The 58,196-nt window shown below is 42.9% G+C and overlaps 1 protein-coding gene across 1 annotated transcript; it reads right to left on the bottom strand.

Annotated features, from left to right (window-relative positions):
* Positions 1-557: 557 nt before the first annotated feature.
* SLC39A14 (solute carrier family 39 member 14) lies at positions 558-41,347 on the bottom strand. The gene is made up of 10 exons (XM_048512841.1): positions 41,218-41,347; positions 22,742-22,854; positions 19,991-20,261; positions 17,579-17,765; positions 11,427-11,596; positions 9,745-9,867; positions 6,393-6,575; positions 4,066-4,273; positions 2,166-2,350; positions 558-1,429 (listed from the first exon to the last, which is right to left on the bottom strand). The coding sequence occupies exons 3-10, from the start codon at positions 20,252-20,254 to the stop codon at positions 1,283-1,285; spliced, it is 1,467 nt and encodes a 488-aa protein (XP_048368798.1). The 5' UTR covers positions 20,255-20,261; positions 22,742-22,854; positions 41,218-41,347; the 3' UTR covers positions 558-1,282.
* Positions 41,348-58,196: the final 16,849 nt, after the last annotated feature.

The following is a 58,196-nucleotide window of genomic DNA, read 5'->3' as shown; positions in this document are numbered from 1 at the left end:
TTTTTCATAGACTGCTCTGGCTGATGTGGTGGCCCCAGAAGATTCAAGTTAACTTTTTAATAACCTAGGATTTGCCAGACATTAGGAGACACTCCACTGGTCAGATTCGACCTATAGAAGCAGCTTAAGGGACCAATACATGTGTGAATCTTTTAAAGGAAGACAGAAGAAGGAGGCAGATTTTGCCACACAGTGTCCAAGGAATAAGCCTACTCCCAAACAAGCCTCGTAACTTGGGGAAGGATTTATTAAAAAAAAGACCCAGAAACTGGTCATGTTGAGCAGTCATTAGTTTCCTTTTTGGACCTGAAGGGTTTATAGCTAATGCGATCATACACTAAAATAAATCTTAGGTTTCATTAATTTACAAGCTCAATCATGTAATGTATTGTCGAAGGCTTTCACGGCCAGATTCAACTCGTGGTTGCGGGTTTTCCAGGCTGTGTGACCACGATCTGGTAGATCTTGTCACTAACATTTTGCCTGCATCTGTGGCTGGCATCTTCAGAGGGTATCCCAGAGAGAAGTCTGTTACACACTGCGTCTAGATGCCAGCCACAGATGCAGGCAAGACATTCAGAACAAGATCCACCAGGCCACAGCCACACAGTCCAGAAAACCCACAACAACCAGTCAATCAAGTCAACTTATACAATTCTGTATAAACATTAGTTTTAATGGAAGTCTTGTGGGGATTATACATGCATGTGTTGCAGTAAACACTATTGTAGAAGAGGCATTCAGCTAGTATCCTTTTAGGAAGGCATTTTATATTAAACCTGCCCTGTAAACCTTTTCAAACTAGGGCACACTTTTAACCAGTTTAATAATTAGATGTTTAAATAGAGCTGTGAGCTAATATTACTCTCTTCAGCAATTCTCATTGCCTGTGAACAAATGGGGGCAAGGAAGAGGGAGATGAGTTCTCTGGCTTTATAGATCAACTGGTAGACCTCCTGGAACAGAAAGGGTTTTGCTTATTGCTGTCCACTGTCAGCACCAAAAGGATGCAAGAATTTTATTAATTCCTGTGAATAAGGCTCTTAAAAAGCATCTGAAGGGTAGAGAAGAAGAAAGAAAAAAGGGACTGCTCAACTAGGAAATGGTCCTTAGGATCACTTAACTCCAGTGCAAGGAATTTCATCAATCACTGCAGGTCAGTCAATAAGTGTATGAAGCAGGTTTCACAAAAGGGCCCACTTCAGTAATCCTTGGCATTGCAAGTTTGCACAGTCCGTACACCTGCAGGGAGAAAGGTCTTCCCAAGCAACTAGGCATTTCTTTATCCAATCTGTATCTGTCCAGAGTACATGGTGAGCAGCAACATGATGGTGAATCCTGTCAGCAGTCCTGCATTCTGGATGGCAAAGGCAATCAAAGCACTGCCGTTCCTTTCATCTTCTCGGCTGACTTCATTCATCTCCGGGAACTTATTGGACAAAGAAAAAATTACACATTTTGTTCTATGGCAATAACATGCTTTCCCAACATGCTTGTACTGCAGACCCTGTACAGCATTTCCTGCTAGGTATTTAGGAATTGATCTGATACAGACAAAATGTGCAAGCTTTAAAGGCCAAGACTGTGATTAGCTGATTTTACTGCTTCCCATGGGATGTCCAAGATTTCAGAAATGCAAAGTAATGCAAAGTGGTGTCCTGTTTGACAAGGACAATATGACCCCAATTCAGCTAACTGTCTCAAATGCACAACATTGCTTGTCAGTATGATTTACAGAACTACAAGCAGACCTGCAGAGGGGTCACTTAATTCATAGCAGCAACATACAAGAATGAGGTCTTATAGGGGCACGCTAGCTACCAACTAGAGAAATATCCACAAATGTCATTTTTTTTTAAAGTTGGAAACAAATATCAGTACCCACAGAGATGCTCACTCATGTGAAGTTCCACCCGACACTGCAGCATGCACATATCCAGAGCATCAAGGGAGGCTTATTATGGGTTGTCAAATAAATGCCATTTCTGTTTATAATCCTCACTACAAAAATATCCAGGAATGAAAGCAGCAAATTCCTTTCACACTTCTTAAAATGGCCTGAAAGAATGAACCCAACAGAGCCCAAACCACAGCAAACCATTTAGAAGAGCAACGTAACTGCAAAGGAGCAAGAGGACTAGCTAAGTAATCAGCCTGCCACTTACCATATCAGCCAGTGCAATATAGAGAAACATCCCACCGGCTAAAGCAAAGATCCAGTTGGCAGAGAAGTGGCTGCCAGCCACTATACCAAAGGCCAGTCCCAGATAGCAGCAGCAAGCCGAGATGAAGTTGAAGAAGAGTGCTTGCTGGATTGTCATCCCAGCGTTTAGCAGAATGACAAAGTCACCTGCAAGGGTCAGGATAAACAAAAGAAGTTAGCAAGAACTGTGTCAGTATGACCAAACTTTAGAGAAGTCTCCTGCCCAATTATAACATTTATATTGTTAAGATACTTTTTGAATTTTTTTTTTGAGATCACCAAATCTTTGGTCAAACAATAAACCTTGGATGATGTCTCTTGACAGTATCACCCATATACTTCAAAATCCACAAGAGTTTCATACACATTGGCCAAACACTGAGGAATAAAAGGAAGGTGGCCCCAAGTAACCTGGTAGCCGGCCAGCAATCCTGGAGACAGTACTCCAGTCACTTTTTACTCTTAGATACATAATGTGAGTGATGAACCTGCAAAGATTCTCCATCTCCAGCCCAATCCCTTGAAAAAACTCAGAACTTTAAAAGTGAAGTTTGCTCTGCTGAGTGCTAATTTGCTGGGTCTGCTGACAATTGCAATGCAAATCATTTGCCTTAGAGAGAGAGAGATTCACCATCATTTCAGGTACAGAGTTAGCTTTTAACAACTGCAGAAGTTACCTGGGTCTGAGAGACAAGGGTTAAATTTGACTATCTTATCAGTTGCCTCAAAGTGGGGGCATTAAGAACCTGACACTCTACAGTACAGCCAGTTCTGCCTCAGTATACTTAGCCACATGATCTGGGAGTTACATGGTACCCACCACCCCACAGTACTCTGATATTACTAGGCATCCTGAAGTGCATTCCTCTGTTCACATACTTCTTTACTGGCACCCCTTAAAATATCGGACTCATGCAGCCATTCAGGCCTGAGTAGTAACCTGCTAACATCATTTTAAGAAGAGCAGTTGGAAAGAAGCTGGCTTTTATTTTATCACACGTTACTTTTTTAATTTTTTAATCTTTTTTATTTATCTTTTTTTCCACCTTCATTTTTCCAGTGATTTACATACCACTGCTGTTTGCCTAGATATTCGGGACACTTCTATTCTCTCTTAAAGAAAAATTAGGTGCACTCCCATCAGGCACCAGACACAATAACCTATTAGAAAGTGTGTATTAGAAATTAAACATCACTATGTCACATCAGTTTCTCTAGTAGGTTACCAGTTTGTACTGCCCCCCACCTTACTTCTGGCCACATTAAGACCTCACTGACCTTCGCCTCAAAATAAATCTTCAAGTTTTTTCCACTCCCATTGGCAGCAACCCTGTTTTTAACAAGAGCTGGTCAGTATTATTCTTCAGTATTGCCTTCTCAGCCCAGGCTACATTGAATCACAAGTCTAAAGATTCATCTGCATTGGGGTACTGTGTGGTTTCCAGGCTGTAAGGCCATGTTCTAGCAGCATTCTCTCCTGACTTTTCGCCTGCATCTATGGCTGGCATCTTCAGAGGATCCTCTGAAGATGCCAGCCACAGATGCAGCGAAACGTCAGGAGAGAATGCTGCTAGAACACAGCCATACAGCCCGGAAACCACACAGCACCCCAGTGATTCCGGCCATGAAAGCCTTCGATAATACATTCATTTGCATTCTTTACAACTGCAGATACATTCTTTCCCCACACCTAGCCCTCCACGACTTAATTGGAGATTCACTGAACCATCACTAAGAAACAATACTACCATTTAGGAATGTTTGCCTACATGCTTATATCCTGTAGACATCAATGGAATTTCCGTAAGTTACACTCAGGTTTATTTCTTTCAGTCTTAATGCGTAATTTAAAGAAAACGTACCTAGCTCGTGAGGAAATTCTTCACAAAAAATGGCCACTGAAGTGCTGACCCCTTGGAAGACTGACACAGTGAAGGAGGCACCAATGGCCAAGCCGTCAATGAAGTTGTGAAGGCCGTCGCTCAGAGTGATCATCCAGGCCAAGGTGCCAATATCAGAGTAACGCACCCCCTTCAGCCAATAGCATGTGCTCTGAGAAGCCTGAAGGTCCTGAAAAGAGCATATTAAAAGCCAATTTATAGACAGGAGCTCAGTAATTGAGACTACAGCTTCCCAGAATCCTGCATATCTTTAAATACCCTGCTGGAATTAATCAACTTTGCTCACATGAATGCTGCATCTGAAAAACCTGTAAACATGGTAATTTAAGCTGTCATCGAATGAAAGAAACATTAGAGGATTAATTGCACAAATCTTAAATCTACATACACCTGCATTTGAAAGAGCTCTTGAGAAGCAAAGCTGAAGTCAAAGGTAGCCCTATGTAAAGAACTTTACTGTCATCAAACTATGCATGGTGCAGAGTGGTAAGCTGCAGCACTGCAGTCAAAAGCTCTGCTCATGATCTGAGTTCAATCCCGATGGAAGTTGGTTGCAGGTAGCTGGCTCATGGTTAACTCAGCCTTCCACTCTTCTGAGGTCGGTAAAGTAAGTACCCAGCTTGCTGGAAGTAAATTATAGATGACTGGGGAAGGCAATGGCAAACCACCAGATAGACAAAGTTTGTTTAGTAAAAATCATGTGACATCACTTCATGGGTCAGTATTGACCAGGTGCTGGCACAGGGACTACCTTTAGCTATGCACTGGCAATGTCAAGCATAATCTCAGCAGTCATTTCTTTCCAAAGAATTGCCACAACCACTCACAGATCCAGAGGAATTTAACAGGCTAACATTCATACTGGGTCTCTCCCAAGCAGTATTCTAAGGCTAATTCTGTGCACAACTCAACACCCATTCAAGTACCTTTCCACAAAAGAGTAAATGTGTAACCAGTCAATAGTGTATTGAGTCCAAAAAGGCCTTCACAAGAAGTCTCGACTGCTCTTCTCAAGTCAGTTGGAACTATTCCCTCTCTTAAAGAAGCATTTGTAATTTCTTAGTCAACCCTCCTTAGGGTAGAAGTAATTTTTGGTCAACCCTGCTCAGGGTAGATGTAATCAACCCAAAAGGGCAAGCCTCAAGACGGCAAATCTATTGAAACATCCTCTGGGTACCCAGGCTGAAGTAACTGAAGCTCATGCAAACTGAGCAGGCAGGCAATCAAATATGCTTAAAACATATGGTCACACTACTGCCACAGGAGTGACAACAAGCTGAGCAAAATATGACTTATCTAATTCTTATAACAGGAAATGCTGAACCATAGATCCTACAGAGTCAGGGGTAGGGAACCTGCGGCTCTCCAGATGTTCAGGAACTACAATTCCCATCAGCCTCTGTCAGCATGGCCAATTGGCCATGCTGGTAGGGGCTGATGGGAATTGTAGTTCCTGAACATCTGGAGAGCCGCAGGTTCCCTACCCCTGATCTAGGTTAACTAACAGAAAGGAAAGTGGAATAGAGACATGAAATGCTACCATCCTAACTAAATGAACATTAAAATATACAGACTTACCAAGCTCATCAGATCTGAAAAGCTGACACAATATGCATATACTTGACCACTTTGGCATCAGTCCCATCCATGCATCACGGCAAGATTCGAACTTATCATAGCAATCGACTGACACAGCAACATGTGGTTGGAATACACTGAACAGGATACGCTCATCATGATTATAAAAGGCCAGTATAGGAGTAACATTCCCAGTCTCCTTGTTATTATCAGGAGGCAGAAAGCAACCTGCATGCTCTTCTCCTCCTTCCACAGTTTAACAGCAGAACTTACACAACATTTTCTATCAAAGTGGCCATTTAACACTAACCAGATTCCTTCGTAGCCATAGTTTGCAATTCCACTTTTAAAGTTTCATTTTAAACTCTGGTTAAAAGTGGAAACCAGAATAGAGTTAACTATAATTAAAGGAAGGGAAACTTGCAAAAGAGAAAGAGGAGAACCTGAAGCACATTCCTGTTCGCCAAACCAGCGAGGATCAGTAAAGGTGTCTGTAGCATCCCAAATATATGATGCATACCATGACAGGATCCCCAATCCCTTACCCAATAGAACACACTCTGGAACACTAGACGTCATCAAACGAGACCACCAAGCACTCCCTTGCATCAATCTCCATCTCAGACCTTTTTTCTTTAAAATAAGCCAAGTCAATTTCCCTCCAGCTGAGAAGAAAGCAACAAACAGGAATAGTTTAGATATCCACTGACCTGAACAGACAAAGAACCAACAGTCTTCTGATCGACAGGTGGATTCTTGCATTCCAGATCACTATTCCTATGAGGGATTATGTGATCCAAGTCTCCATTCTGAAGTTTTTCAGTGACTCCCTCTTCCTGGTCCTTCTTGGAAGGAAGGTTCTCAGTGCTATAGTGGCTGTGACCATGATGATGCTGGAGATCATATAAGACAGCTTTAACAAAAATATAGCTCAACCCATACTGTGCAACCACCATTAGGCTTTAGTTTTCAATGTAAATCACTTCAGTTGCCTATTATGAGTTTCAGCTACTGCTTCCCTTGCGGCACCAAACAAAATCCTTTTCTAATTGTTCAAAGAAACTCCCATTAATATTTTGGTGTTATCTGTAAGTTTGGCCATCATTGTGCATAGCTATTTCCAGCTCATTAATAAATAAGATTAGACTCTATGCAGAATCTTGCGGTGCTTTTTTGCTTTCCCATTATAAGAAGAGGAAAAATCTACACCTACACTCTTACCCACAAAGGATATTTCCTTTTGTGCTAAGATTACTTAGGTTTTAAAGGGCATCCTGGCAGGGTCCTCAAGAGCTTTTTCACTGAATCAGTTATTGCTGAATCACTGAATCAAGCTCTTTATCTGTGTGCATTATGAAACTCCCAATTGTGCTTTATAAGGTAAGGTTTGTTTTGGCAAAAATTAATGTTAACTGTTCCATACAGTATCTGTTACTGTGGTTTGTTCAGCTGTTTTAATGGGCTGTTTTACATTTGTTTTGTTACCAGCTGCAAACACCTGAAATGAGATTAAGTAAGCTGAATCAAACACTTCAAAACAATGGTCCAATCTAGTCTGTAGCCTACTCAGAGAAACGTATGTACAAAACTCTGGAAACAGCCCTGGGCCCCTTCCGCACATGCAGAATAATGCACTTTCAATCTACCTTCAAAGCACTTTCAAGCTTGATTTTACTATAAATCCACTTACAAACAATTGTGGAAGTGGATTGAATGTGCATTATTTTGCATGTGCGGAAGGGGTGGATCAGACCAGTGGTCCATTTAGTCCAGAATCCTCATTTCACACAGTGGCTTATTAGCTGTCCTGGAGGGTTAACAAGCAGTGCTTACAGGCTATGGTTTTCACCTGATATTAATTCCTAGCATTGGTGTTCAGAAATACGGAGCTTCCCTTTAGTCACCATGGCTAGCAGTCATTTATGGAACTATCCTCCATGAATCTACTCAAACTCCATTTAGCTCTGGGATGGTATCTTACAGAAGCACAGCTTTATACACAAGGAAGTTGGGAGGAAAATCCCATGTACCAAGGAGCATGTGAAAGAAAGAATAAAGTGGTAAGGCATCAGATAGTCCCTTAAATCATTTGTTTGATTGTTCTGTCTTAAATTCTAGTTTCTATTGAAGTGGTTGATAATAAAAAGCGGCTTACCAGTTTTCAAAGCCCTGAATAGTTTGAGACCAACATATGTGAAGGACTGCCTACTCCCTTATGAACCTGCCTGATTCTATGGTCCTCTTCGGAGGTCCTGCTTCAGCTGCCCCCATGTTTTGTGATAAGCAGGCCTTCCCAGCCATGGCACAAAAGCTCTGCAACTCATTCCTCAAAGTGTTTTGTCTGTGCCCTTCTGTTGCTGTCTTCTACCAGTGTGTGAAGACTTTTGTTTTGTTTAGCATGCCCTTAATAATCCTCCTTCCTAACCAATGTTTTAATTGCTGCTTTTATGTTTTGTATGTGTTTTAATTCTGTTTTCAATTGTTTCATGGTGTGTGTTGGGGGACAATTTTAATGGTTTCAAAATGTGATTTTATCAAGTATGTTTTAAATTGGCAGCCACCTTGGTGGCCCTTGTAAGGGCAGAAAGTTGGAGTACAAATGTTCTAAGTAAAATAAATAATGATGAACAAACTACAATTTGTTTGTGAACATCTGAAATCCTTGAGCTCATTTCCCATCCTCCCAGCCATCTCACAGCACACACATTGCTGAGATTGAAGACTCCCAAAACTAGGAAGTCGTAAACAAACCATGTTGATGATATCCAAATCTGGGTACATTAACAACTGGGGCTCATTTGTGTCATGATGAACTGTGATTAGAAAAATGCTAAACTTACCTGTAGCTGCTGTTCAAGGGCCTTCTGTGAAGGCATACATGGAGACTGCACATGCCGGCTGCGGAGCTAAAACCGGGAAGGCTTCTAGCGCTTTTGAACTCTTGCAGCACTCTACCCACTCCCCTCCGGAGACGACAGCAGGTCGGCTTCCCACCCAAACAGTCATATGAACGGAGACAGGGAGAGCACTTATCTTTGCTTTCTATTTGCTGCTGTTATAAGTTGTTATAAGACAATCTGCAGCAGGGAAGAAGGGAAGGATGCCTGCCTGCACAGGTGAACAACAGTTACAGGTGAGTGCAATGTTGTTTTTCGTTGTCGTATCTTCAGTCCTGCATGGGAGTGTAGCAAGCCACTTACTATAGAGGCAAATTGGGGGATTGCTAGTGAAACAACAACTGTTAACATTGCTCTCTCAACAGCTGCATTTTTCCTTGAATTCACATTGATAAGAGTAGTGGCTGGGAAGCAGATGGAGCAGCTTTACAGATGTCATGTAGGTCAACCCTGGTGAGAAAAGCAGTTGAAGAGGCATGTGCCCTGTTGGAATGAGCCTATATTTGAAGGGAGCAGTCTTTCTCCACGGTGCTGAAGACAAAGGACAGAACTAAGCGCTCTCCTTGCTTCCATTCACGCGACAGTTTGGGCAGGAAGCTGGCCCGATCTTGGCTCTGGATAGGAGAGGGGGAGAGCAGTGCAAGTGCTCAAAAGCTCTACAAGCCTTCTTGGTCATGGCTCCATGGCCAGCCTGCACCTGCGCAGTCCTCATGCACGCTACCCTGAAGACACCACAAGGAAACAAGAGTTCCTGACCCAGGTAGCTGTCAACCTTGGATCTACCAGCAAGAGAGAAAGGTAGGACTATGCAGGTCACAGGATGTTAGGCTTGTTCATGGTACATGTCTACAGCATCTAACCACAGCCATCAGTGTGGAAAGAGTTCAGTGTATTTAAGCAATTCGTAAGCCACCTTCTTACACAGATTTTGTGACTTGATTCCTATTTCTACTGTTATGAAGGGAAAACAAAAATGTTATTTGCTTTACTTCTCTGCTCCTCAAAAAAACAGTTAGCTTTTCTAATTTCTTTTTGAGGCTAACCTAACCTACAAACATTTGTGTTGAACTGGACCTCTGAACCACAAGCAGTCATCAGCAAGCGCTTCCGAGCACCTCAGTGCAGGGCATAATGGCCTACTCCCCTCAGAACCAGCCCACCTCACCTGATCTTTCTGTTTCAGAAGCATCTTCAGTACTTTCTCTGTGAAAAAAAACAGGTAAAAGCCTCCAAAGACCACTGCAGATTTGGAGACATAATAGTCTTCCTGAGGATTGAATCCAAAGGCCTATAGGAAGAAGAGCAGAAAGAGGAGATAAGCACAAAGAATATCACATGCATAGGTTTCACATGAGCTCCCTCCCCAGTGTGGCTGCCTTTCCTCATCTTTTCTAAGGGGAAGCCTAAAAGGGAACATAAAAGTTCTGCAAAGGTTGTCACTTAACGTACAAAGCATTCCCTTGGCAGCAGGTCCCTTAAATTCAAATGGCCCGCTATGGAAGTGCATCCTGGAAAGTGCTGGAGAAGTATTGCTTTCTAAAGCAAGAAATCTTCTCACCAGCCCCCTCATTTGGCAACCCTATTGGTGTCTCTGCAAATGTTATTCCAGCTCTACCCACTCACTAGTTCATGTTAGTTTCATGCACCACAGTATTTGGATTAATACAGGGTCTGTTGGTTCTAGAACAGATAGCTGTTGTGCATTAATCACTTTCATTATAAATGAAAAACACCACAAGCAAGCTAGAATCGGTCAGGTTCAAACACGGGAGACTTCCACACCACAGGCACCTTGCAGACAATCAGATGGCCTATCACTTTGCGTGTTCCCTTGCGCTACAAATATCATGTGATGCTCTTGCCTTCTTCCCCTACGGAAAACTACTACAGTGTCAGTGGATGACTAGCTTCCCCACTAATTCCCTGTCTTTCTGTTAATATCACATTCAGAGAGTGTGAATATTAAATGGATAATTAACTTCCCTATTTGTAACATTCATACCACCTGAGAAGAACTCAGTACCTGGAGCAGGAATACCAAATAATGAGATTTTGGTTCACAAGGCTGCACTCTCTACATTAGCCTCATGTACCGGATCTCTGCCCTTAAAGGCGCATGATCAGATCTGACGTAAAATATTAGGCATGTTAAATAAGGATTCACATACAGACTGTTGTAAATCTGAATGTTGTCTGAGTCTTGGAAAATTCGCAAAAGGTTACCTGTACAGTACAGGATCATTTGCAACGGCAGAATGTGCCATTACTTGCTTTGCCATTACTAAATGCATTACTTTGCCATTATGCAAAACCAACACTACAGCTTGTTAACAGAAATCAGTGGCAAAGCTGGTAGTATGTAAAAATATGTATGTGGACCGAATATATTGTGAGCTTAATGCTTAAATGATAAATATAGCTTAAATGGTTGCCTTCTTAAACAAAATTTACATCCTTAGTACAGACCTCTCACAATTAAATGCTTTCTTGCCTTTACTGGCACCTCCTCACAGGTACAGAATTCAAGTCTTAGTTAAAAGAGAGAGGCTGAGTTCCCACTGCTCTCTCTATAAAGCAAATTAACAGAAGTCTTTAAGAACTGCAGAAGCAATTGCAAATACATCTAGAAGCCTATCAACCCCAGCATCATACAATTCATCATGGTCCTCTCTAGGACAAGCTATTTTACATGTCAGATATGAAAGAAGACACCACCAAAGGCAGCTCATGACTCTTCCTGAAATGAACTGTATTAGACCTCCACCTAACCTTTCTTCTCAAACCACAGGCAGCATAAGACAGACACAGACAGCCAAACAAGGAAGGCCTAAAGGCACAAGGTCATACCTCAGGAATGAGCTGGAAGAGGGCGTTGGAGTAGAGAGTTCCAATCGCCAGAGCTATGAAGTAGAGGAGCAGCCGCTTGTAAAAGGTCTTCTTCATGAAAGGCACCACACTGGCTCCAACCAGGGAGCAGAGGGAGATGACGGTCACACAGAGGAAACCGTAACCCCAAACTGCAGTGCGAGTTCCAACCCCAACCCAGTTAAACCACAGGTGGGAAGGGGAGGGGAAGGGAATCAGTGCAGGAGTGTGAAGGAATGAATTCACATGTGACAGAAGGGAGGGGGGGAGAGAGAAAAGGATACTTATTAGTGATTGTTTATCCATTTGGGACCAATCAGGCATGATGGAAGCATACTGGTATGCTATGGCTCTGGAACTCAGACAGAGACATCACCTAATGAAAATTGCAATCTAATAGCTCTAACAGCTAGTGCTGTAACTTGAATGACAAGGACCTCATCCCTTTTCAATATTTTGTAAGATGTTTTGTAATAGAATGTTTGCACCCAAATCACATTAAAAATAGCTTCTCAAATTTAGTGCATCATCTACTAGGTACCGGTAGTAGTCTTCTGTTACCACTTGACACCATGCATCTCTAACCCACAGAGGGTCCACCATAAGCTCCATTAGTCTTAGACTTAGAGCTCCCAGAAAGCAGCACAGTTGAAAACAGAGCATCTCCAGCCCTTCAGAGACAACCAGTGTTTATCTTCAGCCAGCTGATTCAGTGCTTTTCAGCTGACTCTTGCATCATGGGGAAAAGTGACATAGTTCCAGTGCCATATGCAATGCTACAGTTTGACTCCCAGCATCCCATACACTTAGCCTCCATGCTCTGCTGTCTGACAAAAAGGAAAGTCATTGATTGGCTACATGCCTCTGGCCTTAGTACATGGGTGGCCACAGGAATGTAGTTTCTGCTGCCCAGTTTGTGTAAAGCCTAATGAAGCAGAATCATCTCACTTTAATTGTAAGAAAGCAGGCAGGTTTACAGTGGAGGTAAAATGTATACAATTATTTGCAATCCTACATCACAAAAAGGATCTTGTTTGTAAACAAAAATCAACTCTCACAGCAAGGTGTCCATTTTGGAACTGAAATCACCAAGAATTCTACAAGAGGGGTTGTGCTAAATGATGTTTTGGACAGGCAGGAATTTATCTGTGCCAAAAGGAAGAGGCAGGAAGGCTCAAGGAGCGCCACTAATTGAATTGTTATCGTGACCTCTTTCAACGAAATACGATGACTGGTGGTGCAGCCATGATGGATGCTACAACAGCAGCTCTGGGTTCTTTCTAGGTGAAACTGAGATCTGATTTCAGCACCCCCATTTTGAAGGTTTGAGGAACTCACTGGATTTCTAATCCCAAAGACTGTAGATAGCAAGTGTAAAGTCAAAGTGTCACACCTGCAAATTTACAGGTCCATGGAGGGGAAAAACCAAACATTTTGAAAGAAGTAGAATTCATGGTTGTATTTAAGCAGCCCCCAAACCTGCAATTAAACCAAAAATTAATTCATAATTAGATTTGACAAAGCCCATCATGGCAACAGGAAACTTCTGTACAAGTTGTACAGATGCTAAAAGAAAAACCAGGAGGAAAAAACCCCTGCAATTCTGGCATACAGAGTCTCTCAGATACACTGTTTGCATTTGCATCCCTTCCTTCCACCTCGATAAAAGCCTCTGCAACCTCCAAACACATATTTTCTGCCCACTGAATGTCATGAGGTAGCACAGAACTCAGAGTCTCCATGCAACATCAGGGATGATCTTCACAAGGATCAGAAGGGTCTGCAGGAAATCTTCTGTGCGTGGATGGATATATGCCATTAGTTAGACCACAGAAGAAACTTGACTGCTATCAAGCCTCAGCCCATGGAGGTAAGTCACTCTTTTATCCACATATAACATGTCCTTTGTCCTGAAGATGACTATAAGCAACACACATTAGCTAGCAAGGTCTGGCTGAAAAGAAAGATTTTCCACATAAATGCCTACAGTTTTGAAGGCTGATCTTGCAACACTCCCAAAGAAATGGTGTTCTTGAAGAAATAATTAAAAGGCTAGATCTTCTCAGTATTACCACATGCACAAAGAAAAAGAACTCTCACCACAAGCACATACCAGTTGCTACCGAAACTGGCAAAATCCACAAGGTAAGTTGTAGAGACAGTGCTCTTTTAGGCAACTGAATTACCAGGAAGAGAAAGATTAATCAACAAAGAGGGCATAAGATACTAAAGGCTTGGTATTTTTTTCCTCCCAGGTGACTTTAGGACATTTCCTAATGCTCAGAAGGAAAAGATAATCCTCATGGGGAGGGAGAAAGTTATTTCTTCTCTCAGCAGCTCTGTAAACATCAGGAAAGAACCTAGCTACCTAAAAGACTGGAAAAAGTGGAGTGATTGTGACTAGATCTGAGTGTGTATGCGTGTCTTACTGCACCTCTGGGATCAGCTGGAACAATGCGTTAGAAAACAACGTCCCGATGGATAGTGCGATGAAATAAGTTAGGATTCGGCTGAAAAAGACCTTCTTGGTGCAGGGCACGACGAAGACTCCAAGGAAAGCAGCCACGTTAATCAGCGAAACACTGAGAAAGCCAAAGCCCCATACTGCGAAACAAGAAGAAAGGAGGGCCAGTTTACCCACACAAGTGAAAACGGGAAGGGCCCTCTAGATGTAGTTGCAGCGTCAATGACTTAAGATGATCCCACAGACTATACGGCCTGACTGCGAGTTTACAAGGGATCAACTCAAAACATCTACAGTCAGCACAAACTCAGCTGATATATAATCACTTCTGAATTGTTGTAGGACTAGCTGAGCTATTCTGACATACACAAGGCAGAAATAATAACGCCACTAAGTTGCAGTTGTGAATCGGGATTTCAGGGAGCTTAACTATTACACTCTGGCACTCAAGACAAAAAAAAATAACTGATTGTTTGGAACCTAGCAAACCCCTGATATTCAGGTAACTCAATGGAGGGGGCTTGCTTGGGAAACAGCCATTTGAAGTTTGTCAGCCACAGACCCACGACAAAGAACGGTCTGTCATGAGATAGTTGCTTGAGATAGAAAGTTCAAATCCCAGTTTTTCCATTAATTAGAAACACATCTCCTGCCGACAGGTACCTGCTGTAAATAATAGGCTACTCTCTGTTCCTAAAATTAAAGCTCAAAAGAACAATCAGAAAATAGTTCTTCCTCTCATTTCTGGAATGTTTACAATGTCACTGGTGCCTCTGTACCTCATCAGCTAAGAGGTGAGTTAAGGATTCACTTGAGATTTGTGGGAATTATTTGCACACCCTCATTACTGCATCATCTCATGAAGGAAGCAGCTTTTGGACACCTTGTTTTTGGGGATGCCGGCAAGCCTAGAGAAAAATGTCCTGTCTTTTTAAGATACTTACTGTGTGGAAATTGGAAGCTGAAACTTTTGATTGCATGGACATAAAGTCACCTGGTAAATAACATCCAATCAAGTCTCCATTAAAAGGACTGGCCATTTTTATCTCCAGTTCACTGGCAATCCTTGTTGCTTCCCTGTGCATGATTTGTGGAAGGGGTCAGAAAACTGGTTATGAACCTCTTCCAGTATAAATGCAAAGATTTCTGCATCATCATCTGCAAAGCATATTTCATTTCATTTCATTTATTTGACTTGTACCCGCTCTCCCCCATAGGGTGGTAATAGGTGTTCCAGAAGGCAGAGTCTTTAAAATCTCACACAACCCATTCAAAAAAAGTCTGAATTAAAAATCTAGGGCTAATTGTAGCTGTCTCTTATCTATGATGTAATTATGGGCTGCTGCATAAGGTGTCATCCAGTCCTTGGGGAGTGTCGGGGGGAATCAAAGCAAGAAGGGTAATCTAATGTTATCCATTCCATTAGGGACCCTTGGACTTTCTCATATCTTGACAGACTGGCTCCATTAGCAGCCAAGTTGTTCTTTGCCATTCAAGGAAGTACTTTGAGATAACCCAACTAAATCTCTTTTGCTGCATACTGGGTCAGTTCCTATTCAGTCTTTGTTCAACAGTCCTGATGTCTCTGCCTGGGGTAGATTATTAAACAGTTCCTCTTTTCAGGCATGCTTCCACTCACAAAATGATGGAAGAAATACTTATCAGTAAGAATCCCAGTTAGGAGTTTTTGATTACGAATAGAAGCACTCCAGCTTTCCACTTGAAATGGCAGGCTAGAGCTTTACCCCTGGTCTGTTGATCTACTCCCTTGCAAAAAGGACCCAACCTGCGGCTGGAATTCCTTCTCAGGAGTAGAACTTCTGGCTGCTTCAAACAGCAATCTGGAGCTATTCCTCCTTGAAGATCTACTTTAGGGAAAGAGTACCAGGTTGTGGTGTTCAGTCATGGTTGGATCAACCACACAGTTCCTTCTGAGGCAACAGAGCCAATGTTTCCACAGCACACATTCAGGCATTGCACAGAAACATTGCATGAAAGGGAATTTTCTACTAAGCAACCATAATTTCAAGAACCAGCCCTTGAAATGAGGGACTACACAGGATTTGGCACAGACAGCACCTAAAATGACAAACTGATTCTGCTGTTCTATATGCCATACATGTAATGCTCTTGGCAGAATCAGTTCTAGTTTATTTGTATCTTTCTGGAAATGGGGCAGCTAAAGTAGATACATCCCACAGAGGTTTCACCAGCACCAAGTGAACTCCAAAGGAAATACAGATGATAATTCATCAGTGCCTATGTTTAAAACCCAAAAACGGCATTTGTTCTTTTCATTTTGTTCTTTTATTTAATTGTAAATCATGTGACATTGCTGATGCAATCACCTGGAAGAGATTAAATCCATCATAATCACTGGGTTCTCTGCTAATACTGAACTCTGAAAAAAATCATATTATTATATTCTCCCTCCCAATCTATCTGAGGTGTAATACATTCAATCACTCTTCTTTCTGTCCTAACATGTATAGCAACTCTGTCAATACAGCTGTTAAACAGCTGCTGGTCTCACCCTGTAGCCGTGGTTCATTGGCTGACAAAAGACAACTGGTGTAGCAATTTGCAACAAGGCATTGGATAAAAATGTTGGATTGGCGCTATTTATTAACTACAGACAATCTTCCTAGCTACAGGCACTTACTTTAGTGATTGACAGGGAGATTGCTCTTGGTCAGAGAGAGAGGGGCCTCAAAGTACAGCTCACCATCCTTTGAAGCTGACGTGACTGATCTGCACCGTGAAGTGGTACAGAAGGCATGCATTGCATGGCACAAATCAAAACCATGAAAACTCCAAAACATATTTAGCAAAAAGGGTAAAGTCCACACGTCTAATGGCTCACTAACTGCATAGAACAGCCAGATTCTAAGCTGGTTGACATTAACACATCAGTCAGTGGTGTTCATGTTAAAGAATACTGCACTAGCTTTTTTTAGACAGGCCATTTTTTCATAGAGTGATCTTGGTAACCATCTTCGCTGCATTACCAAATGCTATGATTATGTGGTCTCAAGAGGGAAAACAAACAAACTATTCTGCTTTTGGAGAGGCAATGGCTATCTTATATGTCTCCAGAATGGAACATACAGTTTTACTGGGGAGTTCAGGGATTTCAACTCCATACAGCTCCCAAAAGCTTCTCTTTGTAAGACACCCAAAACTGATAAATGAAATGTTCCCAAATTCTTCAGGGTCCAACCTCCCACCCCTGCTCTCAGACTAACACTCTTGCAGCTTTGTCTTCTGCCAGTATTACAACATTCTTATGGGAAATACCTTTATATATTGTATATTTTGACCATACAGCACAAGTGATTCATTCACTGTTAGCATTGGACACAACTGGACTCAATGTGGCCCAACAGGAAGACCCAGTTGCTTTTGGTCTAGAAACCTTGCTCAACCTCCATGCCACTCCCAACCCTAATCATGTGTGTGTTTGATACTGTTGTTGATACTTCAGCAAGACAGGATTTGATGGTAAGTGCTGTCCTGCAGCTAAAAGACAGAAATCCATCAGGAAGAGTAATTTACAGTTCAGGTTGATGCCTCATAAAAGCGGTGACAAGCTGTGTTTGAAGAATGCTCTCGGATATCTTGCATTCCAATTTTAATTTTAGCTAGTTCTGGTTGTTTTCTAACTACATACCTTCCGCAGAGCTGGGTTTCCCTTCTTCTGTCTGTTCATTTTCTTCGTTCTCCAGGTTCTCTGACGTGCAGGCCTTGGACTCCAGCTGTTGCAAAATAGTTGGACAGAAATCCTTGAACTCCCGCTGGCCAAGGGGAGACTTTTCACTCAAATTGTGGGTGGCAAAGAGCTCTGAGGAACTGAAGCACTGTAGCATCGAAACAAAGATAAAGTTAGAACACCTGAGTTTGGCACTTATGCAGCATGGACACATCCTGGGGCTCCCCTGCCATCCTCACCACATTCTCTCAGGTCTTTTGACCACCATCCCACAGCAGATAGCAAGGACCATTCTCATAAAAAAAAAATCAACTTCTTAATCCATGCAGTCATTTCCCTTTCTGCACAAACTCAATGCATACATGGAAATAATGTTCCTATCACATGAATCATATGAGAAATCTGTGTCCAAGATGACCACTGCAGCAAAGAAATTAGGTTTCACCAGTAGGTCAAGCTGATCCAACCACATTTTCTCTAAAAGCCACAAACCTCCCACAAGTCTCTCAGCAATCGTTTCTAGGGTGCTGGACAGATACTACTGCACTTCATACACACAACCAAAAACCTGTTTTCATCAAATACACAGTCCAGTAATTAACAAGTACTTGGGTTAGAGTTGCCTTCTTAACCTTTCTGTGATTAGCTAATAAGAGAGAAGGAAGAGACAGCCAAAGAGACATTTTTTTCAATTCAGTCCAGAATGCAAAGTTTTGATCTCTTGAACTATTTAAGTTTGGCTCTTGTTAGCTGGTGGAGACATTAAGTAGATTAAAAATGTTGAAGGAACTGAGGTTGCGTTCTGAATAGATGTGCTCAAAGATCTTTAGAAAGCCATATATCATGGTTTCTTGTGGGACAGAATACTTAACACAAAGGGACTCTCTCCCTGCAACACAAGTAAGCTTTAGAAGCCTGCTGCATTTACATCTGGTGCCAGTCAGGATACGGCATTTTCATTTCATTCTTTCATCCTCTGTTCTTATGACTACAGTCTTGAGCACTAACAAATCTAACAAAAATAATGAAATGAAATAAAGTGCTAATAATAATGGTGTCAATAACAATTAGGGCATCAGGTTGCTCAGATCTATTACATTTGATTACATTCAGAAAAAAACATGCCAGGGTTACATTAAGCGTGTTGACAACCAAGAGGGTCTGTTGCATACAATGGACCAGAAAGCTAAACAGATCCTTTAGAAAGGGAGAGACAAACATGGTTCTATGTCTGTGAAATTTTGGACAGTCCAATAGACAGGGGGGCAAGGTGTCAAGGTTCCCTGTCTCACAGCTACAAAGTCTTATCGGTAAATGAAATCCTCCCAAAGTGGCCAAAAAGTTCTGCCATTGGGATTAAGTTCACATGAGCCAACACAAAGGCTTGTCACTATTTGGGGACTGCCAAGCAATCAAATTAGGCTGGACTGGAGCTTGGATACGCCAGTTCCAAATAGAGGATCACAGATTTTCTGCCAAGTGGTAGAGAACTGCACACTGAGCACCCATGTATAAACTTAGCCTGCACCAGTCAAGATATGAATGTTTTAATTTATCATTTTGTTATATTTTGCATTTGAGTTTTCTGCTTTCTACCCTTTAAATACTATGTTAATTTCTGATTTTTGTTCCAATAAACATTTTTTTTAAAGTATGTGAATATGGTGTAGAATTCTGCACATCCTGTGAAAACCGTTCTATTCATATTGTCTACTCATGAATCCCAGAAATAACTGTGTGTACATGAGCTTTTGCAAAAAAAAAAAAAACTCAAAAAGGAAAACACAAGGCCATGCTTGCTATGGATTACATTGCTACTAAGTTGGGTTCAATAAGATTTTATTGATTTCCCAAGTTGACTAATCAAGTCCGCCTGCCAATGGCAAGGGGTAGGAGAAATGAACAATTAAGCAAGCATACTAAACAACATTCTTGCATGCAAACTTATATTATTCATTTCTTAAATCTGCAGAGACACAGGGACATTTTTCTGCTTTTATTCTTCCAACTAACTTGGAACCAATAAACCAACAAGCTCCACTGCTAAGCAGGGATTCAAGCCCAACTATTCCTAGCCCAGATCTAACAATGACCACTACATTAGCTCCAACCCAGAGTTCCTGCATATCCTTTATAGCTGCCTCATAACAATTTTTCCTTCATACCTTCCAAATTAGCAGACTTTCACACCCTTCCTGTAAATAACAAAGTCTACACGTGTTAAAAGGGTGCCCTGGTAAGTAACATGCCCATCTGATTGGCTGGCCTAAACTGTCTTTGTTAAAGTGCCCTGAAGGATGACCAAGGAAGACATGATGGGTTGAGAAAATTATAAGGATGCAACAAGGGAGAAGCAGCCATACAGTACGTTACCCAGGAAAGGTTTCTGTGCTGCTGTTCTGCATGACTAATGTTGTCCCGCCCCACTCCCACATCGAGACGGTTCAACAGAGCTTTGAGCTGCTGCAGGGTGAGCTTGTCATTTTTTCCATATCGGAGGAAGAGGTCCTGCACAAAGGAGGCCGCTGTGATGGGAGGCTGTGACAAGGCTTGTGTGCCCGCCCATACACAAGAGGCAAGAGTCAGCAGGCAAAGCTGGAGGAGGCATCCTCGCGATCCCGTGCTCCAAAACGTCATGATGATGCTGTAAAGAAACAGACGTGTTCTTGGATCAGTGTCGCTGCATCAGAGTCCCTGAAGTAAGGAATCCAACCCAAACCATGCTTGTATTTAAAGGCAACCCTTAACTGCCCCAATAAAAGATCAGAGGTATTCTAGCCTTAATGTTGTTAGATCCTGCCAGATCCTCCACTGCAGCTTCTATCCTTGAATATGTAGAGCACCGGGACAGCAAAATAACACTGCCAACAATTCTATTCCTTTTCTATTCCTTATGCTACTTTCACAAGGTACAAATTCCAGTGGTACAGCCATGTTACTCTGTCACAGCAAACACCAAAGGAGCTCTAGGGCACTAATGGGGAAAAAGTCTATTGTGTAGATTGTCCCTTTGCCTTCACAGTTGTAAGATGGCTTAACTTAAAGTAAACTTAAAGTAAAGTAAACCAATTACAGCTGCTGTGAATGGTTATTATCTTGGATACTTCTGTTTTCGCACAGAATTTTCATGACCTTTTACCCGATTGTCCATAATTTCCCCCCTGCTCCTGTGCATATTTTTCTGCTAACCGAGATTTCACTTCATGCAACTGACAAAACGGGGTTCCATTCCACGAAAGCTTGACCTGTTAGTCTGTAAAGTGCCATGATTCCTTTATGTTTATCACAAGACACTTGCATCTTGAAGCCAGGACTACTCTCACTCCTTAAAACTATGGAACTACTGTCTAGTTAAGAAACAGTTGCGTCCTGGTTTCCCTCATACTGGCAGCAGACATCGTCAGTCACGACACCAGTAGATTCCGGTAAACTCCTTTTAAATATTTGGCTGTCCAAATTCTCCCTAGCACTTTTTTGCTTTGCAGACAAATATGAGCATCTGGATTAGAAAGAGGTGAATGGAACAGAATGGCTGCTGTTGACTTGCAAAAGGTCAGGCTGAATCACCCTGTGCAAACAGAAAGATGGGTCTATGTTCCAGACTATTTTTGAAAAGGAGCTTTTCATCCAAAAAACACTGAAGGAGGATTGCTCGGAATCCGTCCAGCTAGGGACACGCTGCAAACCAAAATAAAAAGTTGGAAGAGGCCTGAGGGAATGCGCACCATACCACAGTATGGTTTCTATCGGGCAAATGAAAACAGAGCAAAATGGAATTTTTCTACCTTACAAGCTGACTCTTAAGCATGTATGAATCAGAAACATTTTCTGAACCTGCAAGTCTGCAGGAGGCCATTTTTCAGCCCTTCACCAGAAGAATATAGGCAAATTTGCTAAGAATCGATGCCCAATCAGGATCTGCTGATCTCTGTCAGCCCTTTTCTTGTCTGCTTTCAGAGAAGAAATTACATACTATTTCCCAAAGGCAGCAGCTTCCCCTAACATTTACACATTATACTCCTCAATCTTAGTGCAAGACAGATGGAAAAAGCCTCCCCCCCCCACCCCCCCATGCACAAATGGAGAAATACAGCTGGCCTGCTGATCGACTGACTACTTATTAAAGCAGTGAGCCTTTTGGGCTCGGCGTGTCAAAAATCAGAAAATACCTAACTTTACTCTGCTGGCATGTCACCTCTCCCCACCCAAACAAAAGAGAAACAATTCTTTACATATTCTTTTATTTAAAAAAACACAGTCCAATAATGTGTGGTGCCATGTATTACATAATGCAATGTCAAATAATTACAAAAATGACTGAAACGGGAGAATAGTTGTTGTCAGATGTTGGTGAAGGATGGTGTGTCACCCAAAACATCATAGAATGTCACCTTTGACACACATCATCACTGTATTAGATTCTGGTCATATGTTATCAAGTATTCTATGAAGCCAAAAATGTCACTGTGTTAACGTGAGCTTTCCTTTTTTTCCCCCCATTCTGTTAATTTTGTCATTTGTTAGCAAAGCAATGGCCTGGGGGAGGCAGCTTGCAGCTGGATGCAAACTTAGCAGTGGCATAGCAAAGCTTCCCTCATTGGTCCCTTGTTATATGTGCAGGCACCTGCAAACAGTAACATAAGCACTTACCAAACACTGCACAGAATCACTCCTGTCTATTCATTAGATTTTTTAAAAGTTATTTCACAGCAGCTAAAGTTAATTTATTTTTAGAATTAGAACAAGTATCATACTGATTGATGACTAAAGCATTTTTGGTGTTTTAATACAGATCAAGGCTATAAAATACCTGACCTTTTTAAAAAACCCTACCCAAATAAAAGCAAAGAGGCACTTGTTAAACTATACTAGAAGACATGGAATGCACATCTCCCAGACCACCATTTGACAATGCATTTTCCAAGAACTGTTTTGGGGGAAAGGCAACCATATGCTTGCTCCTAGGGGGCACAGGACACACCAAACAGCCTTAAAGAGAGAACTAAGAGAAGGATTGCTTTGGTGAGTTTGCTGTGACAGAATGTGGAAACAGGTCCAGATCAACCAATATAGAAACACCAAGACCATCCAGTGTGAAAAGAAGGAAGCATGTAGTTTTCTTACCCAAGCAAGTAACAGTATCTCTAAGCCTCAGGATGCTTGCGTGATCAGAACTGGAATAGTCACATAGAATTGTTTCCTTCCACACATTCACAGTCAGGACAGGTCGAAGGGACCTAGAAGCAAGACAAGATGTTTGTCACAGTCACAAGAGTACACAGCTCCCTCTGCAAACATGCTGTCAGAAAAATCAGCAAGCAGGAAGCTAAACATGACACAAGAGGCTGAAGATCTTCTGCTGAACAGCCTTGCACAAAGGTTTCACAGGACTTGTTTTTATTACCTGAACAGTCCAGTAGCAATTACTGCCTCCCAGCTACCAGACGGTAGAACCTCAAACTTTATTACATACCAAAACCACCAGCCTACAATGAATCACTGACTCCTTGAAAAGACTGTTAAGGAAGCTCTTATTTATCTTATTTGTTTGGCCAATTTTCTCATCAAGATTCAAGATGAATTAAAAATTAAAAAAAATATTAAAAAGTACAGGGCATTAACATTGAATCACATCTAAATTAGGACAACACTGGTGGGTTTTTTAAGGCAAAAGATGTTCAGTGGTGGTTTGCCATTGCCTGGCTCCACATCATGACCCTTGTATTTCTTGTAGGTCTCCCATCCAAATACCCTGCTTAGCTTCTGAGGTCTGATATGAGATCAGGCTAACCTGGGCTATCAAGGTCAGGGAAGACATAATATAAACACAACAGCAGAAGCAGCACAACTAGATTTCAAGAGTTAGAAGACAATGCAGTAAAAGCAAAATATTACATAACAGTGAAATAAACTGCAACATTATTCTATTTATAGAAGCATCCTATTGAACAGTTCCCTCTCTGCTTCAACCCTGTTACCTTTACAAAGTTTCCCTCCTAAAAAAGAGCTCTTCTATACATTCTATGGAAGGATGGAAACATGGGAATCTTCTTGGAGGTTTTGATTTTGTTTTATAGTAACCAGACATGCATGATAGAAACTTGATATTTAAAAAAAAAAACCTCTTTGGTAGCCTATATTTAAGATCTAATGCCAGTCTGTGTGTTATGGCTACCAACCACAATCAGTAGCGATCACAAGGACACACTTTTCTGGTTGGTGTGAGAATGTGTGCACTGCCCTTGAAAGTGTCCTTGCCCTGAACTCGACAGAGCAAGGGTTTAAGATGCAGCCACATCAGCCAGGAGGGAAGGTCTGCTATTTCTACTAGCAGTGCCTGAAATTGATCAAAGTTACAGAACGCAGAGCTGAGATTGCGACACTAAATAGCTTTTGCAGTTTTCACTTTGATGTCGGATGCTCGTCATAACCCTGCAGAAATGCAAGGAAAGAACACATGCCTAGCCAGCACTCCTGCTCTCTAGCTGGGGCTGTGAAAAGAACAATGAGGCAAAAGCTATACAATTAGACTAAAAGCCATGCAAGGAATTCCTGGCTCAGAAAACAATTTTTTTTTCACCTTCAACTCTATTCAACCCTGAATCCAGCTGTAACAAAACTTAAACTTCCCAGGCTCCAGTACCATTTTCCACCTGCCCTGCTGCTAATGTGCAAGACTTAAGTGCAAAGCGTGTAGTTCAGACGACACAGAGAGAAAGGCTGCTGTCCAGGGAAGCTTATATATGGCTCTCCAGCTCACAACAGACAGTCAGAAGAGGAAGGAAGGCAGAAACACCACACTTCTGCTCCTGACTCCATTTACACGTGCCCTTTCTACTTTTCTCCTCCCCCAGGTTTTCCATTCATGAGCATAGAATTTTTGTTTATATTTGGTTCCCAGGGGTTTTATTTGTTTAAATTGAAAAGCAAGATGTCGCATTTTTCCCCCCAAATATTATGAGCCACCTTGACAATTCCAGTCAAATAAAGGGGTGGGGGGTGGGGGGGGTGGGGAGTTACATATTCAATACATGACTAATAAAACCTACCTGAGGGATTAAAACAAAAATTTGCAATGCAGTACAAAGAGACAGGTGTTTGGGGCATGGAAGGTAAAGAAGAGAAAAGTGGGTAAAAGCACCTTGCAAGAACCCAAATGGGCATGCTTATGTAAAAGAGCTCCCTAGCTCACCGCGTGGCCGGCGTATGCTTTGGCTCCGCGTTCCCGCGGAGCCAATCAGGGCTCAGCCCCTGCGCCTGCACGGGCCAGGTCCTGAGTCCACACCACTGCCTCTACTCGGGACTGAGGCCTGCCTGCCCGCAATGGGCATGCCCGGTCAAGCCATGGGCCGCGCGTTACGTAAAGAACACTCAAACAGACTGGGCACATTGAGGTGGTACGTGGTACAAAGACAACTGTTCCATGGGCACTGTTAGAGCAGAGGGTTAAGGACAAGGAAGCCACCAAGATCATGACATAAAAAGCTGTTCTGCAATTTAGAAGTTGCAACTACCCTGTAACAACCATGCAAGTCTACCTGTGAACATCACTGATTTGCTCACAACGTATCCATGCTAATAACCTGGAGCACACCTGACCATAGGAAATTAGGCAAACTTCTATTTACAAGTTTGACTAACTCAGCTGGCCCAAGTAGCCTGTGAAAATACAGAAAGTTTTATCTGTGGCATAAGGGGATAACCCACGCTGTGCTTTGGGAACCTTTATCACACAAGGAATGCTCAGTTATCTTCATGGGAAGGTCAGCTGCCACGTTTTCCATCCTCCCATCATGAATGCATTCAATTGCTTTGATAACTGGGGGCTGTAGTCATATACTATCCTATTAGAACATTTTGCAGAAGCTATCCTGAATTTTACATGACAGGGCTTGGCCATTGAACTCAATGGCAGAACTCTGGACAGCAAGTTACAGAAATAGTAATATTTCATCACGTCAGAGAGTGAAAGCCCCAAGCGACTTCTGCCAGCTACACAGGACAGAATAGTCAAGGCAGTGGAAACTTACTAGAGAAACTAAGACACAGTTGACTGCTTTTAGCTTGAGCTCAATGGGCCATGGAATCTGTCTTAGAGGAATCTGCACTTGCTTGAGGTGAGACGCTAGGTGCAGTATTTAGGCTGAAACATCAGTGCTAAGGCATGGATTACTTTATTACACCGCTAAGCTCGCAACAGCGATGTGTGTGCTGGCTATTCATGCTCTTAAAAATACTGCCTGTGACCTAGAGAGGAATGGAGGCTCCACACCCATTCATTAGGCTCATGGCCACTTTAAACACTTGTTTCTGCTGATGTGTTATAGACTTTAGTCTCCTCTGAAGTCTGACCCTGAATAGTTTTGGACATTATCCAGATAGATAGTGGCCCTAGCCATGACTGGAGAAGCAAGGCCTACCGCCTGATTTCTCTGACTAGCCAGGAGTTCCCTTGCCTACTGTGTTATCAGTCATGGCAAGAAAGGAAAGGATTCCTCCGTCACTTCTCCAAGCACTGTTGTTAGGACTATTAACTTCATTTATAATCTGCCTTTCTCACTCAAGCACACTGCAAAGACCTCCAATAAATAATAGAGCAAATATAAAGAGCAAAGACCTCCAGTCAAGAATGCAGTAGAACTAGGATGGAAACTGAAAAAACAATGCAGACAAAAATAAAACCTGTCTAAAGGCAACAAAAACTGCCTGAGGCGTGACATACTAATACAAAGAAAGGAATCTGTAGATGACAGGTACCTTTTACTAAGTTTACTGCAAAAGTAATGAAAAGGAAGTGGTGTGTAATGCATAACAAACAACATTGCAGTTGACTACAATTCTACCTCTTACAGAAGTCACTTTGCAAGCTGTTCATTACAACTATAGCGCTAATCCCCTTATAAAAAGGCCCTTCTGAACATTTGTTTCCTACATACTGAAAAATGATAGGGGTGTCACCTCAGAAAGACTATTCCACAAACTCAGGCAGGCCATTCCATGAAGTGGGAGACCACCACATAATCTACACGAACAGGAGTCGCCAACATTATCTGTTTGCAGGGTGGCACCTTCAGAAGGCTTAGCTTAGATCAGGGGTGTCCAACTCTGGCGCTTCAGCAGGACCTGATGGGAATTGTAGTCTATGAACATCTGAAGCATCAGAGTTGGACACCCCTGGCTTAGATGAATTAAGATGTTGTGGTGACGCACAGGGTCTCATAGGTAGTCTCACAAATATGAGGGTCCAAGACCATTCAGGGCTTTGTAGGCAATATCCAGAACATAGAAATGATCTGTAACCAATGGAGTACCTGAAGAATGGGTAGGACATGCACGTTCTGAAAGCAGCTGGGCTCAAGAATTCTGTACCAAATGGAGTATGAATTGCCCTTAGGACAGACACATGTAGAGTACATCACAATAGCTTACTCTCATGGTAACTATAGCACAAATACATGAGCAAGATCAATTGAAGCAAGGTGGGGGGGGGGCATCTTCCAGGCTAAATGAAGCAGAAAGAGTGCCTATTTTGCAGCTACTTTAACTTGCTTCTGCAGCAGTAAAGCTGGATCTAGTACCACAACAAAATGATCAGGGTTCTCTATGCAAAATTCACCGCATGCTTATTCAAGAGATCAACATTCCCCCAGTCTTAAGAGCTTAGTTCAGCTTTTAGATCTTTGTTTCACAAAAGTGTCAGGAATTCCTTGAGAAATGAAGTCCATTTGTGGGAACGGGGAAGAGGCCTTAAGTGGAATAACAGACCTATTTAAGCTTTTATATGCCTAAATGCTGTTGGTTTTCTGGAATTCTGCCTGGTGGATTGTTAAGCATGTACGCATAAATTAACATAATCGGTAATAATTGTAAGAAACACAATGTCTTCTGTTTTCCCTTCAACGGGAGGCCAAGACTTAAATAGGTTTGTAGCCACAAAATAGAGTATTTGGGTTCAAGCAATTCCAAAACAGGGCTGAACTCACCTGTAACTGTTCATTGAGGAGTTTTCTGTGCCGGCAATGTGCAATGACTAAATGTGCACGGCCAGTTGCAGAAAACATTTCCAAAGCTTTCTTGTAGACTAGGAGTACCCCTCCTCTCACTGGTACTTTCCCACCAAAACCGCCACATGATCAGGAGGAAGGATACTACTCCCTCAGTTCTCTGCATGCTGCCACCAGAAACCCCAAGAATCTAAGGTTCCATAGAGTTCATAGCAGAGCAGGAGGGAGGAATGTGTTACTGCCCAGAAGACCACTAGATGAATAACAGTTACAGGTAAGCGGAACCCTGTGTTCATCACCATGGCTTCTGTGCAGTCCCATATTGGGAGATTAGCAAGCTCATTTGAGTAACAGAGGCAGGTGTGAAGCTCTCAAAAGAAGAGACCATGGAGGACCACCTTCTCAACAATTATTTAGCATCTCATGTTGACTTTTATTCAGAACTGTCTTATAAAGGAGCAGGGAGTTCTCCATAAGTGTTCTGACTGAAAAACATGCAGGGGTGTAGTAAAGGAAAAAAACAGCACTCTGTTGAGAGAGCTTTGATATGTAAAGTGGTATTGAACCATCACGCACACAAGACAGAGTGTTACAACTTCTAACAACCCACAAGGATGTATGAAGAGTCTGTCCAGTCCTTCTTGGAGCCTGGGAGTCCAAAACAAAATAGTGTTGGGTTCCAAGCAGACCAAAATTTAAGAATCTCACATGCAAGAACTTATGACGTTATTGCGAGGCGAACTATGTTTTTCTCGTAGTATAATGAAATCAGTAATATTTTGATCTTTCCGTAAAAGTAATCTGAAAAGTTATTTTTCTAAAAATGAAACCTTCAGCAGGTTGAAGAATATTAAACATTACACCAGAAAGAATGAGTCTTTATGTAGAAAACGCTTTTCTAACCAGTGATTTAGAGTGTGATTTAAATTGGTTTGATTTAAATCAAATTCGCCCTGCAAATAAGGAATGCAAACCCAGATTCAGCAAATTCTAGGGCTGCCATAAAGGAAGTGTGGAGAAAACCAGAGTAAATAAAATTGGTGTAATGAAAGAATGTTTATTCACTGAAAAGGAAAAAAAGTCACACAGTTAAATGGACAGTTGTAAATGATGACTGTTTCAAATACAGGGTGGGGAAGCACCCTAGGGAGCCTTTTTAGAACACACAGTGCTGGAATTCATGGAAAGTATGAGTGAACTACTGATTGTATCATTCAGAGTTTCCTTTCTGCCAGCTCCAAAACTCAATGGAATGCAGGTAACATAGCTACTGAACGTCACAGAATAGGGAAATGTAAGGGCAGGAGTCTGAACAATGTATGCACAAAATCAGAGGGAAAGGCAGAACTGGAGCAGGAGATCAAGGACAGACTATAAAAGGTGTGAGTAAAACTGCCGATATTTAGGTGTCTAGACCAAAACATGCTCCCAGGTTAATCATTACCTGGCAGACAAAGATGTCAGTAGCCTAAACAATGTTCTTAGTACTACTGTTATCGTCACAGCAGTTTATGCTAACTCTTCCCATCACTGCTCTTTCGACAGATTTCACTTCTAATGTCTCAATTACATATTACGTTGTCTCATCCCACTCTAAGCCTGCGTTGGTCCTGTTGCCAGTCATGCCCTCAAGTTCCATGCTCAAAACTTCATTCTTAGAGTCATGGGAAACCAATTCAGTTTGCACGGATAACAGTCTCCTGACCTGAAATGCCTCCAGAGAGCTGCTTTTGCCCTGTTGGGGAAACTTTTGTGTACCATTAATCTACACCAGTGGTGGCGAACCTATGGCACGGGTGCCAGAGGTGGCACTCAGAGCCCTCACAAACAGAGTGCCCCCCACTCACATCTAGGCTGGCCTGGGCCATTGGGCTCGATTATTAGCATTAAACCTAAGACCTAGTTTTGGGGAAGCAGTGTAGATAACCCTGTTAAGTGCTGCTAAACCCCACTGATTTTCATGCAAAGAACTAAAGCATGATCCTTTACCTGGGAGTAAGCTCGGTTGCTGGCAATGGGGCTTGCTTCTGAGTAAACCCTCCTAGGGTCGTGACTCACCTGTTGGAAGAGTTGCATGGTTGCTTTAAAGCAGAGCCACCGACTACCACCAAGCTTACTCCCAAGTAACGCACGCCTCGGAGCCAACCGCTCTTTCTAAACTAAAACCTCAGTATTCAGGTTAAATTGCCGTGTTGGCACTTTGCGATAAATAAGTGGGTTTGGGGTTGCAATCTGGGCACTCGGTCTCGAAAAGGTTCGCCATCACTGTCTTATGTGGTACTGTTTGCTGAAGTCATGTGAAGCTACTCAGGTATACATTCTTCTGCTACGGCACAGCATGCTATAATTTTTCAAAAATGGGGCACCCTGCTAGAATAATTGGCATGGGGAATCTTTTCTTCAGCAGGGCCATGACTCAACTGCACAGCACATGATTTTGTACGCAGAAGGATGCAGACTCAATTACTGATCTCCACTTAAAGAATCTCCAATTGAAAGTGATCGAAAAGACTTTGCCTGAGAACTTGAATAGCAACTGCCAATCAGACACTGGGCAGATCAACACATTCATAGGATAGACTGGATGATCTTCCAGTCCCTACACTAAATAGCAAAATGTTCTGCTTCCAAGGAAGTGAATGATATGATGCAGAACTTCTTAGCCTTATATCAAAACCGAACTCCCATTTGATTGGACAACAGACGATTGCACGATTAACCATATTTATATTCCATCTTTCCTCCAATGAGCTGAGGATGGTATCCATGAAGAGTAATCCTGTTCTTGCCTAATAACCACCCTGTGAGATAGATTAAAAACGTTTAAAAAGACTGGATAGGAGGACCCACTGAGCTACAAGATCAAAGCAAGCAGGGATTAAAACCCAGGAAACCCCTTAGTGTCTGTAGTGGTGGCTTAACCTATGGCATCTCGAAGAGGCTGTGCTCAGGGAGGGTTTCCCATCAGCCCCTGCTAGCATGGCCGATTGGCCTTGCGGGCAGGGGCTGATGGGAATTGTAGTCCATGAGCATCTGGAGTGCCGTAGGTTCACCACCACGGCCCTAGTCCAAAGCCACACTGGCTCCTTTTTACAGAAGAAATCCAAAAGCAACAGTAGAATAATACCTTCATTAAAACCAACAAAATATTCAAGTTTCCCAGATTTCATCACCAAGCCCAATTAAAAAAAAAAAACACAGCAGGAAGAGGGGGAGAAAAGAAATCCAGTCAGCAGGACTTGGAATTACTGGGACCAAAGTTTTGCAAGAATGAACCTGGGAAGAGAGAAGGCAACAAATTCTATTCTATGGTATGAGGTAGACTGGGACAGAGTGAGTGTGACTAGCCCAGCAATCTTTACGGTTGGGTGGGGAATTGAATTCGCCTCTTCCTATTTCTGGCTCAACAATCACCACTGTCCTAGTTGCTCTCAAAATAAGATCCGGGGATTTTTGCGGCTCAGTGAGATATGGCAAGGAGTCTAAATGTCATTTGCAAGGATAGAGGAGAGCCCTTGTACCCATGTGGATAATGCAACAGCAGAGCCCTCTCAGTTTTCTAGGAACAGGGCAAGGACTCTATCTCAGGGGAAGGGGGTGGAATTGACTCCCTCCCCCCCCCTCTTTCAAAAGGCAGGCGCTCATAACTCTCAGATCACCTCACAGCACTAGCCAGAGAACATTCTTTACTTTTATAAGGGCCAACAAAATCATCATAAAATAATGAGAAAACTTTCAAATTCCCCAGATTTCATCACCAGGCTGGATGTAAAAATAAAAAATGCGGGGGGAAAAAGATCAATTCAGCAGGACTTGGAGTTACTGGAATCAAAAGCCGGCAGAAATGACCTTCGAAAGAGAAAAATCAATACCATCAAAGTCTATCACACTTTTATCCTTCGCTTTTACCCAGGAACTCAGGGCACTGGGAACTAGTAGTTCAACCTCAGGAACTCTAATTGGTTGAGTAACAACAGAGAGACAATCCTAATGCAGTTATCATAAATACCTTTGTTACAAAATTGAACTGTGTTTCACACTATTTTTCAATGTCAAAGAATTTTATAATAGAGATGCCACTCTGTATTCACACACAATAGCAGCCAACTGAATGCCAGAAGTTCTGGTTGTATGTGATACTGGTCTCTTTCTATCCCTAACAGCAAACCTAAAAATTTTTCCAAGATGTCTTCTGACTCTTCTTAAATGTTATTAACCAGTAATGAAGTTGTTTGCAGCCTCTGGAGCCAAACCCCTTCCAATCAAGGAGCAAGAATGATTCAAACTAGGATCAGGGCCTTTTGAGTTGCAGCCCAGTAAAATCAGCTAAGACCTGACCTTCTGGTATGTACAGCCAATGAAAAACAACCTTACTAAAATCAAATTAGAATAACCCTCTGAAGGGGATTCTATTACTATTCAAGTGCAAATTAGTCTCTGCTAGAAGTTTCAGCATCTCTAAGAAGAGGCAGCAGGAAATGGAAACAAGACAGCATAAGAACAGACTGAAAGGTCTACATAATATTCGGGTCAAACCCTTCCTAGAAATGGAAACCGTCTGGAAATTTTGATGCCAGAGCAGGGGAAGAACAACATTGCACTTACCTGTAACTGTTGTTCATAGAGTGGTCCTCTGTGCAGGCACACATGGGTCTGTGGTTGCGCAGGCCTGCCACAGACGATACTGGTCAGCTTCTTTAAATAATTATCCTGAAACTCTCCGGCCCCCTCCTGCCCCTGATGGGCATGAAAATTCCCGCCCAAACTGTCATGGGACATAGCAGGGAGCACACCCTTCAACCCTCTGCCAGCCTCCACAGAATAACATCCAAGTACAACTACACTTTAATGAACTGCAGAACAGAGAACACCAAGGCAGAAGGGAGGGTATGTGTGCCTGCACAAAAGACCACTCAATGAACAACAGTTACAGGTAAGTTCAACACCAGTGATAAAGCAACTTTTTTGATTCAGGAGACCCTCCATCTGTGGGGCAATCTTTCTGCCTCTCCACCAGGTGAGATATTTTCTTTTCCCCTATTTCCCCTATCATCCATGAACAAGCTCTCCCTGACTAGAGCCCTGGGTCTCCCTGCTTGCACCCCACCAAGGCTAAGGAAGGGGTCTTATAAGTCCTACTGACCTTAGCCAGGGCATCCGGAGCAAGAGACCGTTAGTATAAAGCTACCTTGAGGCAAAGTACCATTAGGGCCTTAGGAGTCAATAACAAACAGGCTCGACAGGTGGAAGGAATGTGTCCCTTGCATAGGAGGCACTTTCTAAAAAGCGCTCCTTTGGGCCCCAGAATAACATGAAGATTTTCCTCGGAAAAAACTCCAGTGAAGCTGACAGCATCCTCTAGTTGTGGCGGTGAAAAGAGAACTGAGGGGAGTACTTCCGTTCTATACTCTATGACTGTTTGGCAGGTACCTCAAAGGAGGTAAAGAGAGGGAGAGCTCGGGAGTGTTTCTGGAGGATTCTTTAAAGACGCTGGCTAGTAATCTGCAGCCCGTCTGCACAGAAGGCCACGAAGAGGAAGAAGGTTTTCATCCCAGAAAGAACACATTTTGGGGAAAGTTGAAATATACTGAATATTTACCTTCTTATTATACTTATTATACTTCTCTGCTTTGGCAACATAAAATGCATCACTGATAACTTAGCCTCTACAATTATACTATTTGGCATATGCATTAAAAATATAAATGCTTTGGTTTTCTCTAAGCAGAACTGTAAAGACCACTGAGAGACACAGGGAAGTACAAACTACTACATCCTTTGCCACTTCCGCCCATGTTATCTTTGGTCTTTGCCATCTGAGAGGTATGAAAAAGTAAAAGCTGACAACAGAAAAACAGAAGTATTGTATTAACCAAAAACTGTCTTGTTTGGCTGGAAACAGGACTAGCAGCATACTTGGATATCTGAGTTAAACTTTATAACTTTCTATTTTATAACACTGATTTGTCTGTACATGTTGGCAATGAAGGATGATGCTAGATGTTTGTAGATGTACTTGGAAGGGGGCATCGTGCAATTAACAAAGACCAGACATGCCATGGATTGTTAGTACCTAGTTAGTAACTTTCCCTCTATTTATTTTGCGTAGCACACCTAGAGTTGTCTTGTAGAACAATCAGTTTGTGCCTTGTAAAATAAAAACACTTTGAATTTATACCCCCACCCACTTCCTCTCCTGTAAGGAGACTCACTGGGGCTTACAAACACCTTTCCTTCCCCTCCCCACAACAGACACCTTATGAGGTAGGTGGGGCTGAGAGAATTCTGAAGAACTGTGACTAGTCCAAGGTCACCCAGCAGGAATGTAGGAGTGGGGGAAACAAATCTGGTTCACCAGATAAGAGTTCCCTCCTCATGTGGAAGAGTGGGGAATCAAACCTGATCCTCCTGATTAGAGTCCACCTGCTCTTAACCATTACACCACGCTGGATGTAGAAGTTGTGTAGTTGGAGAGCATGTGCACATTTCCTTACCCAGTTACTCTGGGTACTAAGCATGCTCAAATTATAATCTCCTGTGGAATGAGACTAGGACAATCCCACAAGAGAGAGGGGTCTAAATTTTACTCGGGGTGTTGGTTGCGAGAAGAAAAAGAATGACAAGACAGTGGCTGGTCTTCCCAATGTGGTGATAAGTTCTCCACATAAACATTAAAGCAAATTAATAGTGGACAAAATTTCTCATATTTAAATACGTGCTTGCAAATACGTTGCATCCATCTACAGTGTAGGCAGGAATTATCATTTGATAATGCTACAGATAACCTTATATAAAAGACATTCATACTACACAGTCCAAGTGACTTGTAACTTAATCAGCAAAAAGAATTTTACTCATTAAGTACAAATGAGCAAGTATTTCATTTTTCCCCAGGGCTCCCCAACATGTCATTTTCCAAAAGAAATCCTCAGAATCACACAAATTTCCTGGGGTTTTTTCTTCTGCATTTGTCTTTTTCTTTTTTTTCCCTTGGCCTTCGCATCTCTAATCCTGCCTCATGTACAATTTCCTTGGTTCGGACCCAGTATCTGGCAAATGACAATGTCAAGAACAGCCTCGACGGTCACGGTTTGACCTATTTTATCAGTAGATTCTACAGCAGGATTGTAACATCTGACTAGAATGCAAACATCTGACGACATGGCAACTAACCTGCCTCACAGAGATGTCACAAGGTATGTCTAGATCCCATAGTATTTATGCAATCTGTCAGAATATTTTCTTAACTCACACACTGGCCATGTTTTTTACCACAATTCTACACCACCGCTTATATTCTATCTGTTCACAGATGTCTGCATGCGCTCTGCAAAGTACACAGATCACTTTTAGGTTTTAAAATGCCCAAACCAGTGAATATTTTTTTTAAAAAATAGTACAGAAGAAATAGAAGTAGAAGAAATAAAACACAGAGCATGTCTGTAACTAACCAGGAAGCCACCATCTACCAAAGACTATGCCCCTTCCCAGTGGTGGGATTCAAATAATTTAACAACTGGTTGTTACAAGCACCATTTTAACAACCAGTTCTGCCGAAGTGGTGTGAACCTGCTGAATCCCACCACTCCCCCTCCAATGTCTTTTATGACAGTTGGGATCATTATATCCATGTGCCCAATCGTCACAGACATCTTGGAAAGTGTTTTAACTAAGAAAAGCTTCCCAGAACCTGGTCAGTTGATTTCCCCATAAAAATTCCCAGTACACTACATATGCAATGTACAAAAGGTATACAACTACTTAAATATAGCCTAATTTAACAGCATAAATTAAGATCTTTTTAAAAAACAAAAACAAAACCAGAACTTACAATTCCTTGAGAAATAAGTCTGTGTGCAGAAAACAAAGATTTGTACTGGAACAGTCAGAGATAAAATTGAAATGGAAAGTGCTGAGCTGATTAAGGTCATGCGTAAGACGCAACACACTTCCAAGTACTATACAAGTGATAATAAAATGATACACAATGGACATAAAAAGATATGCTAAATTCTGCCATGAACTCATTTACCCAACTACAGCGCTTACTGGGCTAGGGACACAGCAGAGTTGCTGTGAAGTACTTCCATCCCAACTTCTCTCTCGCTGTTCTGGTACAAATCTTTGTTTCTTATACAAAGGTAAACCTTACCCAGATCACACTTCTGGTAAACACCTCAAAATATGGGGAAATGCACAGGAACAAATGGGGAAACATCATGTTGATTTCTCTGCAGCAGTGGCTATATTTTAGACTCCTTCATTATATCTAAACTAGCAGTAAAGCCCACTGTATGAACAAATACAGTGGGCTCTAGAAACTGTTGGTAGGTAACAAGAACCTCCCACCCCGTACAGGCTCAAGTGAGAGTGCAGAAAGCCCGGATGTTGCTCCTGTGGGGGCTCCACCTTCCGAGCAGCCTGCTGTCATCCCCACACAGGGTGACCTCTTGGGTGACCTACTGAATCTCGATCTTGGACCACCAGTGAGCAGCCCTCCAGTTGCCATGTTGTCAGTGCAGATGGGAGCTGTGGACCTTCTGGGTGGTGGTCTGGACAGCCTGATGGGTGGGTCCAGCTTTGCAGCTCCCAGTGCAGTCATGCCCCAAAACTTGGGGGCACCCCTTGGAGGCGGTTTGGGGAACCTCTTTGACCTGGCTGGCGGTGTGGGCACTTTGTCAGGATCTTACGTAGGTAACAGCACCCATCAAAGGGGTCAACACCCCCTGCCTTTTCTCCCCCCTTCCACTAGCTCCCTCCACATTCTCCTCCCAAACGCCTGCATTGGCACACAAGGGTCAATGGTGGCCACCAAAAGGGCAACCTCTCCTTTCCTCCTTCCCTGACCCCATGTCACCAGCTCCCTCCTCCTTCTCCGGGATGCCTGCTCCTCTTCCCGGACACCTGTATCTCCATGCAACAGTTAACAGCACAGTTACAGCTGCCAACAGTTGCAACCCTCTCACAGGGAGCAGCGGATATTCTGCACCTGCTCCTCCTCCGGCAGCTGCAAAAAGTACAGTGACTAATTTTTCAGCTATGGGGGAGAAGTGCAAGCATGTGAGAGAGTGAGTAAACACCACCTTCTGCTGTTTGGGTTATTTACCTGTTCTGTGTAAGCCCCACCCCCAAGACATGTATGTATAGCGACTGGCAGGAAGTGAGTTGTCGCCACCACAGCTAGCCTTTTATATAGTAGGATGCCTACTCCTTTCCACAAATGTCTGAATAACAAGGCAGAGACCAGTAACAAAGCAAAAGCTCCTACGTTCGAAGCAGCTGTACTGCCACCACATCCCATATGATAAACATATTGGCATTTAAAGATTAATGCACTTCTGACTGCAATTACCAATATTAGGTAATGATTTGTCTCCACAGACAGGGGAAAAGAGCAGGAGAAAATCTTCTTTTTATGAGACTGGAGAAATGTGTCATCTCTTGGGGTGTTGTGTGGTTTCCGGGCTGTATGGTCATGTTCTAGTAGCATTTTCTCCTGACGTTTCACCTGCATCTGTGGCTGGCATCTTCAGAGAATCCTCTGAAGATGCCAGCCACGGATGAAAAACGAAAATGTCAGGAGAAAATGCTACAAGAACATGGCCATACAGCCCGGAAACCACACAACACCCCAGTGGTTCCGGCCGTAAAAGCCTTCAACAATACGCATGTCATCTCTTGTTTAGAAATTACTATTATTTTTTATTAAGTCCAGCCAGGACACACTGAGATAATGTTATACTCTAGAATGCAAACCTACCACCCAACCCCTGGCAGTCCAGTAGATGAAAGAGAAATTCACTGCCTCGGATTCACCTGACCTACCCAATGTACTCACTGACATACAAAGAACTCCCAAAGCAAGCACAGTCTCCACAAACAACATAAAGCAGAACAGGTTATGTTTAGCACTTTTACTGCATTGCCCGTAGTTGAGCAGGAAAGTAATAGACGTTAACAATAACAAAGAGTGAGGCACTCAGACCCCTTTAAACACTGAGAACCGTTTTCTGACCATTGTACCAACAGCCTTCCAAGACATTTTTTAAAAGTTAAGAGCAAGCTGTTAAACATCACACGTCCTGCTTTGCCAAGAAGCTGCCATCACCAGTTCAGTCCCAGCACGTCAAGTCACAAGGGCTCCCCAGACTTCACCCCATGTCTGATAACATGAACTGCACTCAGTGAGGAAAGGACAATAAAATGAGAGGGAGAGGCTTCCACTAGACAGAATGCAGAGGCCAATTTCAGCAATAACGCTGATGTCAAATAAATATATAAATGTTACCAGTTCTTCCAACCTTTCGTCAAGCTAAAGTTCCACTAGCATACAGTCTTCAGCAACACATTTTCATAGGAACATCGTACCATTTTCATACATATTTCTCCCCACAGTGTCAATCAATTAACCCAATCCTAGCTTCTTGAATTACTGCTGGTGGAGTATAGGAAATAAACCTCCCAAATCTGATATATGTGTCAAAAGGTAGCAGGGAGCTTATTTCGAATATGCTTCTGTTAACTTTAGCTCCAGTTGGAAATGAAGAGCTCAGTAGAATAAAGCCTGTTTATTTTTACTGCAATGAACTATACTCTTTTCCGCAAAAAGATGGTAGTAAATTTGTATATTAATCCGCCATTCCCTGGACCTTCTTAGTAGTAGAATGATCTCGACAGATCATTCTACTACAAAGAAGGTACAGGAAATGGTGGATAAATATACAGATTTACTGTCACCTTTTTGTGGAAAAGAGTATAGAAAGGCTATCTTCAGTTGAAGTTACTACCACTGCCTTGCTTAAATACCTAGTACAGAAAAATTATTTTGATTACAAATGAAAATTTTATTTACATTTGCAATAAATCAGCAAGCAATTTTCCCATAAAATTTACATAAAAATAAATGATATGTAAGGTATATTACATCACTGTTAGCCTTCTGTTTGTTGTTTTTCAACCCAAAGCAGCTTTCTGCTTGAGTTTATAACACATGACACTGAACAAGACTCAAAAGCATTGCTGACGAATCTACCGGTCCTCAACCAATATACCTCCTATTTGCATTATAGCTTTATTTCTGCACTTGGCTGAACATTCTTGTCCTTCTTAGAAGCTTCCGTCACCTAGGCCCCAACACATATTGCCTATGGATATGAGGGACTGTTCCTAATTTACAAAAGGTCATGTTATTCTGTTACTCCTTTGTTCCTTCTTGATTTCCAAAGCTATTCTCCAGAATCCCTATTTGGCATGTTTAGTTGAAAGACTAGGCCAGAACTGCTTCTGGCTTGCAGAAATCATCCTTCGTCATATTTTAGGTCAAGACCAGCAACAGTTCCCCTATAGACCCCAGTCATATTCATGACTAAGTTTCAAACCATTTCAATGCCATTTATTTTAACTAATTTATATTTTATTTTTGCTGGCACTTATCTTCCCTTTTGAAATAAACATTTACCAATGATTTCCTGGGCACTTCAAATCTAAAGTTACTGATTCAGGATGCTGTAGTGGTCCTGAATACTAAAGAGTGGAGAAAGAAATTAAAAGTTGGTCTGGGAAAGAGGGATTTTGAGCAGAGAAAGAATACTTGACAGAATTCTGTCTTAAAATGCTGTCCCAAAATAACTCCCTCTCACATTAAAAGTGTGCTTACCCCCGTTAACAAGCTTTTCAATAGGAGTGTAATTGTAGCAAATAAATGGGTGAGAAAAGAGGCACTCCATTCTGTTTCCATCCCACTATTTCTTCACGCAAAATCCCTGAAGCTGCTCTCCATCTAAAACAGTATGCACTTATTTACACCTATTTACAAGTAATATGTGGTCCTTTTCCATAGCTCTTAAGAAGATGATTAATGTAGTTTTGCCAAAAGATTATACAGATTTCCTCCATGAAAACGTTAAAAACTCTGCCTCTAAGGAGGACCGTCTTGATCTGACTGTGTTTCCTCTCCCTCTTTCTCAGGAAAGTTAAGTATTCTGGACAAGGTGCTCCGTTCTGCCCCGCAAGAATAGCATCACCTGAAAGTAATATTCCTCTGATTCTAAGACACAGAACACCTTTGCCCAAACACTTACAGCACCTTTAAATTGTACAAGATTTCTTCTTACTGAAGCCCTGTGTGCACTATTTACTGTTTGTAAAAGCAACATTTCCTTATTACTCCCATCTTCACATCCTTCTCAGAACAGGCCACAAGAAAACTGTACTTTATAGAGTGTCCGGTTTTTCCACACAGCTGCATGTTCACTGTATTTCCACAGGTATCTGCTGATTGCAGCAAAATTCTTCTGGCAAACAGAATCCTCAGTTCCTCCTGAATAATTAATGCTTATATACAGATGTCATGAGCTTTCTCTCTTCCCTTCTAGTGCCTGCCAACTATTCTACTGGCACATAGCTAAGTCAGTGCTAATCAATGTGAACTAGAACTGTTCCCTACCTTCTTCAGCACCCCACATAACATACGTATTCAAAGTTATGATACGAATGCTTCACTTGTTCATGCCTCTAATCCAACCATTTGCCCTTATTCCCAGTCCTACTAGAATTCCCACACACAGCCTATGATACACCAGTTCCAACAATATGTTTCCCAGTGAATATGCAGTTCTGCCAATAGCCCCCAGACTAGAGGACGAATTCACTATGATTCATCCACCCCATAGCACGTCAGTCAGTGACTGAACTGCATACTCAGAGCCACTGAGTCAAGATGCTTTCTATTCCAGACCTCAGCAACAGCTTAAGAAATGTTTCTCACAAAAATCTCTCACCCATCCCTCATGAATATTTAATTACACCTCATGAGAGATCCCCCCCAACAGTGATATTTTCACTGCCCACTATGAACTGCACAAATCTCCACTTACTAAACCTACAATTCAACACAGACTAACTTAGCTACCCGGTTCTACCACTCAGATCCTAGCATGATCCCCAATTGAGAGGATAATTCGGTTTACCCTCTCATCCCATGCAACACTAAGACCCCATATGGAAGACCCTGACCCAAAAGGCCCTCAGGTGAGGAGCATCACCTGTCTATCTAGCCACGTCACCCACATCCTACTCCGCTCTCATGATATGGCAGGCCAGTGGAGTACTGCAAAAGTGTCAGAGCAGGACTTGCAAGATGTGGGTTTAAATCTTCAAACTGCCATAAGACTCCTTGGGTGACCTTGGGTCAGTCACTCTCAGCCTCACTGACCTCACAGGGCTGTTGTTCCGAGGATAAAAGGGCAAAGGGAAACTGTTGTATGCTGCCCCGAATCCCTTGGAGAAAGGAAGGAATAACCATATACTAGATGGGTCTCACTTGCACCACAGTCAAAATCCCACCAGTCTCACGTTTCAGTATTATATTTCAGCATGCTGATTCTCGCCACCAATGAACATACCCCAAACACACCCCTATAAGTGACCTTCACTCCCTTCCACAGCTCCCAACGACTCCTCAGCCAGGACCTGGCCCCATCACCTCCCAGAGCCGCTATTCGCGGCTTGCAGCATCCAGAACAACCAATGCAGCCCTCCTCAGCCTGGCCGCCTTGCACGGCCTCCACGGCCCCTCTGCCAGCCGCCCCGTCTCACCTTGCTCCTCGAGGACCGCGCAACGCTCTGACAAGCAGCAGCAGCAGCACGGTGGACCCCTGCCAGCTTTCTACAGCAACCCAAGCCGAGGCCCGCGCAATCACAAGCAGTTGAAAGAGAGGGTTGGCGGCGGCTGTTGCGCATGCTCGCCATGGGAAAAAAAGGCAGCCCCGCCTCCGCCGGCTGCCGCACGTTCAGTCCATTTGTCGACTCTAGAACTGGAGCGTGCCTGTTTTGCATGAGCCCCACCCTCTGCCCGGCGGCGGATGTGTGCGTTATTAAGACAAGTCCCGCCCCCTCTCGGGAGCCGGTACCACGTGGCGCTGCGAGCAGCCGCGGGGGTTGGGGGAGAAATGGCACCTTGGCGCGTTTTTAAAGTTCCCAAGTCGAAAAAGAGGAAGACGTTGGCACGCCGGGGGCCGCGTGCTTGGAGAGGCGCGAGAGAGGGACAGTCCCCAGCCGCAGCTGCATTGCATCAGACGCTCCCCCTAAAGCCATCCCACAATCTACACAAAGTATTTTATTAGGCGTAACCAGCCGAATGACACATAACCGCGGGCTTCTGTATTTTTCTTTTGGCCTTGGAGTTTATTGACCCGGATTTCTTTTTCTGTGGGTGCATGCGAGCGCGTGCGCACAAGCACCTTTTGAATGGTTTTTGGGCACTGGTACTAGTACAGCGTCATCCCAGCGGTGTCCCATAACACAGACATACTCGAGTTTGTAAGAAATCCATGATTCTTAGCGTCATTATTAAACCGTTTACTGAGACAACTTAATAACCAGCCCTTTTATCATAGCATAAATCAGACAGATAGCTACGTAGGTTCAGCTACGGCAGCAAAATAGAGCAGGAGTCCAGCCTCACCTTAAAACCTAACATTTAATCCAGCATAAACTTTTCTGAGCCAGACCTACATAAGTCTGAAACAAGTTCGTGCTGGCATTATGTGTTTGTTAGTTTTTAAGGGGTCACAGGATTTCTGTTTTATCTTAGCACAAGTTTTCAGGCCTCATTGTCAGACAGCATGAAGTGTTTGACACTGGCACAGATGGAAGAGGATGCATTACAACCAGAGGCATGGAAATGCCCCCCCCCCTCCACGAGCCGCACCCGTGCACCTCCGATAAAAGAGGGGGGAGAGCCGGCCTGGCTGCAGCCTCCCCACCTCCATCAGAGGCTCCGGACCTCCGATAAAGGTGGAGAGGGCAAGCCCGACTGCAGCCTGCGTCCAGCGCGGCTCCTGGCAGGATCCAAACTGGGCACAGGCTGCAGCCGCCCCCTCCCCACTTCCATCCAATAAAGGTGGGCACATGTCAGAAGGACTAATGCTGTAAAAGATAAAGTAAAATAAAGTAAATGCTTAGAAGAAGAATAAGAGTTTGGATTTATATCCCAACTTTCTCTTGTAAGGAGTCTCAAGGTGGCTTACAAGCTCCTTTCCCTTCATCTCCCCACAACAGACACCTTGTGAGGTAGGTGGGGCTGCGAGAGTTCCAAAGAACTGTGACTAGCCAAGGTCATCCAGCAGGAATGTAGGAGTGTGGAAACATCTGGTTCATCAGATAAACCTCTGCCACTCAGATGGAGGAGTGGGGAATCAAACCCGATTCTCCAGATTAGAATCCACCTGCTCTTAACTACTACACCCTTTCTCATAGAAATGAAACTGGCTCACTTTTTCTTGCAACAATCCTGCCAGGCAGGTTAGTCTAAATAATGACTACCCTAAGACAGCTATATGGTACAATGGTGATTTGATCTTCTATATCTTCTGTCTTAAGTCAATACTAACTTCGAAGGATGACATTAAAACTGCACACAAACCACAAGCAAAAAAGATCTGCTCATTGGGAATAACTGACTTTCAGGCAGTGGTAAAATGGCAGCAATATCAAGGGAGAACATAACACCTGAAGAGGAGCTATCTGTTGTTCCAAAATATGGCTATGTGAAATTTGTAACGGCATCAATTTGCTGAGCTAAACTGACCAGTGATCTACCATGGCATAGGGCATTTTATATTTCAACAAAGGGTGACCCTTTCTGGGTTAAACCAAAAGCCCATCTTATCCAGCACTAGCTTACCTGGATGCATGGGAATTTCATGAACATGGCGTAAAAAACAAAACCCTCATTTGTGGCCTAGCATTAGCATTCAGTTCTCAAAAGTATGCTGCCTCTCACCATGGACAGATAGATTTGCTTTCCATAAATGTGTGCCATCCTTTGGGGAAAAAACCTCCGAAGCAATTTACCATCTTCAATTTCCAGGGCCATAAGCTCCCAACACTGTAAGAGAAATTAAGTGGGTCTGTGCAGCTTATGGTACAAAGGGAGACATTGAGTCCCATATTGATCAAGGGGCAAGAACAGGGGAGGTGAAAAGAGGTAAAGAGAGCTTGTGCTTGGAGCACCATCAATAATAAATGAACAAGATTGACCTGCTACCCTTGCCACCATCTGTCCAAGGTACTCACAACACTATTCAAACAAAGGCATTTAAGATAGTGAGCCTGAATTTCTTTGGGGTGATGGAAACTTGCTAGCTATAATAAAATGCTCCAGGAACAGATTTACCATTAAACTAAGGAAGCTATATAAGACCTTAGCAAAACTGGGTCCTTTATAGGACTTAACTTTTGACAGATAAAAATTAAGTTTGCATTTTTTTAGCAAACAGGGAAGGTAACTTTACTGCTTACAGGGCAATCCTAAACTAACACATTTTAAAACCCATTGACTTGAATGGACTTGTTGTTTTGCCATCAAGGTGCAACTGACTTAACCCTGTAGGGTTGTCAAGGCAAGAGATGCTTAGAGGTGCTTTGCTGTTGCCTGCCTCTGCATAGCAACCCTGATGTTAATGGTGATTTCCCATCCAAATACTGACCCAAGCTGATCCTGCTTACTTTCCAATATCTGACAAGATTAGGCTATCTTGGGCTACCCAGGTCAGGCCAGAATGGATTTAGCAGCAAGATAACTCTGTTTAGGACTGCACTCTGTTTGAATCTACAGGGTCAAGAGAGCGGTAGATGCTCCTCATCCCTCACAGCAGAACATTGCAGACAACTAGCTTGCAAAGTGGACGTATAAACATATTTTATTCCTCACGTTTCTTCCCGAAGGACCCAAAATGGCTTACAATGACATTCTAACCTTCTCCATTCTATACTAACACCCTGTAAGTCTGGCTGTGAGTGAGTCATTGGTTGGGGGGGGGGGTCACAGGGGGCCCCAGGCACCACTTGTGCACATCACGGGGCAGCACATTTGGCTGGATGCTCCCCTCTCCCCCACCCCGCAGGTCAGGAAGGTGGCAGTGAGGAAGAAAGCACAGGCCAGACTGGAGAGGGGGCTGAGGCTGCTGCATCACAGCCCACACAGCAGCCCAGAGGCTTTTGGGGCTGTCTCAAGGGCTCCTGGCTGCTTTGCCTGCGCCCAGGCAGGGAGGGGAAGGCCCAGTCATCTCCACCTCCTACTGCCCCTGCTGACTCCAGTGCCCAGGGCTGGCCAGAACCCTCTTTCCCCTCTCTGACTGCTGCGCTGCCTCCTCACAGGCTAGTCCCTCACGCTGACCCTGCCTGAGCCCTGGCAGAGCAACTAGTCAGCCAAGATCACCAAGGACAACTGAGCGTGCATGGAGCAAGGTCACCAGCCCCCCCCCCCCTCTGTCGGCCCAACACAGTCAGGCTTGCAGGCAGTGGGAGAGACCAGCCACTTTCCCTGTGCAAGAAGAAGAGGATGGTGTGGGAGCCTCCCTATCTCCCAGCAGCTGTGCCAGGCAGAGTCTTGGCAAAACTGGCAATTGCAGCATGGCCAGCTTAAGTGCCGCCATGCTGCACTTGGGTGGCGCAGAGGCAAGACGGGCAAGCCCCTCTTTTGCGGGTCCAGAGATTACTTGCTGGAATCCAACAGTCATGGGGGGTGGGGGGTGAAGGACAGAAAGAGTTAAATGGGAGGCGCCATCAGCCATGTCACCGGGGTGGGGTGGGGGCACAATTTTTACTGGCACTATTTACTGTAGGTATGCCCCTGTGCCTGGCCAAAAGTCATCCAATGAGCTTGCTTGGAAGACAAGAGATTTTAAGTTGGTTCTTCCAGATCCTAATCCATCATGCGAAGTTCTGCACCATATTGACTCTCAACATACATAAAGCCAGTAAGCCAAGTGAGGCTCTTGGTCTATCCAGCTCAGTACTGTCAACTGCCCTTACTACTAAGTCACTGGAGCCTGACCTAACATCCTGAGTTAAGGAACAGAGTTTTCTTCCACAGCACATGACAGATTTCCATACAGGATGGAGCTCTAGCACCTCTACTTTTAGAGACATTGTGTGGTGTATTCTATCCAAGTCCAAACACTTTGCTAAAATGTTTTAAAGGTTCAAATTTAAGGCCCTGCTCTCAATCATTCTTGTGGGTAGTATTCCATACCTGACAACACCTGCCCTCCCTCTTACTTTTGCCATGGGTACCAGTCCAGGAAACAGTAACAGAAGATCATGCAGGGGCTTGCCAGATCTCTCTCTGGATTCTTTCACAAAAAAGAACCATGGGCATATATTTCAACATAAAATTTTTCCCATTAAAAAAAGAACACACATACATACATGTGTATGCAACCTCCACTTGGAACCAGTGAACTATCTGTAGTTAATTAGGGTAAAGCCAAGACTCTTCATTAAACCAATTGGGATTTTACCAGGTAATTTTCAAAGAGTTTTCTCCATTCAAGAATACAAAAAGAGTAGTCTTTGAAATCCATAATTGCAGGTGGCTTTCCCCCAATTTTTACAATTACAGCCTCTTGGTTTACCACAAAATTACATGGCAGAAACAACAGGTTCTGTCATCTTAAAAGAATCTGCTTACGTGAAGTCTTTGATCATGCACAGTGTCTTTAACATGCCAGAGACACTATAATTTCTCACCAAGCCTGTTAGTCCCTTTGTCCTAAAACATTATTGTAAAAGTGGCCATTGGGTTCAAGGACAAGACTTTGTTCAGTTAGTATAGAAACAGTCAAAGGAAAGAAGACACAGAAGCCTGTTTGCTATATATTCAATCGTTAGCTGAGCTGGACAGCTAATGCCATCCTGTGTGTGTGTGTATATATATATATATATACCATGACTCAGTGGTAGAGAATCTGATTGCATACAGAAAGTCCCAGGTTCAATTCTTGGCATCTCCACTTAAAAGAATCTGGGAGTAGAAAAAACTTGGACAGCTGCTGTCAGAGCACAATACTGGGCTTGATGCACCAGAGGAATCGGGGGATTTCCCACTGGCGATTAATCCTGGGATAGTTACCCGAAATATCCAGGTTTCCTCGAGATCTCCTCACAGCCGAACCACGGAACACAGATCAGTCCCGTTTCTGGCATCTTCCCCCTCCCCCCTTATCACAGGATTTTCCTGGACCTGCTTGTATATCCACCTTTTTGAAAAAAACACTCTAATAGAAGATGGGGGCTACACATTTGAGGGTCCATAACTTTGCTCCCCCCCCCCCCCATGAACCAAACTTCACCAAACCTGGGTGGTATCAGCAGTCTCCTACTGATACCACCCAGGTTTTGTGAAGTTTGGTCTATGGACTCCTAAAGGGGGTGCCCCCATCCCCCATTGTTTCCAATGGGAGCTAATAGGAGATGGGGGCTACACATTTGAGGGTTCATAACTTTGGCCCCCATGAACCAAACTTCACCAAACCTGGGTGGTATCACCAGGAGGGTCTCCTAAAGATACTCTGAAATTTTGGTGCTGCTAGACTAGCAATTGCACCCCTGACAGCAGGCACACACACACACACACACACATACACCCCCGGGGCAGGCCTAGATGTCTTCACTAGAAACATGCTGCAGTGAGAATGTTGGAACCTGGATGAAAAGGTGTTGATTCTTTTGAAACTTGGTTGTATCTAGATTAAATTTTCAGTGGGAATTCGGCCGAAGTCAACTTAATGTGTGTTCAAGCCATCTAGCTAATGGTGGTTTCTGAAAAACCACGCAGAATCATGTCATTGAAAACTGTTTTTTGATAAGAAGTAAAACATACAAGAAGCCAAGTCTTAGGAAACAGTATGGAGACGTTCCCACTTAATAACTAACTTTATTGCAGGGTACTTTAATTTAAAAATAAGGAAAACCTGCTGTATAATGCAACCTGCTGTTTATGTACAGGGTGTGAACTTTTGTCTTAGACTGAAAAGGGCGGCGGACTGTTTGAGTTTAATCCATCGTGCGAAATGAAGTCAAATATACAGAACTAAATATGATTCACACAGCAGTAAACAAACAACCCCTGGAGTAATTAAGAGAAAGATGGAGTGCATGACCTCTTGGTCCCCTTCCCTTGTTAACGTTTGAATGATCTGGGCAGAGGCAGTCTTACAAGAAGGAAATGGAGGGAGCTGAGGGGACTATGAAGGATGGATTAATGGGAGATAGACAACATTAGTCCATGGGATGGAATTCACTGGGAACTTCTGCTCAAACTCCATGGACTATTCTGCAGTTTGCTCAGCTCCCATCTCTAAGCATGGTGTAGTAGCTAAGGGCAGGTGGACTCAAATCTGGAGAACCGGGTTTGAATCCCCCCTCCTCCATATCAGCGGCAGACTCTTACCTGGTGAACCAGATTTGTTTCCCCACTTCTACACATGAATCCTGCTGAGTGACCTTGGGCTAGTCATAGCTCTTCAGAACTCTCTCAGCCCCACTAACATCACAATGTGTTGGTTGTGGGGAGAAGAAAGGAGTTTGTAAGCTGCTTTGAAACTCCTTACAGGAGAGAAAGCGAGGGTATAAATCCAAACTCCTCCTCCTCCTCCGTCACTGCAGTTTGGTCCTTGGCAGACAGGAATAGTCACATATTCAGAGCAACATGGGGATGGGCGAAGAACAATTTACAAGTCTGAAAATACACTTCAGACAAAGTGGCCCAAAAGGGCAATAATGGAATGTTCTGTTTCCTGCCATTCATTTCTGTCATTTGTGTCAGACTGAACTCCTGTTGAAGGGGAGAGGAGCCACAGCCAGCAGAAACAGGTCTCTCCATTGCTTGGAAGCCTGGAAGGGGGGGGGGGGGGGGGCGGGCAGGGAGAGTCAGGCAATATCATCTGACCCTATCATCTGATCATCTGAACTATCCTTTTACAGTGGCTTATTTGGCTGGTGTGATTCATCTCCCTGCGGTTTTCTTCTTGATCAGAACCAATTGGTAATGCAGAGTATATTCCTGATGTTTCTGCCAGTTCAATGCCCAAGCATGCAAGACCTGGCTACAGTTGCTACTTCCACAAGCAGACAAAGGCCAGGGTTTCTTTGCAGACTGAAACACATGAATATTTAAAAGGTCTCCTCTCGGCTTTGTGACAAAGTCCTCCTCACCTCATTTCAACAAATGCTCCGGATACCTGCCTTCACATTTCACCCGAGCCTTAGCAGAACCCGATCTATGCTAAAAAAAATTCTGTAATTGTTTTGGCAGGTTAATGGTATAGCCATGGGGTCCACCACTGTACAGGAAGTCTGAAACTGATACGTATTATAGACAACCTATATTTAGATCCTGCTTATCTCTCCAGCAGGGATTCAAAGTGGCTTATAACATCATCGCCCCCTCCTCCATTTTATCTTCGCTGGTTTATGACACAACAGCCACTGCCTTTGGGTTGCACACACCAATTTGACCTAGAGATAGTCACATTTAAACTACTGTCTTAACTGTTTTCAAATGCAAGCATCCATTACAGAAAACCTTAAATCTTGTGGTTACTCTTAGAGTAACATCTAAGCCCAGGGACTTCAAGGAATTTAAGAGTACAATTCTGTTTAGGATTGCACTGTAGGAGAGTTACTCTTGATCATATTTGTTTTGTTTTAAAATGAAGTATTCAGGAAGATGAAATGACATCATCCTCAGAAATAGCTGTTTATTTAAATGTTTTTACACAGGTTTCCCCCCCCCCCCAAAGGGATTCAAAGCAGCTTACAATTAAAAATCTCATATAAATGAACATAAAAACAAACTGATACAGGAAGATCCACAACTGCTTGGACTTCTTTGTTCACTTCTGTAGTTCTAACCCCAGGTCTGGCAAAGCCCGCGGATGCAGAGAAGAAAGAGGGTTAACCACCCACACCTTTCCTAGGTCTCCCCTCGGCAGCTTGGGTAAGATGTGGATTCTTCCTCCCTGGACTGCAGTTGCATACCTTACATGGGCCAACTTGATTGGGCATATACCTAATAGTTTTCCATGATCTCAATCACCTGCTTCCCATTTGCCTGATAGGCTGGCCAGCCTGGCTCAGCTGTAGCTGCTGTTGGCCGTTCCTGAAAGGAGCCACTTGGTGACATAAAGGAGTATGCATTGCAAGACAATACTGACCCTGTCGCCACGGGAGCTATTGACAACCCAAAGGTAGAGGTCATGGCCACTCACTGCAGCTCCAGTAAATCCAGGAGAAGGTCCTACCTCAGAAGCGAAACAACAAACTATGTCTTCGGCCAGTCCTTGATTCAATAACTGGCTCATATGAAAGTATATGTTGTGAACCATGGACTTCAAATCCCTTGGTTTGTGCCCAAGGGCTCATGCCTCTGGCCACACCTGAGTTTTATACCTGCAACAGGAACGTAAAAGCAAACATTCAACAAGTTATCACAGCTGGCACAGATATTCCCCCACCCTACGTCCCATTTTTCCCTAGGATCCCAATGACCCCTCAGAAAAGATACCAGTTACATTAATAATTTCCTTGGGTAATTTATGTGCAAGCTACCGAAACTTAAAAATCTGCTTCCTTGCCGCAGAACGCCTTAACAGCCCATTGGTGGAAAGCATGACCTTTACAATGAAGATAACGCAGTAAGGAAATCTAATCACTTAGGGAAAGACTCACTTATGGCAGCAATGAATTTGGCAGAGCTAAGATCAGAGATTCATGAGGGAATTCAGGAACAATTGGTCCAAGTGCAAAATAAACCTTCATAACGATTTTTTAATAACCCAAGGCACTGGAATAACGGTAGGAACAAAATTAGATAAAGAATCACCCTTGTCAGCTTTAGTGAGAGATCTGCGTCACATATGCCACACTTCAAGATACAATGAAGGCACTAAAGAACCACACTCACAATTCTAACGCAGTTTAGAGGTCTAGTTAGAACAGAAGAGTAAAATACTTTAAGTATCCCTTGTAATGTTTCAACACTATCTTTCTGCGCCTCAGCTAGACTCCATCATAATAGGGAGAACTCATCTTTTCACAGCTCTTATGGTGACCCAAAGGCAGAAGACTTTAAAAGGTGGTTTGTCATTGCCTGCCTCTGTGTCACACCCGTTATTCCTCATCCAAATATTTGCCAGGGTTAAGACTGAAAGTATGTGACTGGCTCGAGGTAACCCAGAAAGTTTTGATAGCAAAATTTACACCCTTAAAAGCCTCAAAATATTAATCTGGTCAGATAAGCTGCTATTACATTATTATAATTTAGAACAAAAGGCCAGCTAAATACTGGACATGAACCTCCTTTCATGACATTGCAGCTCCTCTCAGAGCAGCAGGAATTTATCATGAGTAGGGACACGCCACAAGATTGTCAGTTCTGTGTATGGAAGCAAGATGCACGTAACTTGAAATCCAACAGGATAGGGGTTGTTAACCTAAAGACTACCTACATCAGGGGTAGGATACTCCCATCAGTTTCTACCAGCATGTTCAGGAACTACAATTGGCCATGCTGACAGAGGCTGATGGGAATTGTAGTTCCTGAACATCTGGAGAGCCGCAGGTTCCCTACCCCTGACCTACATCATACTTGATCAGCCCATACTCCATCTCATCAAAGATTCAGCAAAGAAAGAAGTCCAAAAAGATAAGTCATGGGAGATCTTACTCACCTAGCTCAGAGAAACAGGAGTACTCAGCAAGTTTCAGAACAGCAGGAGAGTACTGAACCTTTTCTAGAAAATTGGACCAAGAGAGAGCAAGGCCACTCTACAGTACTATGCTGAGACATAAAGCCCCTCAGAAGACCTGAGATGTTTAATGAGGTAAACAGAATTCATGCAGGATTATTTATTTATTTTCATTAGTTTATATGCCACCCTTCTGCTTTCCGGCTCACGGTGGCTACCAACATTTTATAGACATTAAAATCAATGTATAAATATCATTAAAGGGAGTAGTGAGGAATAGTATCCTGTTTCTTTCTGGTCCATTTTTGCTACCCCATCCTGGACTTTCAACCATCCAAAGTTTTATTGCTGCTTGGGTTTGTACTTAGGTTAGGTTTATTGTTTGTGTGGCAAAGGGGACATCTCTTGGGGGAAAAGGCTTGTGTCACTCAGTTCTGTTTTACATATGAACCCTGGCAAAGAAAGTCAATACGTCTGTGGTTAGTGCATTAATGGCTTTCTGTTTGTAAACTGATACAGCCAATCTGAAAACCTTGAAGGTTTAAAGAGTTCATTTAACCACAATATGGCAAACTAGTCACTGCCACAAGGATATCCCAACAGCTTTCTTTAGGACATTTTTCACAAATGCACATTTGACATGTTCTTTAAATGGCAAATAGTTTGGGGATAGCAGTTCCCCTGACCTGGGAAGGATAAACTATTATTCTTGCTTCTCATCTGTCAGCTACCAGGACCATTTTAAGCTCCCATGGGAGATTTGAGTTTCCTCTTGATCATAATATAAGATATAAGCACTGCCTCAGAAGCAGTGTGCACCCCCAATCAGGGCTTGAGGGAATTTTTTGAGGCTATTCTAAACCAGTTAGAAAATTTCAAAGAAGACTGTTTAGTTCTCAAGCGAGATCTGAATGCCGATATCAACCTTCTATAGACAAAATCCCACACAAAGTAGCAAAAATCTCTTTACCAGACTTTTATTTTAAAGAGAAAATTAGTAGAGCAGGCTTATTAGGTGTGTGGTATTTGCCTAATCCCATAGCTAAAGATTACTGATTCTATCCCCCTTTGCTTTTCCATAATGATTTTAAAAAATGAAAACAACTCCTTAATTCTTCTGTTCTTGTCACAGATGTGAAAAAATATGTAACTTTTCAAGTAAATTTAAAGAGCCCATTTGGAGTACATTATTGATAAAAGTCTGAACTACAAATATTACACAAGGGACTATCACTATGTGTATATGTTTGACATATTTATCTGTTTTTTATGGACAACTGTTTTATTGTAACATAGAATGCCAACAAAGGCTTGAATTGAAGTAAATTTAAATAATTAGGTATGGGGAGGTAGGGGATGAGCTCCCAAAGGCACCTGGTGGGCCACTGCGAGTAGCAGAGAGCTGGACTAAATGGACTTTGGTCTGATCCAGCTGGCTTGTTCTTATGTTCTTATGATGAGTTTAAAACCATTTATTTTTTATGGACATTTTAGGCATATTATATCTTCATCTACTTTAGCAGAGACTTCTTAGTCTGTTATCCCCTTCAAAAGTTATTTGGATCCCAGAACCACATGTGCTAAAGGGATGATTTCCACCTCATGTAAGTTTGGCAGAAAAAGTATTTTACAAATATAGTTGGGTCATGGAGTTAATGATACTGATTGATTATTGGAGTAAGTAATGCCTGGTATACAAAAAGAAGGGAAAAAAGACTCTGCAGGGGGCAGCACTTTCTTTTCTAATAAGAGTAATTTCTTGTCTGTCTTTAGATTGCTATTCTCAGGACAATATCCTACTTTTGCTTTGAAGCTCCACAACTCTCCATCTCTCTCTCTCTCTCAGCTAGAGCTATCCTTAGAAATCTGTCTCTACTATTTACTATCAAGTAAGTTCCCAAATAAAGCTTTCTCTACACTAGCCATTTTCGCACAGCAGAAATAAAGTATCCTGCAGTAGTTTTTAAAAGATCCGTTTTGGCGAACACAAGCACTGCCAGCCAAAACAGTTCTTTTTTCCCCGCCCACTGGCCAATGGATCTCTGGTCAGTTTCAGAGCTGTGCCTGCCATTTAGTGTGCTGCTAAAGACATTCTCCTGCCTCTGCCATTTGGTGAAGGTTTTCCAGAGAGGTTTCCTCTGTTTGCGGCTTATCAGCACATAATTTCTGTGTAAAAAGTAGATGAATAAAGTTTGTTTTCCTAGCAATCCTCTCGCATCATGCTGTTGTAGCTTTACAGACATACCTCTGAAAACAAAAAAAGGAAAAAGACATGTGTGCAGGATCGCTGGACAAAACAAACTTTATTCATCTACCTTTTACACAGAAATCGTACAAAGATGAGCTGCAAGTAGAGGAAAATTCCGTGGGGAACCTTTCCCAGAGAAACTGCTGCAGCTCACAAAATGGCAAGTGCGAATGGCAAAAATGAAAGTAAGAGGTTTGGACTGGAGAAATAAAGCATTTTCTGTCTACTTTTGTTCACTCAGCAGGTAGGAAATATCTTCAACCCAGGGGTTTTTTTGGGGGGGGGGGGAGATTGCTAGTTCAGCAATTTTTGAAAAACCTGGGATGAGAGAAATAAAACATTCTGAAGACGCTGGGGAGAGCTAAAATGAGCTTTCCCCAAACCATTTTTTAAAATGTCCTCAACGTTTTATTTCTCATGTACAGAAATGACCACTGTGATTAGTTTGTGTACCTCTATTGTATTAATCACTGGGCCAACACGGTTGAACTTAATTAACACTTACTTAACTGTAGGAGTCCAAACTATAAATAGTTGGCTTCAAGGTCCCAGGATCTTGGACATCGGGCAGGGAAACCAATCTAAAACTATCCCTACAGTTTTGACCAGTTAGGGCTTCTGACACTTTCTGACTTGTATTAAAAACATATTCCATGGCAGACTATAAGTAAGATATTTTATCAACAAAGGCAGGAAGGGAGAGAGAGGAAGAAGAAGATGCAGAATTGTCACCAGCAAAATTGTCATAGCTAATACCTCAATTTGTATCTCTTGAAGACTTTGTTTCAGGTGTTATCAGGTTCTGAATTTTATAAAATAATGACGCTGGATGCAAATGAGTTGATACAAGTGGTACGAAAAAACATATTTCCTGTTATCACTGCCAACTCATAGGTCTCCAAATGGGTTTTATGGTGTCCTATGTTAGGCCGTTTCCGGACAGAGGCGAACGCTAGGTCGGGCGCAAGCATCGCACTGAGCGACGCTTTGGACCGTCCCCGCGACGACGTCTTGAACAGCCGGGCAGCCGGTGCCACAGAGCCAAGCGCCTCGCCACCAGTTTGGCGTACGCCGGTGGGGCCTGGGGACACGCTCTTCTGGCCTCTGGCGCTTCGCTCCAGTGGCGCAGGGCGTATCCCTGCAGGCCTTCGCGACGCCGGAGGCCCGGCTGGGCGTAAGTGCCGGGTGGGGAGGCGCCATGAAGCCGCTGCCGCTCGCCGCTACGGCGGCGCTTTCAACAAGAGCCTAAGCGCTTGGGAAACGCCGTTTCTCAAGGGCGCTCGGTGGAGGGCGCAGCCGCCGCATGCAGCGCGCTCTCTGTGTATCGGATGTCCGGAGACGGCGCTGTCAGCCCAGGCCACCATTAATTGCCCGTGCGGAAACGGCCTTAGATTTAGCATGTCTTTCATCATCATTGCTCTAGTTATCCTCTACTCATACCATCAAGCATCCTAGTAAATCAGGGAACTCCCAGAAAGTAGGAGAAAATAGCTAGGAGTCTCCCAGAATGTAGGAGAAAATAGCTAGGAGCAACTCTTTTCAGTAGCCAACAACAGCCTAACATTCGGCCCTTAAATATAAGTATCATCAAAGTTTTGACAATCCCCAAGAACATTCTGGAATCCTACTGAATCCATTAATCTCCAGGGGCAAACTACCCTAAAAAACCCTCATAACTACAACAAACTGTTCTTAACCCAGCCTTCCTGGCAGACCTGGTTAACATATCAGCACAGAGCTTTGGCAAGCTTGGGCAAAGTCCACATGGGTTGTGCCACAACAGGAAAATAAAATTGGATAAAGAAATATCAGTAGAACATTAGAAGATTAATGTTGACAGAAGAGTAAATTATTAACCTAACTAGTAGATAACTTCATGATGAATTCCTAGGTTCTAGACACCAGCACTGAGGACATTGAAGAAAAAAAGTTCTTGTTCCTGGAAATGTTTCAGATAAGAGAGTCCCTAGCTTCTTGAGGAACCTCAGAAGTTCCTCAAGAAGTTCCAGCCTCTGGACTAACATACCCTGGGCACCCAAAGCTTTCCAAAATGAGGGTAGTTTCTCTCCACTTGGTATATCTTTCCTTCCCAATTATTCATGTTTCCATTAAACTGCGGACTGGGTATAATAATCCTTTGAAAGATCCATAGTGCTTCCCACATGGTCATCTGATCCATGGTGCCTTCAGTATTCACCTCTTACGCTCTTAAGAGAGGAAGGGGATCAGCATTGCTTTCCTATGGAGTCCGCTCCCTTTGCCCCAGCCATGACAGGACTTGACATCTCCAGCTGTGGCACTGACCAAGCGATGGAAGTATTTATATATCCTCCCAACTCAAGAGGACTAATGTCAGACCCTTGCTGAGGTTAATTCCAGTCGGGCCAACCAGCTTATTGCAACTCCTGGGACTGTCTTCAGAGCTTCCCTGTCACATACACCCACCCCTTTGGAAATCTGACACAGACCTTGTTGACGGGTCCCTTGAAATCCAATATAAACAAAATACATCATTTTCAAATAAACATTCAAGTTTAAACTGCACTGTGAAGATATATTGTTGAAGCACCATGGCCAGCTCTAGTAATTGGGCATAGTACATTTGCATAATTTTTAGAGGCTTAAACTCTTAAAAGTTTGGTTGAAGTCTAGATAGTCAAAAGAACAGCCTTGAATAGTCATATCGAAAATAGATTAAAAAATGAGCCTGAAATGCCTTCTACCTCACATTCATTATAGACATAGGACAAATGGGAAAGCCAGCCAAGCTGTTTACAACCCTAAAGTTTACACAGATTGATGTTCCATCTCTCTTGAATGTGTGAGCTCCACTATGGCTATCGAAGCTCAACGTTCAACAGCGCTTGAATTTCTTTTGTTGCCCTTTCTCATTACTTCCATATCAGAAGTTATAACAGGACATAACACTACCTTGCCATGCACATCATTTTGATGTAACGAGAGGATATCTAAATCCATTCTGGATTTGGGTTGAATACCTCCTCATAGTCTGTCAGATTACAAGTTCTAGTCTGTTGATGAGGCTACCTGTGATACATGGTGTAGTTCCTGCCCCAGACCACATACTTGGAAACATGGATCATCTTCCTTGATTTCTTTTCCTAGCTTCCACAGGACTTCTTGTGGCTGCCAGGCTTTCATGTGCTTCATATGCACTCAACAACCTCTGACTACAGTTGGTCCACCTGTACTTCATACATAACAGGGTCCATCCACTGAAGTTCTACAATAAGCTCCTTGCCATGTGTCTAGTATGTCTATTAGTAGCACTTGCTCTCCATAGTGAAAGAATCAGGTCACTATTTTATAATTGTAGCCCCCCCCCCCCCTCGCCTTTTTTGGGAATTCCTAAGGTACTTTTGTGCCCTGTCCTCCAAATGCTGAAGTATATAATTGAATCAGCAGGTAAGTATGAGTCCATCAGTCTGTTAGGCCATAAAACAGCCCCCTGTACAATATCCACAAACAAAAAGGGGACTCTATTGAAGAAATCTGAGGTACTATCCATAGTGCAAATATTATAGATTTTAATTGAACATACTGTTTGGGCTTTTCCCCTCAAAATGTTTGTTGATGGAACTCACTGTTAATTTGGTACTTGGATTAATGTGGCTTTTTTAAAATACAAAATTAAATATAGTCCAAGGCATTAAGGAACAATATATAACCGATCAAAAAAGGTACTACTTTTAAGGCCTACTGTGGCTGAAGGCACCATGCTGCACTGTCTGCTCTTCGGTCTCAATATGATCTATTTGCCCTAGCTTCATAAGTTGAAAGCCCCACCACTGGGCAAGGGGAAGATGTTACCTGAAGCTGCTACCAGCTTTAGCAACACTGAGGCCCTCCCCAGAACAGCGGTCTGGCAAAATTATTGGACTCTGTTCTTGGTACAGTACCATAGCCCCCTGTGGCTGTTTCGCTGAGAAATCTTCTTAATATAGTGTGAGGGAGAAATATTGGGGTATAAATGAAGTAAATAGATAAACAATTTTAAGTAAGACTAGAAAGAGAAAAAGAGTATATATTAGATCTTGATGTCACAGTGCAGACAGGGGTTGGGTGGAAGAATCAGAAAGGGCCCTACAGAAATAGAGCAAAATCCTTGTAATACCTTTTATTAGGACCAACCAAAGTAGTATAAAATGCTGTTCTGCAAACATGACAAATCACACATACCCTGCCCCCAATATTCAAGACTTTGATTTGTTCACAAATTAACAGAAAAAAAACCAATAAAAACCAATGAAGGACTGTGCTGGGAGATATATTCTTGGATCTCTCTCTTTTAAATTAGTAAATTACAGCTACAGGGACATCAAGTCCGGATCAGGGCTGAAACTTGTGGGATGGGAGTTTAAACCTTTTCTTTTTGCCATTTTCCTTACTTTAAATTCAGCACTGTGCTATCTTCATTGATGAAAATATTTTTAGCAAGCTGTGTGTTAAAAGCATAAAAAGCAGATATGTATGTGAAGGGTGCTGTATGAGGTCAAGAATATGGTGCAGGGAAAATTGTTTTATCTTTACTTGTGCACAAATCTGGGCCTTTCAGGCTTGTTTACCAATAATAATGACTCATGACATCCATGCAGATTTCTGGATTTGGATTAGAAACTGGGTCATACAAAATCTGGAAGCCCTACAATTTATTGCTGGGTGGGGAAAGAAGCTAGGAACATGAACATCTAGCAAGAAGCGGAGAAAACATTTGCTTGCAGGACAGCAGCTCAGGCTTGTTACAGTCTGTTGCCCAACATTTTTGGCATGAT

This window comes from Sphaerodactylus townsendi, linkage group LG12 (genome assembly GCF_021028975.2).
Source record: "Sphaerodactylus townsendi isolate TG3544 linkage group LG12, MPM_Stown_v2.3, whole genome shotgun sequence".
Lineage (NCBI taxonomy): Eukaryota > Metazoa > Chordata > Lepidosauria > Squamata > Sphaerodactylidae > Sphaerodactylus > Sphaerodactylus townsendi.
The sequence above is the reverse complement of the archived record's forward strand: the minus strand, read 5'-3'. Positions and strand labels throughout refer to the sequence as shown.

Excerpts from the sequence above, each read along its gene's own strand:
- SLC39A14 (XM_048512841.1), bottom strand. The coding sequence starts at position 20,254 with ATGACGTTTTGGAGCACGGGATCGCGAGGATGCCTCCTCCAGCTTTGC. Across the intron at positions 17,766-19,990 it reads AGCACAGAAACCTTTCCTGG|TGCTTCAGTTCCTCAGAGCT; the intron begins GTAACGTACTGT and ends TCGATGCTACAG. Across the intron at positions 9,868-11,426 it reads TCTTCCAGCTCATTCCTGAG|GCCTTTGGATTCAATCCTCA; the intron begins GTATGACCTTGT and ends TTCTTCCTATAG.